This window comes from Panicum virgatum, chromosome 9K (genome assembly GCF_016808335.1).
Source record: "Panicum virgatum strain AP13 chromosome 9K, P.virgatum_v5, whole genome shotgun sequence".
NCBI classification, from domain to species: domain Eukaryota; kingdom Viridiplantae; phylum Streptophyta; class Magnoliopsida; order Poales; family Poaceae; genus Panicum; species Panicum virgatum.
Genome location: NC_053144.1, coordinates 53,033,744 through 53,090,760, shown reverse-complemented (window position 1 = coordinate 53,090,760; position 57,017 = coordinate 53,033,744). Strand labels below are relative to the sequence as shown.

The following is a 57,017-nucleotide window of genomic DNA, read 5'->3' as shown; positions in this document are numbered from 1 at the left end:
CAAGACCGCTCATTTTATTTCAGTACACACCACTTATTCTGCCAAGAAGTACGCAGAGATTTATCTCGATCAGATTGTTCGTTTACATGGCATTCCAAAGACGATTATTTCTGATCGTGGGCCTCAGTTTATAGCACGTTTCTGGGAGCAAATGCAGGAATCCCTTGGAACAAAATTGATTCGTAGTTCGGCTTATCATCCACAAACAGATGGGCAAACTGAACGAATCAATCAAATCCTTGAAGACATGTTGAGGGCATGTGTTATTCAATATGGCAAGAATTGGGTTAAGTGCTTAGCACTGGCAGAGTTTTCATACAATAACAGTTATCAATCTAGCTTGCAAATGGCCCCATTTGAAGCATTATACGGTCGAAGGTGTCGAACTCCTTTGAATTGGTCACAAGCTGGGGAACGCAAAATTTTTGGGCCAGATTTAGTTTCGGAGGCAGAGGAGCAAGTCAGAATTATCCAGGTTAATCTTAAAGCAGCTCAATCAAGACAGAAAAGTTATGCAGACAAAAGGAGAGATCCTTTACAATTCGAGGTAGGAGACTTTGTATATTTGCGAGTATCTCCTACTAAAGGTGTTCAACGCTTTGGCTTAAAAGGAAAATTAGCACCCCGATACATTGGACCATTTGAAATTATCGAAACTTGTGGACCCGTTGCCTACCGACTTCGTCTTTCATCTCAGTTGGCCGCCGTTCATGATGTCTTCCATGTCTCACAACTTCGGAAGTGCACCAGGGTACCTACTGAAATCCTTGAACCACAAGATATCGAAATTGAATCCGATCTATCTTATACGGAGTATCCAATCAAGATTCTTGACACAAAAGAAAGAAGTACTAGAAGGGAGAAAGTTAAAATGTACAAAATCCAGTGGAATCAGCATACGGTAGAAGAAGCTACTTGGGAAACTGAAAATTTTCTTCAAAGAAACTTTCCCGACTTTCTTAGAACCAATCCAGGTACCAATTCTTTGCACCCTTTTCTTCCTGTAATCTCGGGACGAGATTCCTTTTTAGGGGGGAAGGCTGTAACACCCCGGGTGTTTGCACAGTAATTAAATAAGTGTCTGCACAGTAATGGTGTAGGTTGGTTTTGCATCATGTGCTTGAAATGCGTAAAAAGGATCTTTTTGTAATTGTGAAAGGTTATATGTGTAATTATAATTTTATGCAAGGTCCTTTTTGCAGTTGTGTTGAATGGATCGTGTATTTATAGTTTTAGTGGAGGGTGTTTGTGCAAAATTTCAGTGCATTTAATGCATGGTGGTCAGTTTTGCTTAAAGGTCTACATTTGAAGTGAAATTGCTTTGAAAAAGACAAAATTCCTGGAATTCAAAAATCCTTCAACGATTTTAATTTTAACTCTTGAATCTTTGGTCAAATAAATTTTTGCACAACATAAAAGTTGTAGATCTTGAAAAGTTGAACAACTTTCATGTTGGGCACTTTTTCATTTGAGCTTTAGTTCAAAAGTTATTGCTTGTTTACAGAAAGGTCCCTGGAATTTTTGGAAATTGCAAAACTACCCTTGTCTTCCACCTCCACCCCCTGCTCTGTTTTGCGCCGCCGGCCACCGACAGCGCCGCCCGCCGACGATTTCCTGGCCTTCCCGGCCATCAATTCGCCGTGCGCTGGCGCCCACGCGTCGCGGACGAGCTCCTCCCCCGCCTGTTGCCTCGCGCTGGCGCCTCCACCCCTCGCCACGCCGCCCCGCCGCGCCCAGAACCTCCCCGCCGGCCGCCACCGCGACGCCGCCGTGGAGAGCCCAAACCCGAGGCCCAGCTCTCGATCTTTCGCGTGCCTGAGCACTACAAGAAGCCCCGCGCTCTATTCCCCTCCTCTTTTAGCCAGTCCCTAACCCCACGCCCCAGAACGCCGCCGCCGCTCACCCCGAACGCCGGCGAGCTTCACCCCGCCGCGGAGCCGCCACCCCAGACCCGCTCTACCCCTACAGCCCCCACCTTTAGCACCGCCTCGACCTCGCGCAGCTCCCAGGCCACTTCCCCTCGCCTGAACCTCACCGGAGCACCCTCGCCGTCGCTTGCCTCCGCCGCTGACCCGCCCTGCTCCGCCGAGCCGCCGATTCCGAGCCCCTCCGCGCAACCCTAGGCCACCCAGAGGTGCGCCTTGCACCCGTGAAGCTCACGCACCCCTCCCCTCTCGCCGCCGGTGAGCCCCTCGCCGGGAAACGGCCGGTCAACCGCCGCCTCCCCTCTCTGACCCGGCCCAGGGACCTCGGGTTGAAAGGAAAGAAAACCCAGGGGGTTATTTGCATAGGCCTAGACTCAGATGAATAGTGCCAGTAGGGGCTGCTTTGTAATATTTTCAGTGAACTTTGAAATTCTAGATCAATTCATAGAAAATTCGTAAAATAGCAAATCTTGATGTTTTGGAATCCTTTTGAAGAGCTCTATGCATTAGAACCATAATATGTTAGGCTTTAGTTGCAAGTTTTTGCTGTATAAATGGTTTTGTGTCACTAGATAAAGAAATACTAGATGTTTAATCTTTTTCTTATCTGGTGCTTGAAAGCTGATATTGCTATGAAATTTTGGTGGTAGTTTACTTATGTAACACTAGCTTTTCTATAAAAATTTCATGGTCAGTTCTCTTGTGTAGCTATTTATTTGTTTTAATCTTTGTTTAGTACACTTTATTTATGGTAAATAGTTTCTGTTTGTAATAAATCATGATTTTATTTTGAAATGTTCTTTTTGAGTAGTTTAGTTTGTCCAGGAAGTTTAAGCTTCAGTTCATGGCTAGATCAGTAGTTAAAATTGATTTTTGTTAAACTGATGTCTGTTTTGTTTATTTTCTCAGAATAAATTCTATGTAGATAAAATCATGAAAAATTCACAGTAGCTAGATCATCCCTGTGTAGATCTCATGTTAAATTTTGAGCTTCTGATCTTCTTTAGTTTGACCTGTGTAATTCTTGCTTGTTCTAGATGTTATCGTAGTAAATGATTTTTTTTTTGTGTTTAAATGGTTAAATGTCTTGGCATGATTTTTACAGGGTAGATTACTTTGTTCACGTTCTGTTTAGGGTAATTTTGGTAGATTTTAGTACTATTTATACTCTGATTTGTTAATTTATTTACAAACCATGACTTACTTGTATAGGAAAATCACCACCACTCATTTTGTGAAGTTAGTTAACTTCTTTTGTGCTGTTGATCATAATGCCTTGTGTAGTTAAATTTGTTATTTAACTACTCTATAAACGATTACCCATGTTTGTTTTTAATGTTGTTCTTGCATTGCATATAGACACGACTGCCTTATCGGACGGGACGTACGAGCTGATCCCGGAATCTGACGGAGGTGATCTCGAAACTCAAGTGAACACTGCGGAACTAACTGAAGCCCCGAACCAAAGTTCGGAAGAGCCTAGCGCTGAAATAGTTAGCAATTACCGAGAAGGCAAGTCCCGGACATAACCTATATTTCAAATTATTATCATTTACTGTTGTTACTTACTTGTGCATTTACAGTTCTTAGGATTTGAATTGAAAACCCTAGATGCATGATCCTAGGAACCTATGTACTGAACACTAGACCTGAGTTCGACTATTTGCTAAGCTTATAGGAACGGTAAAAGTCGAGTGATTGCCTGTCACTCGCGAGCTTTATAGGAATTGCTTGTTTACTTTCTGTTATCAATATAAGGACGACGGACGGGGTTGTGTTCGATATTATGTCCTATGTGAGACCCCGTCTGTGTTGATGAACTTGCTAAGGTCGCGGTGTGTGGTAGTGCTGGTTAAGTTTTTGAAAGTACTAGTCACATGCCGTAAATATGGTACGCGGCAAGCCTAGTAGCCGATTGGACCGGGGAGTGGATATACCTCCCACTCTCTCAGTAGGGATAGGTTTTATTTTATGTTGCGCAACACTACGACTTCTAGGGACAAGGTTCGGCCTTGGAGCCCTGTAGTCGGGGAGAGTGGCACTATCCACAAGCCGGAAAGAAAGGTTAACGGTTGTTTGGGAATGACCCGACGGTATTCCAGACGTGTGGCTAGGTTACCCTTGCAAGGTTGAATTTCGATTCAGAATCGTCCGCCTCTCACGATGAAATGAGACTGCTTGATCTCTTTGCCACACAGAGTAATAAGAGCAACAATATTCTTATTAATCTTGATGCTTGCTTAGAAGTTCCACCATGTTTGGTTAGTAGTTGCTTACATAGAATGGTTAATCAACTAGAATCTTGAAGCTAAAACTTGAAAGTAAGGACCTACTCTTTATTGCTTTTCAGCAAAGGAAAAACCAGAGCCTTACAACGCCTTGCATAGTCTAGCTAAGGTGGGCTACTTATACCCGTTGCCGGTTAAGTCTTGCTGAGTATTAGAATACTCAGCCTTGCTGTTGAAACCCTTTTTCAGGTATGAGTTTTGAGGATCAGATCGCTAGCTTGACCTATCCTTGCGCTTTGCCTCCTGGCTGGTCCGTAGAATGGGATACGTCTTCGGCCGGCAATGACTATGACGAGTGATACCATGCATGGGCTAGCCTGGTATCCTTCTTGCGACGTGTTGTAGCCGTCGTGTTTTATCTTCCGCTGTTTTAAACTCTGATTCTACACTTATGTTTTGTATAACTGTTTTACTTAAGTTGGTTTTGTAATAATGGTTTGAACTATTTTGTAATCACTACTGAACTTGCCTGTGTTGTAAAATTTGTGGTTGTAATATCTCTGGACTCGCCTTCGTGCGAGGTATGCTTGTTCGATCCGAGAATCGGTGGTTGTATCGGGACGTTACCCGACAGACCAAAAATTGTTCCGTTTGAAGTGCGTTTAAGCTAATGTTGCCTTTATGGTGATGGTTTACGCACTTGAGCCGGGATAATTTAGGCGGTTCTGCCACAGCATGTATCGAGGAATATACCGGTATCAATACTGTAAGACGAATACACACACCAGGAAGAGGTTTGTTTACCTGTGAACTGCGTCCTACTGTCAATACGTGCTTGAAGCTGTTCTGGTGAGGCAAGTGAGTAGGCATACATTGGGAAAGCAGGAGGAACAACAAGAACTTCTTCCACTTTGGTCCATTTTGTGAACACAAGCATCTGGTCATTTTCTACTGGCTTGAAGTAGATGTTGGAGGCTCTGACCCGAAAGTAGGAGAAGGTGTAGACACCTCCTTCCTTGACGCGGGTCCTGAACAATTCATCAACTGGAGGGTAGACCTGAGCATGGATGCTATTACCCTATTGGGAAAAAAATAAGAGTTCCATAAGTACTGGTTAACAACAGATAATAGGGATTGAAAGGATATATTAAGGAGCAGATTAGAGCTGCATACCTCCTCATCAATGAGAACCATGTCAGCGTGAAGGAGTTTTGTTTCGTTATTAGTGTCATAGAAGTCCCAGTACCTGGAAACGCGAATGCACACACGATCGCTGCAGTTCCCAGCCAAAAGGTTTGGAAGAAGCAGGTCTACCATCTGCAAAAGAAAAGAAAAGAGTTCGCTGTATGTGAACATAGGCAGGCAACTTGAACAGAGCATGGGAAGTAAATACAAAGGACACCATCCAATCAAGAACAGGACCTTAGCAAAATGAGGTAGGGTTCGTAACCGGAGGGTGATGAAGAAGAAAGTGGGGAAGGATATCCAGATGGTGCTAGGAGGAGAAACTTATCTCGACGACATCGAATCCCGGGAGCACGCGCCGATGGGACTGGCCATCCTCCGCAACTGCTCCGATGGGGGGCCGTCCTCGCCCGTGCGTACGAAGAATGCCGCGCGTCGCCTCTTGGGCCTGTTCCGACGGGGGGCCTGGATGGATTAGGCAGCACATGTGCACGGCCTGGTGCGCCTCGCCCCTCGCCTCCTTGCCGACGACACCTAGCGGCCGAGGACGCCCGCTGCTAGGCGGGCCCAATCGAGCGCTAGTCCACCTCCCAGTCGTATGGGGCGCGGCACAGCCGGCAGATAGCGCCGCCGCAGTTCAGGCCGCACCCCCCCTCTACGCGGCGTGCCGCCGCTGCCTCAAGTGCCCGGCCCCCTCTCCTGGCCCATCGAGCAGCAGCCTGGGGAGCCACACGGCTGGTGGAGAGGCGCCGCCATTGCTCGCCCCACCCTGCGTGATGTTCCGGCATGGGCACGTGGCCCTGGCCGCCAAAATTCGCATCGAGTGCCTCGCGACTCTGCTGACCGAGGCCGCCGCTCACGCCGCACGCCTCCTCCCCTCCCGCTCACGTCGCGCGCCTCCTCCCTTCCTCATCTGACCCGCTAACATTATGGGCCCACGGCAGGCGATGCCCCACTGGGCAGCGATGGATTGTTTCGCTGCCGGACGCATAGCGCGGGCAAAAAATCACCGCGCCGGAGGCAACTGCGCTGTGCGTGACACGCATCCCTTTTACAGCGTGGGATGCGGGGAGAAGATCAGCAGGCAGCAGGTATTAACCATTTTGACTAGAACGTTAAGCGCGCTTTGCGCGCCCTAGCATGACTACCATAAATTTTAATAATATAAATGAATTAAAGAGCATCTACTTCTTCAAAAAGTATGTAAAAAATTATATCTGGTATCCCTAATATAGTGTGCTTTGCTAAGCCTATACTTCCCTTTTCTTATTCTCAATAATCAATTTATTACAATTACTTTAAATAGCACTAGGAAAAAACTTTGATGGAGTTATGATGATGAATAGAAGCGCAGACGATCAGGTATTAATTTTACAAAATAAAGTTGCATGTTCCCAATTAACATCTACTCCCTCCGTTCTAAAATATAAGTCATTCTGACATTTTACCAGATTCATTGAATATTCTCTGAATCTAGACAAACTGTATGTCCAGATTCATTGAATATTCTATAAATCTGGACACAATAAAACACTCTCAGAATGACTTATATTTCAGAATGGAGGGAGTACACTATATTAGTGATAAGAATGTAACAAATCTTGTTCTTTTCTATTTATTGTCTTCCTTCGCTTATTTCTCTTGCTCTTGTCTTCTCTTTTCTATTTCTTTCCTTCTATGTCTATTTCCCTTCTTTTCCCCAATCCTTTGTATCTGTTTATTTATCTATTATCTCTCTTTCTTTCTTTCGTCATTATAAATCTCATGTACATAATCTTTGTTTGAGTATATAATTTATCTTTGTTATAATTTTTATCAACCTTGTTTATCTTTGTTATAATTTTTATCAACCTTGTTTGTTTCTTTTATAAGATATTAGTAGATCTATACTTACTTACCTTTTACTATGATCTAAAAAAACTTTTACTATAGTATCAAACTGTTTGATCACAATTGAGAATGAGCCATACTTATTTATATTAATTTATTTGTGTTGTGGACTCATAAGTTGGGGTGTGAAATAATTTATTTCCTTTTATGAGTTAAGATGTTCATCATATGTATATATACTTATAGAATATATTTTTTCAATGTAGATGTATTTATTCTTCACATAAATTTATTTATCTATGTGTAACTAATGTGTTTACAAATGCACAATCATCTGTTCACTTTGTACCTAAATTTTTTGGATTATTTTCTATTATTTATCATATACAATTAAATGTTTGTGATATTTAATATTTTCTTCATAATATATTATTATTTATTCGATATGTTTAATTTTTTAACAAAATATTTATTCCCAATAGCTGAAATTAATTATTTAGTGTAAAAAATGTTTTTTTCAAAATGTCATGCAAACAAAGATAACTGGGGTCTTGTTTGAAATATTTTGCCATAAGAAAAACAATGGTGCAATCCAAATTTAATTTGGATGCTTGGTTTAATAGTTATAGTTTTTTTTAATTTTGAATTTACATGCATGTGGGTCACGCCAACTAAAATTATCATCCCGCAGTACGCATGGAAACAGTTCCGCAGCTGGGCTGATGACGGCCCATCATAAAATGGAAACAGTTTCGCAGTTGGGCTGATGATTGTCCATCTAATATATCCTCTTTTTTTATGGGTATCTAATATATCCTCCAGATAATGATAGGTGGAAATGTCATCTGAAGTGATATATAACCGCACCCTGAGCCCCATCTATTGCTTTTGCCCATCGCTCTAGGTGGGGTAGTCACAGCTGAGGACCCATCAATCTGTGTGGGTGGAACTTGGGCATACGACACGGATGAATGCTGCCGTATTTTTTTCCTCTATGTCCGCTCTCGTCTGCCAAGATGAACCTGTTCCGCGCTGACTGTGTGGTCCATCCTTCCGTGTCTAGCACATTACGGTCCTGATGCCCGGAGCCTCGAAGCTTGCCTAGGCCTCTGCCTGGGGTGTCTACTCATAGCATATGCGACTACCGTCATACCATCGCATAAATCCGTCGGAGTTAAAAATATTCCAAAAATACAAATTGTTCCAGAACCAAATAAAATATTCCAAAACAGGATAAAATTTTCCCAAAATAGAAAATGTTTCAGAACAAATAAAAATATTTTTTTTAAAAATATCATCTAAACATAATCAAGTGTGGTCTAGTTTTGAAGATCTTGTCGCAAGAACCATAACGGTGTAATCGAAATTTAATTTGGATAACTGATTTGTAAATTAGAGTATTTTTAGTTTAGGATGCACGGAAATCAAAATATATGTGAACATCTACTTTTTCGCTCCACCGGTACGAGCTCAACTTGATGACGTGGCATGATGCGGGGAGCAACGGCGGGCGTGAAACGCGGAGAAGGCCGGAGGGGGCACTAGTCTTTAAGAAACCCGATTCCGTAGCTCTTGCGCCTGCTCCCTGCAGAATTCTTGTAAATTCCCATCAAATTAAGCATTCTGAAAATAATGCTTAGAGCAATTTCAGTAGAGCTGCTAAATTTGGGTAAGAAAATATCCATTTAGAAGTCCACTTCTAAATTTTACGCACTCAAATATGGGCCTCCACTCCAGCAGCCTGAGCAAATTGGACTTCTAACAGTTGACAGCCCAAACAGAGGGCCATCAAATTAGGGGTGGGGGAAAAATTTGAAAGGCCTACCAAAATGGCAACCCATTTGCTCCTCCAAATTGTTTTTTGATGTCCACGACTATATGACAGCTCATTTACTCTCTTTACTGGAGTTACTCTTATTTACTCTCTCTACTGGAGTTACTCTTATTTACTCTCTCTACTGGAGTTACTCTTACTACGATTCACTCTGTTCGGCTGGCTATGACTAGTGCTGATTTGTTGTGAAAAAAAATACTGTTGGCTAGTTGTGACTGGTGCTAATTTAATATGAGAGAAAAATATTGTTGGCTGATTGTAGCAGAACACTAGCTACGTTGATTGCGTCAAACAGCAATTAAACGAACACAAAAGACACGTAACAAGAGCTCAGCTAGGGGAAAAAAATGCTAGCTAAATATATCACAGCTGGCACGGAAACATGGATTTGTAAACTTCACACACCCAAACCAGCTGATAATTTTCAGGAACACCACCATTTCCGCCACAAAAAACAACAAAGAACTGCGGATAAACACTCGCATCCAAACCCCTGATATTCAACATTTCCGGAGAGCTCACCTGCTCCAACAACACTGCCAATCGAAAACAAAGTATTGTGCCATACTAGAGTCATAAATCACTTCAAATCTCTGCACCCAGTCAACAGGTACGTTACATTCTCAAAACACTCATCAAATGTTTTGAAATACACCATACATGTTTTTAGCACTCCCAGCGTAGGGTGACAAAAAGAATCCAGATCATATATGGTTCCATTCGGTGTGCCAGCAACTACATCGTCATGCATGTAGCACTACTCAGCCCTGATGATGCATCATCATTGGCTAACAGAAAGAGACCTCTCCCTGCGAGGAGACTTAACAGCAGGGCTGGCACTCCTTGATCTGCTGCCCACTGGTGAGCGCGACAAAGATCTCTCCCTAGGAGATGGGGACCTGTTAAGATGGTAAATGTGTCAATCAATCAATAAGATCATCAAGAACACGAAATTGACAACATAATATGAGGAGCCTTGCAACTCGTACCTTGAATGGTGCTTTCGCTTAGGTGCTGGTGAGTAGCTTCTGCTGCGGGACCGCGATCTGCCCCTTGGAGAGACAGAGTACTCAGGCGACCTTGAGCGCAACCTCCGATCATACGAACGGCCTCGGCTACTACACAGGTGGAAAAGAGTAACTTTTATAGCTTTTGCTTCCTAAAACTGTGGCATATAGATAGTGTATTCAGTTACAAAATTGATGAAAAGGGACGTAGATTACTTGACTCTTTCCCTTGCCCTCATCTCAGTAGGCTTCTTTCTGTTCTCCTCTGCAAAAACAACAGTAATTTCCCTTCCAAGAAACATATGCCCATCCATATGGTATTTTGCATCAGCAGCATCCTCAGGATCAAAGTATTGGATAAACCCAAATCCTCGAGGATCCCTGAAATATAAAACAAACATTAGTATTTTCTAAAAATGGCAACGCTCCAGAAAGCAACCAAACCAAGGAATTGTTTAACTCTTCCTTCCGACAATGTTGATACACACAAATCAATTTCAACAGTAAAGCAGGCACTATGCTGCTGACCTTGCACTCATCAGAGTTTAGAGATAGACTTCAAACTCTTCATAACTTGCATATCTCTTAAACCTCTATTTCTTCCTTTTTCTTCAATAGTACTCTTAAGACTCGCGTCTTCAAAAAAGTTACTTTCACTGTTAACCTCAGGGGGTGGCAAAGCAATTCAATGTAAAACAATGAAACATTGCATATAAACAAAAAAAAATGATAAGAACAGGTTTAATATATTAAAAACAAGTGCCATCCATCATAAGTCTGCTGTGGTGCAAATATACTTTATTTTCCTATAAACAGCCAAGGGAGAGATTCCCGAATCGTACATAGGCATCCACCAGGAGATGCACATTCATGGTAGTTGAGATAAGGTGCCTTACCCAGTGTAGTAATCCCTTGGAAGGTATATATCTTTAACACGGCCAAATTTTCCAAATGGTCTACGGAGGTCATCAGGCCTGCATTTGTAATAGACACAATGTAAAATGGGTGTACCGTGGAAGAATAAGACATTGCTGTTGGTATATAATAATGAATTGCCTCATAAACATGAAAAGGAGTCAACAACAAAAAAAAAAGACATAGAATTACGAATACAACAAGGGAGGCGACACATTTAATGAAGACAAATTGCAGAGCAAAATGCAAATGCAATCTCTCTATTGTTCAGATATAGGCTGGACAGGTTGGGAATAAAGTAGGTAGACCCATATATTACCGATTTTTTCAGCTACGTGCAATGCATTCCTTCAGACTAGTATGACAAAGACAATGATCTACATGATTTTATTAGTTGCAAAATGAACACACTACGATTTCTAAGCAGAGCTCAACAACACTTCAGTGCCACACATGCGCCAATGCCATTCTCCTTAATAAATTCTGGTTTTAGTAATAAACTAATTGTGCCATTTCATGATCAACAGTAACACCAAACAACCAGGGAAAAAAAACAGTAACACCAAACACATTGGCGCACAAAGTTATAATACAACATCAAGAACATGCTGTTGCTGTCCACGAGCAGGGGGGGTCTTACCTACAATCCCGGCGAAGATTCCTCACTAGAAGACTAGTTGGGAGGTCCCTAGCACGTCCTCCATAACGACCATGAGGGCTTGGACTTCGAGCTCTTCTCCTGTAACCTCTTGGAGGTGAGGGGCTGTAATCGTACCTTCTTCCCATGCTGATCTAACGACAACAAGAAAAAAAATGTGAGTCATTACAAGCGACAAAATAGTAACCATGGCATTTATATCAGATCTTCAAATATGGAAGTCATGCAGAAAAGAAATATGCTCAGCACCAAAGTATAAAGTTAGTAATCACTAGTGACTGTAAGTAGTTCCATCAACAGCAAATTGGACAACAGGTAAGACGAAAGAATAAATTGGATTGGGCAAGAAGCCATATTTCAGCATGCAAGGTAAGAGCCTTGATAACTGTAGGTGAACATGATGTTTGGCTACATCATTTGCGAGCGGATGACAATGCAAGGAGTCCACTCCATCCCTAGCTAGAATCTTTTGACGAAAGTCAGACAACGCACGTCCATAAGTCCATTATATGTCATCTACCATGAACACCAGGATGACAATTCATAAACACAACAAGAAAACAGCTAACAGTATTTCTGTATGGGCAATACGATTAGGTATTGTTTGGATAAACCCACTCCCTCCCCATGCATGCGGATTGGACTGCAAAGTGGACTAATTTCACATCAATCCCTCCCAATACATATGGATTCGAAGGGCATATTATGTTCCCAAACGAGGCCTCAAGCGTTTTGGTGGAAGCAGCTCACCAGACCACCCAAGAAAACATTTTTTTTCGTATCTTCTCCCATTCCTACTCAGTAATTCTACACGCGTACATCCCGTTCTTCATCCCACCCTCATCCGCACCCCCCCCCCGGGCCAAAAAAAAATCCAAAGCCCTTCCCCAAGGCTCCCAAACAACCAATCCTGCTCTAGAAATCCCAAATTCGTCAATTTTAACACTCGAATCCGTTCTCCACTTCGAAAAAGAACCGTCATCCGCTTCCAAGATGGTGACTGGAGCGCGCCCTATGGTACCTCGAAACAAAAACGACCAAATCGATGGGGGAAAAAAACGCGCGCCGAAACATTGCGCCGGATTCCAGGCACGGAAGACGACGGAGCGGGGGGCGCCGCGCTCACCTCGGCGGAGCAAACCAGACGAGGCTCCTCGCAAAAGCTAGGGTTCTATCAGAAATCCAGGCGGGGGCGTAAGCGCCTCTCGGATTGGAGCGGTACCTTTTTCTCCTAGGGCTCGAGGGGCGCGGTGGGGATCTCCAGAAGCTTCCGAGGTCCGAAGTAACGCGACCGCGAGGGGGTTTGAGACGCGGAGGCAAGGGGCGCGGGGTGGGCGAGGCGAGGCCGTGCGGGTTTTAAGGGAACGGCGTGGTCGGATTCGGGCCGGAGGTGGAGGAAGGCCGCGCTGTTGGGCTTTTGGAGGCCTTTGCTCGTTTGGGCTCCGCCTGTAGTAGTAGATCGATCATGAGGTTATGGCCCAAAAATGGATCCAGATTGAGAAATTTGATTTCTTCCTCTCGAATTTTGCCAGATCACACCGAAAGAAGTCTATTTTTGTCTGTGAAAATGTCTAACTCCATCTAAAATTTAATCTATTTGTGGACAAATATATTTTTCGTCATTTTTCTGACAATAAATTTCTTATCTTATATTCCCTACCCCAAAAAAAAGGGGATCATTGGTGCTTTTCCTCGCGAAAGAGGCGTGGTATTTCATACCCTCTTCCTCTCCTTTGATATCGTTGTCTCCCTCTTTAAGTTTGGTATCGTGGAAAAGTGTTTGCCATCCGAGCGAGAAGACAAAACTCAGAGAAGGACCCAAACCATATCGCTACACTTGTCCACAAAGCTTGGCGAAAGATAAGCCGGCAACAGGGCGCCGCAGCCTCTAGAGAATCGAAGAGAGAACGCTGCTGCCGGACACCAGGCCCGCCATTTGTCACCGGCCATGGTGGGCAAGCAGCAATCGGCGGTGCCCAAGTGTGTTTGCTTGGACACGGATGGAGTATCAGCTGGTACCAAGCACATGTGCGCGAGCATGGGAGCAGCCAAAGTTTAATTTATTTGCCTCGTCCTGATCTCGGCGGCGCAAAGCTTCCTTTGATCGCAAGCATCTATCTCGATCCCCAAAGGCTCTCCGAACATGCGTGATGCGATGCAGCGGCGACGGCCTTTCGCTGCCTTTTGGTTTGGCACGATAATGTTCTTACGTGTTCATGCGCCTGACTGCGACTTGATGGGTTCCACGTAGCAGTACTAGGAGTATCTGCTTAACATAAGAAACGGAGGCTCATCCATTATGTACGGCGTCCTTTTTTTTAAAGAAAAAAAATATGCTCAGTGTGATGCTAGCTAGATAATAGATGCGCCTTTCCGCCTCACAAACGGAGCGAGTTTATTTGAGATCTCTTGCGATATGCTGCATGTACTCGTATATATGAGTGTTTGTAGATGTGTTTAATTGTTTATGCTAAAAAAGCTCATTCTGACATTTTATATTTATCTTGCAAAAAAGATACTATTTTTCTTTAATACAATATGAGTACATACAAATATATTTTTCTAGAAAAAAAAGTCTGAATTACACTCTCGAACTACTATAGAAGTATGATTTTTAACCTTCAACTACAAAATGAAATAACGTAGTCCATCCAATTATTGAAATCGGACAAATTTAGCCCTTGGGGTGGTTTCCAAGGTGGTATTGAATTTAAAAAAAATAAAGAAATTCTAATTAGATCTAAAAAATCAAAACTAATTCGTTTTAAATCAGAAATATTACACATAACTACAAGTAATAAAATATTATGAAAATAAAAAATTGGATATAAATAATTGAAAAGTATCATGCCAATAGATAGGTTACATTTTTAGAAAACTTCAGATGCCCATTTCACATAAAATTAATTACTTATGATTTTTTTAGTTTAAAATTGAAAATTTTAATTCTCATAATAAAGTAGAAAACCACCTTTAAAATCACGTAAGGGGCCAAATTTGCATAGTTTCAACAGTTGGATGGCCTTTATTATCCGGTTTTTAGTTGAAAGTTGAAAACCAAACTTTTGTAATAGTTCGAGGATATAAACCAGATTTTTTACTATTTTCTAAGAACAAAGTACATGGATATACGGGTTAGTTTAAAGGGCAAAGCATGCTAGTCCAATTGCAAATCTACTACTTAACTTTGTCTCATTATATATGTCGGTACTCTGTAGCAGGGATATCCACTTCTATTGCAGTAAGGCAGGACTCGCGTAGTCATCCATAACTACGCCCTAAGGGACGGAGCAGCCCGGCCCCACGGGTCAGGCTCTTACCTCACCGGGCCAACGGTCCCGGACCCGCTCCCCACTCTGGGACGGGTCCGGTGATGCCACGTGTCCCTGAGTAGGGGAAGCTCCGCGCCAACAGCCGAGGGCTCGGACCCTCCATAGGGGTCCGGGACCTCCCCGCGTCCGTCCGGACCTCCCACGTGCGTAGAACCAATATAACGCCGGGGCGGGGTCCGGGGGCGCCACGTGTCCCGCAGGCGCACGCGCGGGCGCGAGTCTTCCGCTGGAAGACTCGCCCACCCACCGCATTCAATGCGGGTGGTTGAGGCGTGCTCTGCCGCCGCGGCACGCGGGGCAGCTTTTGTCAGGCCTCACTGTAGACCACATATTACCGAGGTACACAGTGCAGCCGCATGCGCCGCATCCGCACAGAGCCCGTCTGCCGCATTAAATGGATATGACGGCACGGCATCCTTTCATCATACCGCCTACGCCGCAAGCTACACGGCCCGTTTAGCCACGCAGCAGGCTACGGCAAGCTACGCCCAGGCGCTGTTTCGACAAGACAGGGCATGGCTATGCCGGACGGAAGATTCCCACGGGCAGAGCAAGGAAATCTAAGAATGAGATCTCTGTCGCCTGCAACGCCATAATGTTTGTACAATATGTTATTTTATACTACATCGTTGGGCCCACCTGTCGGGGACTCAAAGGCCACGTACGCGCCTCCCTTGAGATATAAAAGGGAGGCGCTCGCTGCACACTCGAAAAAAAAAAGACTCCTAAGGACTCTCGAGGGCCAAGGGAAGCCAGACACAACACAAGCTCAGATTCACTCCGAACAATCCCGTTCTTGCATCGAGATTGGGCTAATCCTAGCTAACCCCCGAGTACTCACCCTCTGGGTTTAGACGGGTGCACTACGCCACCCCGGCTGTGGGTTTGCACACCACGACATTTGGCGCGCCAGGTAGGGGGAGCTTTAGCTGGTCTTAGTTCATCTCTTGCTCATCTCCATGGTTCGGGTGGTTGAGCACTCCCACCACGACTACGACGTGGAGATGACGGAGGGTGTGGCGTCATCCGCGCCACACGCCTCTCGCCTTCCTGCGCCAGGGGCAACCGTACCCGTGGAGCAGCAACCGTCGGCAGCGGCGCGCGCTGCATATCGGCAAGAGTCAGGGCGCCCGTCAAGGGCCCCCTCACAAGCTGCGAGCGGCGGAGCGCTGGCGGCAGCTAGGGAGTTGCTTCGCAACCCTCCGGCTGCTGCAGCCTCGCCAGACGCCCTGAGGTAGTGGCGGGACGACGTTGACCGTCTCCTCCATCTGGCTCAGGCCTCCCCCAGTTCTGCAAGGATTGGGCAATGACCTCCGCCTGCCAATGCGGTGGTACCCTACCACCGACGCCAGGGCGGTGCGTCGGTGTCCGTGCGCTCCTCCACTGTGAGGGGTGCGCGAACAGAAGACCTGCGGGTGGAGCTCAACCGCAGGCGCGCGGGTGAGGACGCCCGCATCTCTGTGGAAAGGGCGCGAGAACGCCGCCTCAACATCGAGGGCCGCAACCTCAACGCCGACTTGGATGCAGCGGCACCCAAGCCTCCGGGAAACGCCCGGATACAGGCGGGCACCCCTGTGGCTAGGGTGGACTGCGCTGCGCCGGCGGATCACCTCCGTGCGGTGGCATGGCCGTCCAAGTTCCGCCTGCACCTGCCGGAGAAGTACGACGGTACCACTAATCCGTCGGAATTCCTGCAGGTGTACGTTACCGCCATCACAGCAGCTGGTGGCAACGACGCTGTCATGGCGAGCTACTTTCATGTAGCCTTGACTGGGCCAGCCCAGACTTGGCTCATGAACCTCACTCCTGGGACGATTCAATCCTGGGAGGAGCTCTGTGCGAGGTTCACTGCGAACTTCGCCAGTGCGTACCAGCAGCATGGTGTGGAGGCTCACCTCCACGCCGTGAGGCAGAAATCCGGAGAGACGCTCCGGGCATTCATCTCGCGCTTCACCAAGGTACGGGGTACCATTCCTCGTATCTCTGACGCATCTATCATTACTGCTTTCCGTCAGGGGGTTCGTGATTAGAAGATGCTCGAGAAACTGGCAACGCACGGGGTGGAAAGCGTTACCACGTTTTTCTCTCTGGATGACAAGTGTGCCAGGGCCGCTGAGGGCCGCGCATGGCACTTAGCCCCCCAAGACGGAGACGCCAAGGCTGGTGGCTCCGGAGCTACCGTCCAGGGCGGTGGCAAGAAAAAGAAGAACAAGAACCGGGGTCGCGGGGAGCCACAAGCCGGCGGTCCGGTCGCTGCAGCAGCGGCACCAGCTACTGCGGCAGCGGCTGGCGGCCAGAATACGCATGGCAAGCGTCCGCGCCCGCAAGGTGGCAATGGAAGTTCATGCCCAGTTCATCCCAGCGCTCGCCACAGCGCCGCTGAATGCCGCGAGATCTAGAAACTCGCGAAGCGGGTCAGTGGGCGGCGTGAGCAGGCCTCCAAGGACGACTCACCCCCTCCTCGCCAGCGGTCTGGCAAGGAGAAAGCCTCCGACGGCCTCGGGAGCTGAAGGGCGTTTACAGCCACGATAACTCCAACTCTGACATCGAGGACCGCACCACAGGTGGAGGAACACCACCATCTCCTTCGGGCCATCTGACTGCCTGGAGAACATGACCGGGGCTGGTGTACTACCTCTAGTCACCGCCCCTGTCATAGCCATCATCTGGCTCTATCACGTGCTGATTGACGGTGGGGCTGGCCTCAACGTCCTCAGCTATGCAGCGTTCAAGCAGCTGCAGATCCTGGAGTCAAAGCTGACTCCCTCTCGCCCATTCTCCGGAGTGGGCCCACATCCGGTGTTCCCTCTGGGGAGCATCACTCTGCCGGTCACGTTCGGGACCGAGGAGAACTTCCGCACAGAGAGCGTCCAGTTCGATGTTGCGGAGGTGAACCTCCCGTTCAATGCCATCATTGGCAGGCCGGCTCTCTACCGCTTCATGGCCATTGCCCATTATGGGTATTTGGTCCTGAAGATGCCTTCCCCTGCCGGTGTCCTCACCGTGCGGGGTGACCGCACCGCTGCCGTCGCTGCAGTTGAGAAGCCGCATGCTCTGGCGGCAGAGGCTGCACGTTCCGAGGAGGACCCATCCACCTCGCGAGCCAAGGTGCCTGCCAGGGCACATAAGGTTCCACCGTCCGACCCGGACAATGTTCCCGTGAAGACCGTGCAGATCGGAGCGGACTCCTCCAGGACCAGCCGCATCGCGGGAAACCTGGAGGAGAAATAGGAAGACACGCTCATCACTTTCCAACGGGCAAATGTGGACGTGTTCGCCTGGGAACCGTCACAGATGCCCGGGATCCCCAGGGAAGTGATCGAGCACCATCTGAGGATCTACCCCGACGCCACGCCGGTACGCCAGAAACCTCGGAAGCAGTCCGTGGAGCGGCAGAACTTCATCCATGAAGAAGTCCGCAAGCTGCTACACGCTGGCTTCATCGAGGAGGTCCACCACCCCGAGTGGTTGGCCAACTCGGTCATCGTCCCAAAGGCCAACGGGAAGCTTCGGATCAGATTGTGGACTCCACCTCCGGGTGTGACCTTTTGTCTTTCCTAAATGCATACTCTGGTTTCCACCAGATTCAGATGTCTAGAGAGGATAGGAAACATACTGCTTTTGTAACAGTGGATGGACTTTATTGCTATATTGTCATGCCATATGGTATGCGGAATGCCTTACCCACTTTTGTGCGAGCTATGAACAAAACTTTCTGTAATCTAATTAGAGATATAGTCGAGGTGTATGTCGATGACATTATTGTCAAGACTAAGGTAGGGTCAACACTAGTTGATGACCTGTCCCTCGTTTTCAACCGACTGTGCGACATGCGCACGAAGCTGAATCCCGAGAAGTGCGTTTTCGGCGTCTCGGCAGGGAAGCTGCTGGGTTTCCTGGTCTCACATCGAGGCATCGAGGCAAACCCAGTCGAGATCAAGGCGATCGAGGCGATGAGGCCTCCTGGCCACATCAAGGACGTCCAGAAGCTTACTGGATCTCTGGCCGCTCTTAGCTGCTTCATTTCGAGGCTGGCTGTGAGGGCCCTCCCCTTCTTCAAGCTATTGAGGAGGTCTGGTCCATTCTCTTGGACTAAAGAGGCTGAACAAGCCTTCCAGGAACTGAAGCAGCACCTCACCTCACTGTCAGTATTGGTGGCTCCAGAGCCAGGTGAGACGCTGTTTTTGTATCTTGCTGCGTCTGCAGAGGCGGTCAGCATGGTGCTGGTGGCCGAGAGGACGGAGCAAGCTCGCCAGGGGGACACCAAGGTCCCTCCGGCCAAGGATGGTGAGCCGGACCACGGACATGGGGGTCCGGCAGCCACTACTCTATCTGAAGGTCCGGACCCCGGACAAGGGGGTCCGGAGGAGCCTCGACCCAGTGGGAACCCAGAACCGTTGGGGGCCCAAGGACCTGATGTGGTGGACAAGGGCAAGCCGGACCCGGTGGCCAGGGTCCAGACCATCCAGAAGCTAGTCTACTACGTCAGCGAAGTCCTCCACGAAGCAAAGACCAGGTATCTTGAGATGCATAAGCTTATATATGCCATACTTATTGCGTCCAGGAAGCTGCGCCACTATTTTCAGGCACACAAAGTTGTTGTAGTGTCCTCTTACCCGCTGAGAGCGATCCTGCACAACTCCAACGCCACGGGCAACATCGCCAAGTGGGCAGCAGAGTTGGCTGAGTTCTAACTGGACTTCCAGCCCCGCCATGCAGTCAAAAGCCAAATCCTGGCTGATTTCATAACAGAGTGGACTCCTTCCCCAAGCAATTCTGGGGGTCCGAACATCAACGCCGGACCCCAGGAGCCGGAAGTCAGGACACCAGTCTTCACCGAGCCCCACTGGACACTCTTCTTCGACGGGTCCGTCCGCAAGCAGTGGGCTGGAGCTGGTGTGGTCCTCATCGACCCAAACAGAGATCAGCTGAAGTACATGGTGCACCTTGAGTTCAAGGCCACCACCAACATGGCAGAGTACGAAGTTTTGATCTTTGGCCTGACACAAGCCCTGTCTCTGGGGGTCCGGCAGCTCCTGGTGAAGGGAGATTCTCAGCTGATCATCAAGCAGGTCCGGGGGGATTGCAGCTGCAACAATCTCCAGCTCGCGGCATACCTCATTCACGTGAGGAAGCTCGAGAAGGACTTCGACGCCTTGGAATGGCAACATGTTCCCCGCTAATTCAACTCAGCAGCAATTGATCTCTCCGCGAGAGCATCTACCTGGGCATCCATGCCCGAGGGCGTCTTCGAAAGACGGTTGGTGAGACCTACCGCCCAGCCTGCCGAACTGGGTGAAGGGGATCAAGCTAGCACCTCGAAGCTAGCAGTCCCGGCGGCATTCCATCCGTGGTGCCCGCCTTGGGTTGTGTGCGCTGTTGAGGACCCTAGAGACCTCATAGAGCCACTCCCACCTGGTCAGGGAGGTCCCGATGCATGGATCTCCGAGATCCGGGACTACCTAAAAGACAATATCCTTCCTGATGACGATGTGTCCGCTGAGCGCATAGTACGATTGGCTAAATGCTACGCGGTGGTAGAAGGGGATCTCTACCGCCGTGGCGCCAATGGTATCCTCATGCGGTGCATTTCCCAGAAGAGGGCCGCGAGTTGCTCGCGGAGATCCATGGAGGCGAGTGTGGAAGTCATTCCTCATCTCGCACGCTTGTTGGTAAGACCTTTCGGCATGGCTTCTACTAACCGACAGCACTCCAGGATGCAGCTGAGCTGGTAAGGTCCTGCAAAGCATGCCAGTTCCATGCAAAGCAAATACACACACCGGCTCAAGCTCTGCAAACGATCCCGCCCTCATGGCCATTTGCCGTATGGGGCGTGGATATCCTGGGGCCGTCCCCCCGGGCCGTCGGCGGGTACCGGTTCCTCTACGTCGCCATTGACAAATTCACAAAATTGCCGGAGGTTACCCCCGCGGTGAACATCACCAAAAAATCAGCAGTCGCATTCCTCAAGTCCATTGTGTGCAGATTTGACGTCCCAAGCAGCATCATCGCGGATAACGGGACCCAATTCAAAAGCAGACTCTTTCAAGAGTACTGTGAGGACATCAGCATCCAGCTATGCTTTGCGTCTGTGGCACATCCCCGCAGCAATGGACAGGTCGAGAGAGCGAATGCAGATGTCCTTAGGGGACTCAAGACCCGCACCTATAACTGCTTGAAGAAGCATGGTGCAAAATGGGTTGATGAGCTCCCATGCGTACTATAGGACAACCGGTCCACACCCAGCCGAGCCACCGGGGAGACCCCATTCTTCCTGGTCTATGGGGCTGAAGCATGCCTTCCCCCAGAAATTCACCTGGGCTCACCACGGGTCCAGGCTTTTGACGAATCCATACAGGAACAACTGTGGCGTGACGATGTGGACTTCGTTGACGAACGAAGGTGGCGAGCAGCAATCCGAAATGCACGCTACAACCAGGCACTCAGGCGCTATCATCAACGGTTCGTGCACAGTAGGGAGCTCCGGGCTAGGGACCTCGTCCTAAGGCGGATCCTGAAGCGAGCAGGGCTCCACAAACTCTCCTCAAGCTGGGAGGGTCCCTTCAAGATTATAGAAGTATGCCGGCCCGGATGCGTTCGCCTTGCCACAGAAGAAGGAGTGCCGCTACCCAACCCATGGAACAATAGAGCATCCGCGTAAGTTTTACACTTAGACAGAGTAGGAAAATGAATTTTTCCTTTATAATAAGATAGAATTAGCGTGCGGTCCAGAGCGGTGGGGGTCCGTCCTCGTAAACCCGGCCTCTGGCATCCATCGCACCATTGGCTAACATTAACGCGTGGCCCAGAGCGGTAGAGGTCCGCCCTCATAAACCCGGCCTCTGGCATCCATCGCGCAAGTCATGTATATCAAGTTGCAAAGGAAAAAATTGCTCTCAGTTCTGTCTTTGTGTCAAAATTTTATTTCGCATTTCCATTCTCGAGTTTTTCGCTTTTCGCTTTCTAACCCCCGAGCTCCCCACATCCGTCGTCGCTTCTGCCGTTGCCGCCGAGGCGCCGGTCGCCTGGACCCCCGCTGACGAGCCAGCGACGGCGGAAGAGCTGCCTGGGCGAGAGGCCCTGTCAAACGAAGAGAAGAAGCCCTTCAGCAAAAAGCGAAGCACCGGGAATAAGGGGAGTGAACGGAAGAACACTTACCCCGAAGCGCCGGGCAGAGCAAGGAAATCCAGGAATGAGATCTCCGTCGCCTGCAACGCCATAATATCTGTACAATATGTTATTTTATACTACATCGTTGGGCCTACCTGTCGGGGACTCAACAGCCATGTACGTGCCTCCCTTGAGATATAAAAGGGAGGCACTCGCTGCACACTCGAAAAAAAAAGACTCCTAAGGACTCTCGAGGGCCAAGGGAAGCCAGACACAACACAAGCTCGGATTCACTCCGAACAATCCCGTTCTCAACCTCTTGAGAGCACAAGCAATACAACACACAGTGGACGTAGGGTATTACGCTCCGGCGGCCCGAACCACTCTAAACCTGCTGTGTTCATCGTGTTCTTGCACCGAGATTGGGCTAATCCTAGCTAACCCCCGATTACTCACCCTCTGGGTTTAGACGGGTGCACTACGCCACCCGGCTGTGGGTTTGCACACCACGATAATATAGATAGAGATCGCTCCCTCCTTTGAGATGTCTGTCTTGAAAACTAATGCCGGTGGTGGCTATCTGCTCTCCTTCGAGAGTTTATGCTTCTGCGCATGCCTTCGCTTAGTCTCATATGCATCGTCCGAGCTGCATCGATCGTGAGTTGGCGGATGCTTTGCTGCCCCTCCAGCTCTTCGCTGGTGGATGCTTTGCAATTAGCCGGTGACTTCCAACAGTTCCTCTACTCCCTACCCTCATATAGTTATGGTAATGAAGAAAAGGTGGGAGATCATTACTAACGGCCGACAGATTGAGTGTATCTGGGCATGTGAGACTCCCGTCAGCAATCCAAAGGCAGGACGCCAGGACCCCCGTCGCCAAACTTGAGGTTGAGGGCTTGAGGCTTATCTGTCCCCAAGGCAGATAGGAAAAAGTCGCACTGTTTCTCGCGCAACTAGGCTGCAGATGTTAGCGCGCGGAAAGCAACGCACTTGCGAGCACAAAAGCTAGCGCGCGGTGGGATTAGCATCCGCTGTTAGCGTCGCCGCGTCAGCTGATTGCGAGAAGAGCGAGCCCGGATTGGCCTTGGCCATGGTTGTGCTTTAATTTGGATCTATCGGAGCACAAAATAAAAGCAGAGCGGGAGGGCGATAACTACTGATGAGGCCGGTCGAGCGGGAAAGAAGTAAAGAAGCATGGAAAGGGAGATGGGCCGATGCGGAGCCGGATCACGTTTGGTAGGAAGAATGGGGCTGATGCCATGCGCGGATGGATCGGGTGACCAGCTCGGTTGGAACGGCCGGTGCGGTGGCCGGCCAGCCGGCCGGCGGGCTGTTCTTGGTTTGACCGCATGGGGATGATGGGAGCGCTTCTTTCTCATTCCCTGCCGGTGTACTTTCAGCTCGGAGTTGCACCAACTGCAACTATGTTGCCTAATTCGTGCCTCGAGACCACGACCGAAGCTTTCGTTGGCACTCCGTCATTCCCGGGTGGCGGCAGCTGATGCCAAATCTCGTGTCGCAATTCATCCGCCCGCCGCCGTGTCGCGGCCGTCGTCGCTGCTCTGGTCGCTACACACACCTGGCACCGCAGGCGGGACACATCGCCAGGAGAGAAAGCAAAGCCCCGATTCGTTTCTCTCGCTCGCTCTCCTAACCGCCACCCTTCGGCCGTGTGTACGCAGAGCACGGCGCAACGCGTGCGTCGCAGCCGCTAATCTTAAACTGCCGTGTCGCTCGGCGCTGCGGCGTCGCTTAGCGCACGTCATCTACCGTCCTAATCGCGCGCCCCCCCTGCTCGTGCGCGCTTGCGGTGTGCGTATAAAGCCGGCTGTCCAGCCAGCCAGCTTGGTTACGCCTCTGACCTTCCCCTCCGCTCCGCCCCCTAGACACGCGCGCACGGCCTCCTCTGCTGGTGCTGGGGCCTGGCCGCCCCGCTCGCTCGCGTCGGGGCCAACAAACACAGGGTGATAGAAGTGAAGATCGTCAGGGGCCACGCATTCCGATCGAGTCGGGACGGGAGCCTCGTTTTCGTTTCGTCAGGGAGACGCAAAGGAGATCATCAGAGCTCCATCGGATCGGAGGCCGTCGAGCACCTTCGCGTCGTTCAACTTCGATCGAGGTGCGCTCGACCGGCCACCTCTCCGGGTTCGTTTTCCTTCCTCATCGCCTCATCTCTTAGCAGGCTTCTCTTTCCTGTCTGCAATTTTTTTTTGAGTGTGGGAGAGTCCTCCCTGAACTAGCTTGCATTAAGTAAAGTTTTGCAAACGCCGCCACACGGCGGATCGATTCGCCTGTGCGAGCAGCTCGATGGCTGGTGACGGCTGCTCTGTCCATGCAATTCGCCCCCCGGCCCATACTGCTTCTTCTACGCCATGGCCCCCATCCCCATCTCGCCGCTGCCCTTCCTGGTCGATGGCCATTTCACTCTCTCCCCGCCGGGGTAGCCGCTGCAGTTAGCACCTTGCACCTCCGGTCAGGAACCAGGATATCTCCCTCCTCTGTTTTGAGTTCACTTGCAGCTTCTGCTGCCACTTGGTCGTCGTTTGTCTGCCAATACCGTGCTCGAGTCTCGTATGTGCTGCCTTTTGTTCTCGTCGTACCGACTAACTATAGCATAGATTCTAATTCAACTTCAGTTCCTGCCTTTTCCTTCTCGGTGGGCAGCATGTGAATCATTTCTGCTTTGGTTTCGTCTCCTCCGGCCACCTCCCTTTCCCCACTAGACCACAAGGTAGGTAGTCATCAGGAGCGTACACTTGAGACACCCTACTGATGACCAAAACAGAGGAAAAGTGATACGACCACTTGATCGACTGAATTCAGCTTGTTTTCTTGTAGGATGCCCTAGTTGTTTTGTTATTTTCAGTACGGTGACATGCCATTTTATTTAGTTCACTTCTCAGCTTAAGTTTTTGTTCGGCCCTGATCAAGATAATCAGTAATTGCATCCCGGGCCTTCTCTTCTCCCCTTGGTATCTGTAGCCACTTCAGGTTAGGTTGTGTTACGTTAGTTCACCAACCATCTGGATAAGCGGAGGCCACAGCCAAGCGGCGTCAGCATACTGGTTGCTCCCACAACCTGTTGACACTTGGGGTGAGGAGGTTCGTGGCCAGACGCTGACACTATAGTGGCTGGCCACCGTGTTCCAGTCCGGCTTCGCCTCTGACGCGCATCTCAATCATCTTCTCCTCCTCCTTTTCCTGTTACGTCCACTGCTCCTCTGCCTCGAAGCATCTCCGACCAACCTGGCTATGATCTTGACGTCCCAGTTTCGTTGGTAGTATACGTGTCACTAGCTGGTCTTTAACAGCACCGATTGTTTTCCCGACTATGCTGACAACCACTTTACGGAAATTTCTTAGAATTCTCCCAGAAATTACCGCATTGTTTTTTTTCTTGTCAAGCCTCTTATGTTATGATATGTGATATAGTAAAGAAAAGACAAACATGTCCTATACGGCCGGGGCGTGTGCCTTCAGATCACACACGAGGACGAGGGTCTTGTATCGCTTCCACACATCCCAAACTCGATGGAGATGCCAGGAGGGACATCTATCTATTATATTAATAAGAGAGTGTTAAAAGAAGTCACCACGTTCGCCGAGAGGGTCTAGAAATTCCCACGTAAATCTAAAAAAGAGAAGGATTTGAACCGTCAGATTTAATGAAGATCCGACGGTCTAAAGTAATTGGAAGAGTCCATACCAATTCAATTAAGATGAAACCATGTAAATTAATGTAGACATCATATTCAATTAAAAACTATTACGTGGTTGAGTCTAGAGTCCGTATTGCATTAGAATCTGACTTAGCTGCCGCATGCTTAAAATGTTCCATATTCTATAAAGTGTACGCGATTTGAACCGTCAGATTTAATGAAGATCCGACGGTCTAAAGTAATTGGAAGAGTCCATACCAATTCAATTAAGATGAAACCATGTAAATTAATGTAGACATCATATCCAATTAAAAACTATTACGTGGTTGAGTCTAGAGTCCGTATTGCATTAGAATCTGACTTAGCTGCCGCATGCTTAAAATGTTCCATATTCTATAAAGTGTACGCATGCATATATACTTGGACAGGAATCAGTCAATAAATAAAATTACAGGATTCGGACAAGAAAAATAATCCAGCCAAGTAAATAAACAGATGGCCAACTAGCAGATTCCACGTAGCAACAAAACCAACGAGACCTATGAGCTTTTTTCATGCCTTGATCTTTGCGCCAGTTGTTTTGACAAAACAACAAAAGGAAAAAGTAACGGCACCCTTCGTGCAAACACAACTTGATACAATTATGTTCATCCGCTCTCCTGCAATATGCATGTAACGCTGAATATGGACAACAACACACAATCGTTCAACTGATAATGTGAGCCTCATGTGTTCATACTGTCACTATTGATCTCGATTTCATATATGTACGTGGACTCGAGCTATAGTGAGACATTGATTTCGGTGGTGGTTAGTAAATAGCTCAACTTCGACCCAACGACCTAGAAGCTACACTTTGTGGAGAGAGAGAAAGAGAGAGAGAGAGTTGAAAAAAATATAACATACAAAAAGAAGGTGGGAGAATCTTGCTTGCACAAAGGCCAAGATGCAAGAGTGGTATATGTGTTAGGCCGTAATGGATCTAAAAAGCAAAAAGCCTAAATTGCTCCCCTGAACTATAGCTAAAGTTTGGATAACCTCCTAAACTATTGTTTGGTTCATTTTACCCCCCAAACTATGCATTTCGGTTCAAATTACCCTCTAATACAATTTATTTTTTCATTTCTCTTTGCATAGGTGGAATCTTAAGCTGAAATTTTACAAGAGTTAGTACACGTCATAACATATCTTAGAAAATACATCGTAATTTTTTATTATTTTGATAAGTTAGGATATTAATAATAAATTAATCAGTAGAGTTCAAAACTATATGAAAAATAAAGATTAAACTTTATAACAAAAATTTTTAATATCCATTATGATGTCCACTACTACTCTACAAAATTTGAAATTAAATTTCAACTTGTGTATCGAGAAACAAAAAGGACAAATTATATTATAGGATAAAATGAACTAAATTTCATAGTTTAGGGGGTAAATTGAATCAAGTTATAGTTTGGGGTTATCTAGACTTTGGCTATAATTCATGGAAGTAATTTAGACTTGTTTTCATCTAAAAATTCAACCAATACATTTTAAGGATCGGGTTAAGAGTTGAGTTGGATTGTGAGGGGGTATTAGGACCATAATTACTGTCTAAACTGAGCTATTGTATTACTGAATTATGCTTAGTAAAACAGTGCCAGTAATCGTATGCAATAGTTATTATTGAACTTTTTCAAGTAATTTTACGTGTAGTTACCCCTAAGGTGTAGAATAACATATATAGATATAGATTCAATTAAATAGAAAATTTCATGATAGAAAAGGACAAATAATCAAATCGGCACCCAGACTATAACAATAGATGTACCACAAATGATGAATTTAACCAAATAATAATATAGCATTTTTTGTCCATTCGGAATTATGGTGGGAGAAAAAAAGAATCACTCCCCAAAAAGCAAACAAAAGTGTGGTATATTATCACACTTTCATGCATCATTGCGTCTTAAATGTTTGTTTCCATGCCACCTCTCACCTCGCCAACCACCTCAGGTTAAGACATCAAATTTAAGCAGCGCTGTTGTTCGCACCATCAACATGGAGAAGCGCTTCTCTAACCGCCTACAAAGGAGAATAGCTCCAAAGCAGGTGGCCCAAAAAGCATACTTTAGATCTAAAAGCCACCACATACCATATCCATTCGATATCGGGAGTTAGAAATCAACATCAACATGGAGAAGAGCGCTTCTTTAACCGCCTACAAAGGAGAATGGCTCCAGAGTAGGTAGTCCAAAAAGAATAATACTTGAGATTAAAAAGGCCACCACGTACCACATCCATTTGATGTCGGCCGGGAGTTAGAAATCTGCGTGTTAATTAATGAGAAAAAAGATAGATCTACAATTTTTATTTATTTATTTGGTGATTTAATTGCATCAACACTAGAGAGTTATTAGTATAAACAAAAGTTTAGATTAAAAAGAAGTGAAGAAAACAATCAATTTTGTTATGTTATATAGAGTTGTTAGTAGGTTTACCTAAAGTTATTCCAAAAACAACATGACATGTGGTGTAGCCTTGAAATGAAAAAATAATAATTTAGCGTGGATTGGCTAAAATAGGGGCTCTAAAATTTATCCCTAGGTGCCCTAATGATCCAAATATGGAGTTTAGCTCTAATCCGGGCTCACGGGCTCTAACAACCAACTAAGCATTATCTGGGCAATTAGATTACCAATTGGCCCATATTTAACTCTTTTATTTGGCATCCAAATAACAGCTGAGATCCAAACACCCCCCTCCCTTAATACTTAAGTGTTAAATGAATTCAATAGACGCACCTATGGGTTTATAAATTACCACAATAATAGGTCAATATCATAAAATATCTTCATCATTGATCTTAGTGGATCCCTGTCATAACAAATCAATTTTTTATGATACAAGAGTAAACTAAAAACATCTCGATCAGGATGACACACCTATGACGAATACCTTAAGTGCGTAGTATATAAGTGCAAAGTGAATTAGTATTCGTAGAATCGTCAAGGTGCAATGAGGTGAGTTAAGGAGATCCCTTGTGTCCTAATTTCTAGAGCCAGTATAGAGAAAGACGAGTGAAGAAAATGCAAGAAGCTAAATAGAATCGGTGAATGAGCTTGCGGAAGGTAGAGAGTCTTCCTAGCTACCAGAGGGTGCACGAGGCATTGGCACATGTCAATAAAATAATTTTAGAAGTAAATGCTTTTCGTGAAGCCATAGAAACAATAAACAAAATAAAAAAGTATGAAACAACTAAAATTAAAGATCCATAATGAATCCAAGAAGACAATAGAATTAAGTGAAATTAGCATCCTAATTTTTGTACAATAGTAAAAGTAATCAAATAAGGCTGTATATCAAATACATAAAAGTAACCCCTAGAGATTTTTAAACAAGTTAAGCAAATCAATATATTTTCATATATATTTTTTGTGAGACTATTTTCATAGGTATCAGGAAGAAAAATAAGTAAACAAATGACTAAATCTAATTCATAATAACTAAATGTTTAGACAAAAAATGAAACAAAAAAATATCAAATACAATATTAAGAAAAGGGACACTTACGAGCAAAGGAGGACTGAATGAATATAACATAACCCCTGCTTTTAATGTTTTCTTCTTAATTTCATAATTTGTTCTAATTGAGGTACATGGATAATGGGATAAGGAATAATCAACCAAGAGAAGAGTTTGTAGAAGCTCCATCAAAATAAGGCATATGCATCTAAACTATGTATATACATAGATATTCCCTTTTATCATGTAAATGTTTTGCGCAATGAAATAAGATTATAAAAAGGTGATATCATAAATTGGGCTATTTTGACAAAATAATAACAATGAAAAAACAAAATAAAATTATTTAACTATATTTACTTTTAGTTAAAAGAATGCCAAATATTATCATGAAATAAGCTAGCTACCCGCGCTATTAGCGCGGGCCACCTTACTAGTTATATTATTAAAGGAGTGTTAAAAGAAGCCACCACGTTTGCCGAGAGGGTCTAGAAATTCCCACATTAATCTAAAAAAGAGAAGAATTTGCACCGTTGGATTTTATGAAGATCTAACGGTTCAAACTAACTCAAGAGTTCATATCAAATACGATTAATAAATAGCTAATTTCGGATTTAAAAAATCTAAAAAAAAGAAAAATTTGCACCGTTGGATTTTATGAAGATCTAACGGTTCAAACTAACTCAAGAGTTCATATCAAATACGATTAATAAATGGCTAATTTCGGATTTAAAAAATTAAGGAAAATTAAGACATGGCAAAGAGTCCATGCTGAATACTATTAGTAAATAGTTTAATTCGGAATTAAAAAAATAGGGAAATTAGGGCTTAATCAAAGAGTCCATGTTGAATACAATTACTAAATAGGAAAATTCTGAATTATCAAATTAAAAAAAATAGCATTACCACTAGATAAAAATTAATATTAGCTGAATAGCTAAATTTAAATTTAAAAATATAAATTCTATTATATTATTAAGGGAGTGTTAAAACAAGCCACCACGTTCGTCGAGAGGGTCTAGAAATTCCTACGTTATTCTATGACTGTCCAACTGTTGTCAGTTGACTAATTTTTTAGTATGTCATATTGTTAGTACCTGTTAAAAATTTTGCAAACGGATTATGCGTTCTGTACGATTGAAGAAGAGGGGGGCATGGGTAATACGTGAGCTTGATGGAAAAACATATGTTTTAGAATTAATCTGGACTGTTAATACCTCTTTGAAAAGAGATAATGTTGACTTGAATTCCTAGCAACTACTGGTAGCTAGCAGCATGGTGGTCGCAGGCAACAGGCTGGCAGAGGGAGCCTCCGACACGATGTGCCCCCGGTGTCGTGGCACTGCCCCGACGTGAAGGGATGTCGAAGATGGATGTACGGACGATTTCGTGATGATGATGGAGTAAAGAAACGCTATGAGATGTCAAATACGATTAATAAATAGCTAATTTTGAATTTAAAAAATTAAAAAAAAAAGACATGACAAAGAGTACATACCAAATATGATTAGTAAATATAGCTTAATTTGGAATTAAAAAAATAAGAAAATTAGGACTTAACCAAAGAGTCCATGTTGAATACAATTACTAAATAGGCAAATTCGGAATTATAAAATTAAAAAAATTAGCATTGGCACACAACAAGGTAATACGTGAGCTTGATGGAAAAACATATATTTAGAATTAATCTGGACTGTTAATACCACTTTGCAAAGAGATAATGTTGACTTGAATTCCTAGCAACTACTGGTAGCTAGCAGCACGGTGGTCGCAGGCAACAGGCTGGCAGAGGGAACCTCCGACGCGATGTGCCCCCGGTGTCGTGGCACTGCCCCGACGTGAAGGGATGTCGAAGATGGATGTACGGACGATTTCGTGATGATGATGGATTAAAGAAACGCGATGAGATGTCAAATACGATTAATAAATAGCTAATTTCAAATTTAAAAAATTAAAAAAAGGACATGACAAAGAGTACATACCAAATACGATTAGTAAATATAGCTTAATTTGGAATTAAAAAAATAATAAAATTAGGACTTAACCAAAGAGTACATGTTGAATACAATTACTAAATAGGCAAATTCGGAATTATAAAATTAAAAAAATTAGCATTGGGACACGACAAAAGAATTATTATTAGCCAAATAGCTAAATTAAAAATTAAAAGTCTAAAAAATTGGCATCAAATATGATTAATAAATAGATAAATGAAAGAACTAGAATTAAAAAATTATTGTTGATGTGTGTAGTGATTATGAATCATATTAAGAAGAAAAATAGCTAAATAAATAGTATCAAATGCAATAATAAAAATCCAAGTTTGAGTTTCATGGCAAATAAAGTTAATAAATACTCCAAATTAACGAAGATCTAAATAGTATTTGTGTATAGGTTTTACACCATTCGATTTAATGAAGATCTAACGATCTAAATTGGACAAAAGAGTCCATGTCCAATTTAATGAGATGCAATATTTTAAACTACCAAAAAGTGTATGTATCCAATTAAAGTTAAATACAGGGTCCGCATGACATAAAAACTCATGTTACCATCTATGTCTCGCATTAACCTTTCTTAAAGATGCAAAAAAATGGCAGTAGCATAAGCGTGACAACACGACCATAGTTGTATTGTATTGGTACTATTGAAAGAGATAATGGCTTTGAAAAATCTTTGGAACGCCCTGCACTACGACGCGACCATAGTCTTTGTCCGAGATTCCGAATCACAACTTTTTGAGTCTCAAGAACGTCCTCCAGTACATGCAGCTGCATGAAGCACACTGGATTCTACTCAAAATCATTGCCGAACTCAATCAATCCATTTCTTCTGGAGCAACCAAACGTCAAGATAGGGACGAAAAAATAATGATGATGCGCATAGTTTCACATATTGCAATCTATTGCAAGACCATTAACACCTTATGATTGTAAGTGTGGGCCAATGAATACGCAGACGAATTAATGTGAGAGAAATATCCGCTAAAGAACCAATGCTTTCTCCAAACAAAAATTATCATCATAAATATTGTATATTCTTGAACAACTTTAGTTATACAAACTAATCTGATGGTGGTCAACGAAGAATTATGATCAGGGTTTTTAATCCCAACCGGAAACCGGTTACCGCCGCCCTCCGGTACCGGTTTACCGGACCGGTTAGGCCGGTAACTGGTGGAAACCGGTTGAATTCAAATCCAAATTCAAATAAATTCAAATTTTCCCGTGCAACCGGTTCCGACCGGTTTACCGGCCGGTTTTACCGGTTTACCGGTCGGTTTGACCGGTTTGAAATTCAAAAGCTCCCGTGCAACCGGTTTACTGGCCGGTTTTACCGGTTTACCGGCCGGTTTGACCGGTTTACCGGCCGGTTTGACCGGTTTGATCGGTGGGCCTTCATGGGCCGGCCCATTTTTTTTCTTTTTCTTTTTTGATTTAACTTTAAATTCCCACAAACTATACTAAATGAATGAATTTTTGAGAAAATTTGACACCATTAGATTCATCACACCTTGAAGTATTTTTAGGAATTTTTTGGGAATTTTTCATTTTTTGAATTTAAATTTAAAATTTGAATTTTGGCTGGTTGGGTACCGGCCGGAACCGGAACCGGACCGGACCGGTTTGACCGGTAACCGGTCAAACCGGACCGGTTCCCACCGGTTAGGTTAACCTTGATTATGATTCTATGGGCATATAAATAGTTCCATACAAGTAATAATCACTGGGATAAAGGGTAAAGTACCGAAACCTACAAATAAATGTGACTATTATTAGCTCAATCTAAATAGATGCATGGGAAAAATCAGGGAGTTAGTCATGTGAGGAATCAAATAGCATAGATAATTATTAACATTATTATCCCCATCTAATCTTCTATAAGTACACACTAGGCATGGAACACAAATGTGATCGATATCTCTAAAGAAGTATAGAGAAAGAGAAGAGAAAAAGATAAAGAAGCACCAAGATTGAACGGGTAAGGAAAGTAGAAAAAGGAGAATAGAAAAAGAAGGCAGGAAAAATGAGAAAATGAGGGCAAAAGAATAGGACAAAAGTGAATTTATTGGTTTAGTCTATAAATAATATCATTAGAATGAGAAAAATATTAAATTATAGCCATGTCATGTTGGACATTTGACATCTTTCATATATTCATGAAAAAATAGAAGAAGCGCGAACGGTTTTCAAAACAGCTCTATATCCATAAAAAGCTGCTCCATCAAAGAAGCCACAACTGAAATTATTTTAGCCACAGATATAGGCCTGAAGCCCTGCTAATCTATCTCAAAGTTGATTGCCTACAGTACAAAATCAAATGATTCAAACAAATGTACGTTGTCGATGCTCCTCTTCGCTCAGAAAAAAAAACCCTGAGGCACAATACTAAACAGGAAACTTCTCCATTAGATGCATCGGATGCGATACACACTAATCGATTTCAAATATACCGAGGAACAAAATAGAAGACAGAGAAATCAATAAAAATTGCTAGAGAAAATGAAAAATAAAGAAAAGAGTCAGAAACAACAACAAAGATATATATGGAACTATCTATCACCGAGATGACAAAACTCTAAAGTAGACCAATATATGCAGTCATATGGGCTAAAAACAAATAAATTGTGCAGTAACCAAAGTGGGAAAAATAATAATAGGTTCGGTTAAATAAAAAATTTAAAACATATATGCATTAACATAGCACGCATATATATAAGTTTTGCATAACATTTATTTACCAAAGACAGCAGGAGGCCTCAACTTATTTTTTAACATAACTTTTTTTTGTCTAATCCATGATCATTTTTATTTCGCTCCGATGATGAGTCAGGTCTAGATATGCTAGATGCTACTTAAGTGCTCTAACAACTGTACTAGATATATTTTCGCTAAATATTAATCAAAATATTGCAAGATACAAATCGAACTCCAACATCTAAGTTACAGATTGTTGGCAAACATAACTATCAAATACATATAAATATATTTCATAATTATAAAAAATTTTATATGAATACAATTATGTACAATTTGCTCCGTATTCAAGGTGATCCAAAATTGAATTCAATCCTCAAATTTAGATTTTGCAGGTTTAAGTACTAAAATATGCAACTATAATATAGAATAAAGCAACATAAAAAGTGATGATTGATATGAACTCATGTGCATAAAAAGCTGCAAGTAGTATAATATTCAACAAGAGCAAACGAGAGGTAAATAAATTACGAAATACATCTCTTCTATCAATGTAAATATTTTTCAAGAATTAAATAAAAAACTAGCTATCCGCGCTATTAGCGCGGGCCACCTTGCTAGTTCAGAATACTGTAAAACCTGTGATGAATTGTAGCATCCTGAACTAATCAAGCTGAGAATTATTTGCTGAGGAGATTGTGACATGAACCTAAAGCATCAGTATTATTATCTCTGCATGAAATTCTGAAATCGTCACAATTTCAGTTCGACGAGGAGGCGCTACTCTAACGTGCTAGCAGAAAGTCACCACACTTGTAGGCCTTGTCGCCCGAGGATGCTGCAGAAACGATGGCAGGGATGCGTCTTCTTGCTCGCCTTCCTTCTCTGCGACGCGTCAGGTACGTGTTGCTGTCATCCCGTGCAGGTTTTGACGGCTTTTTTCGTAATTCTTGGTGGCACCGGGTTCCTTCCTCGCTTGGTCGCTTTTCTTTTTCTTTTCGTCGTCCCCTAAAAAGGGGCTTTCTTTCCTGTCGCTAAGATTCTTTACTTCACCAAAAAAAGAGAGAGGAAAAATGCATGGGCATATGTATTGCACGCTACAAATGTAGAGGATTACAAGGGCCCTTTTTTATAAGCTACTACTACTACAAAGGCTAGGATGTGCTTGTGCTTTTAGAGACCCTTTTTCATGCCTTATCTTGAGTCAAAAATAGAGTGCCCGACACGTGCCGTATCCAAGTTTATCATACTTTCTCCTCATGCTTAAGAAATTGAATGATGCACTCTCTTTTTTTTGTAAGAAAAAAACAATGATGCTGCTTGGCACATATCACCTATAACCTATTCTGAAACTCTCCAGTCTCCACTGACTCAATACTGAAACACACTCTACTCCCAACTAGTACAGTCGAGTAGTCTGTTTGGTTATATTGGAACTCAATGATGATGGATGCCAATGCTCCTTTTAGATATCCAGCTATAGCGGCGCTAAGATGTTTACCTTTTGCCGCTACAATTTCTGAGACGTCTCTTAGCTGCTCTTAGCTGGAGATAGTAGCCGCTAAACAGGCCTTCATTTAGCTGCCGCTAAAAGCTTTGGCCGGCCCAAATCGAACTGGAGCCATATCTCAGCAATATTTAGTGTCCTACTGTCCTGTAGGCTGTAGGTTGTACTCCTGTGATGAACTGTGGTGATGGTTTGATGGATCTGTTATCTGTTATTAAGTAATGGTGTTGTGATGTACATCATGTACTCCTATGATGATGGTAAATGTCATGTACAATACTCCTTTGATGATATGTTGTGATCCATGTTATTTCTGAATTGGTGATGAGTCAGTGAAGAGGTTATGCCAAGCTTCTGAATTTTTTTTTCCAATTTTTGCAAACCGCTAAATGGCTTCGCTGTAGCTATAGCTGCTCTTATTAGCAGTTGCAGAGCCAGTATTTTAAACATTGTTGACACGTGCAACCAGTAATCTGTTCTTAAACTCTCAACTGAAATACTGAACTCTGTTTTTCCCCCAAAAAAGAAGAAATACTGAACACTTTGAAGGCTAAATTATAGTTTGCTCGGCTCTCCTCTATTGTGCATACTATATGAAGTTCATGTGCCCTTTTTTTTATGCATCCACTCAAATCTTTATTGTCTGCTACTGTAAATATTCGTCACAATAATTCTTACCCACATGATTATGTAGGAACCAACACTAAAGCCAGATTGACTATAAACTTTTCTCATTTTCTTTCACAATCTACAGGCATAATGACCCCCTCAGAAAATTCTCCGTCAGAGTTCGCCAAGATCCTTCAGTCTAAGCAGACCAAGCATGCTCGCGTGTGCAGAGCGGACCCCGAGCTCCTGCGATCCCTAGCCGGCAGTGATGCAGAGCTCATGCTCGCCATCCCCAACGAGCAGCTGGAGCACATCGCCGAGTTCCAGGAGGAAGCCGACCTCTGGGTCATCGCCTACGTGGCGCGCTTCCTCCCGGCAGCCAGGATCACGCACGTCCTGGCGGGCGACGACGTGCTGACCACCTCCCCCGGGAGCGCATACTTCCTCGTCCCGGCGATGCTCAACCTCCGCTCGGCCCTCGCCGCCGCGGGGCTCGACGGCCGGGTCAAGGTGTCGACCGCGGTGTCCGCGGAGGCGCTGGCCGCCCCGGCGTGGTCGGGCGTCGCGGGCCACGTCCTGCGGTTCCTGAGCTCCGCCGGCTCGCCGCTGTTCCTCAAGTCCCGCCCGTCGGAGGCCAGCGACGCCGAGGCCGACGCCGCGTACGGCGCGATGCGCGCGCTGGGCGTCCCGGCCGTTCCTGTGGTCGCGGCGGACCTCGGTGCCGCCGCCGGCGGCGAAGCGGCGGCGTACTACTACTACGGCTACCCGGGCGGCCAGCCGGGTGAACGGGGCACGCGGCGGTCGCTGGCGACGGGGACGTTCTGCGTGGCGCTGCAGAACGCGGACCCGGCGGCGCTGCAGGCCGGGCTCAACTGGGCGTGCGGGCCGGGCCACGCCGACTGCTCCGCCATCCAGCCCGGCGGGCCCTGCTACCAGCAGAACAACCTGCCGGCGCTCGCCTCCTACGCCTACAACGACTACTACCAGAAGATGTCCAGCACCGGCGCCACCTGCTCGTTCAACGGCACCGCCACCACCACCACCAACGATCCCAGTAATCTAGCAACTCATCATGAGCAATTTTTTTTTATACGGATAGGGATCGAGCATCGTTCATCATGAGCACGATTAATGAATGATTTCTTGTGACGGTTCATTTCAGGCTCAGGATCTTGCGTTTTCGCGGGAAGGTGAGGCCGAGCACTCTTTGAATCTCCGATCCTCTGCAATCCTGTTCTGCCAACGTGCGCTTGGAACACGATCTGACATGGCTTTGTTTTCTTGGCACGCGCTGCAGCTCCACGGCGGGAGGCTCCAACTCGAGCACGCCGACGCCGGTGGGCGCGAGCCCGCCGCCCAGCCTCTCCCCTCCGGCGGGCTTCACGCCCCCGGTCGGCTCGAGCCCCCCGTCGTCCGACCTCAGCCCACCGGCGGTCGGCACGACCCCTCCCTCCGGCTTCGCCCCACCTGCTGGCGGCGGCTTCGAGCCCCCGGCGGGCGGTTTCGGCACCCCGCCGTCGGGGTTCGGCCCGCCGGGATCCTTCAACGGCAGCGGGTCGTTCGGACCGAGCGGCACGCTCAACCCTTACGGCGGTTGCCGTGGCGCCATGTCCGGCGGCGCCGGCTTGACCGCTCTGCTCGCCGTCGCCGTCGCGGGTCTTCTCGTGTCCATGGACGCGATGTGAATTATCGATGCAGATATATCTGGATTAGCTCTAGACACTACAGAGGTCGTATCGCCGGTAGTGATTATGCAGGGATTTAATCGCGTCATACGTTCTTCATCGTTGAGGTGTTAGTGGTCGTGTCGATGTCAGTGTCAACTGTCAGGTCAGGCCGGACCTGTGTACTTAGGCGTCGTGTATATGTCGGTATGCGATGAGAGTTGTGACAGTCATGATGTTCGAGTCATTGGCACAGTAATTTCGTTTTCTACGACACATTAATACAGTGATTTTTTACATGTTCTGGCTTTTTTCCGCTTTATTCTGCGCGTGGCAGCTCAAAAATTTCAAACCCTGTGTCCAGCAGCATGATTTCCATGGTGATCTTCCTCGGCGGCGGTGTTGAACCTGAGCCACATCTTGGACCTGGACAGCCTCATGGCGCCGTGCAAGCCGGCGCCGAGCGCCGTGAGGGCGCCGGCGAGCGCGAGCACCCTTCGCCCGGCCACGCGCACACGTAGACCAGGAACACGGACGGCACGGCGCACATGGCCACCAGCACGGGGAGCGGGAGCGGCACGCGGTAGGGCCGCTTGATCTCGGGCCGGCGCGCGCGGAGCCAGAGGAAGGCGGCGAACTCGAGCAGCGTGCCCAGGCCGTAGAGGAAGTGGGCGGTGGCCACGACGTCGTCGAACGCCAGGAAGGAGACGCCGAGGGTGACGGCGGAGGCGGCGGCGATGGCCACCCACGGGGTGCGGAATCTGGTCGCGCGGCGGGCGAAGGCGGGTGGGAGGAGGCCCAGGTCCGCCATGCCCAGCAGCTGGTACGCGGCGCTGCTCAGCTGGGCCTCGAACATGCCGATCGACGACAGCACCGCGCCGGCCTCGATCCAGTACTTGAGCCATGACCCCCCGATCATGCCTGAAACAACACAGACATCAGCCAGTTTTCCTCGTGTGGTACTACACTTCTCTGCTTTAGCAGGGCAAATTTACATCATCGTTAATTCTGGTTGTATGGTCGACAGGTCGAGGTGCTGTGTTAAAGAAGCTTTTCTTACTATTTTAGTTTGGCTGATGGAGCTGTTTGCAGAGAGGTGTCAATCAAACAATTTGGCCGGCCCATTCGCAAGATCGCTACAAGGCGACTACTGTTGAAGTTGAAGGTAAGCCCAATCAATAATCACTCTGTTCGGCTTGCTGGTGCTGATTTGCTTTAAGAGAAAAGCACTGCTGGCTGGTGGTTGGTGGCCGATGTTGATTTGATGTGAGAGAAAAATACTGTTGCTGGTTGCCAGCCGAACAAAGTGAATGCTATCCTTATCTGTTCGTTGCTTTATTCCGTACCGCAGCCGCGCGCCGCGCAGTATACTAAGTACGCACGTACCTGCAGCATCGGCCAGGTAGCCGTTCGCCCAGGCCTCCGGCGGCGCGTCCGTGGCGCCGGTCGCCGCCATGAGCGGCAGCAGGTAGCTGGCGGCGATCAGGACCACCGCCACGGCGAGCGCCCGCGGGAACGTCCGCTCCGGCCGCTCCACCTCCCCAGCCATCGTGCTCGCGCTGTCCCAGTAGTTGAGGTTCCAGAACAGCGTGTTCAGGAAGAGCCTCCAGTCCTTGCTCCCCTTCACCTGCACCGCCGTCCACCGCCGCGGCCGCACCATTGGCGCCGCCAACCCCACCATGAGCACGAACGGCGCCAGGGACACGAGCCCCAGCGCCACGGCGCCCCACCCGACAATGCTGAGCCCCGCGCAGTTCACCAGGGACAGCAGCGCCGTCATGCCGACCACCGTGCCCGTGCGCGCCCTGCTGCCGGGGACGACCTGGCCGAGGTAGTCGGCGACGAGCGCCGGGTACGCGGCGATGTTGACGACGCAGCTGAAGTACTTCCAGGTCCCGAGCAGTGAGCCGGCCAGCGGGCCGAAGGCGCGGTCGGCCCACAGGACGAAGCCGCCGTTGCCCGGGAGCGCGGCGGCGAGCTCGGCGGTGACGAGCGACTCCGGGACGCCCCACGCGAAGGGGAAGACGAGGAAGCCCAGGAGCGCGAAGAGCGGGCCCGACGCCTTGACCGCGCGCTCGGCCCCGTACGGCCCGCCGGCGACCTCGAAGTAGATGAGGAAGACGAGCGGGAGGAGCGTGAGCTTGCTCCCGCGGTGGTGACCGGCCGCCGCGCCGCCGCCGCCTTGCGTGGCCGTCGTCGTCGTGCCATCTTCTTCTTGCTGCTGATGTTGCAGTAGCGGCTCGATTGTTTGGTTCTCTTGGTTCATCGTGGTGAGATTTATGCAAGCTACGGTCTAGAGAGTGGAGACCATTGAGTGGGCGCTGCATCATGAGTATATAGCTATAGAAAAATAAAATAAAAGCGGAATAGTAACCAACATACGTCGACGGCTTTAACAATTCCGTGTACTACACTCAGTCTTTGATCAGCCACTTGGTTTCCTTTTCCTAGCAGTTTCTATCAACCCATCCATAATTATTCTGTTCGCTGTGCTATGACTGGTTGCTGGTGCTGATTTTCTGTGAGAGATTGCTGATTGCAGCAAACAGAGTGAATATTATTTGCTCTTTTTTAATCTGTTGTTTCAGTAATAACCTTAACCTTGACGAAAAATACAAGACGTGCTATAGATAGCGAGACAGCAATAACTACTGTCGCGTCATAGTATTGTTTGTTGGCATGACTGGTTTGTGGTTTTCAACATGAGCCTTGTTTAGTTGTGGGTGTAAAATTTTCAACCTTACCATTTGTGGTTTTCAGACAAGAAGGAATGAGCCTGAGATGGACCTGACTGCAGGCATGTAAGGTCCTGTTTGTTTAACGGTTGGTGGCTTCAATCGGTTGGCGGCTCCAATTGGTTGGCGGCTCCAATTGAGACAAAAGACTCTTGCACTCTTCGTGTGTCCGGCTAGCTGTTTGACCCGGGACAAAAGTCTCCATCGGTCCCGGATCTAACGGCGGCCGGGACAAATGTGGGAATCAAAGTCCTGTTCTATAGTAGTGATCTTTGCTTCGGCAATGTGACCTTTAATTAACGCTGTAAAACTCTTTGATCACCCTGGCTGGTGCGGCCCGATGAATGCAAATGTCAGGTGGGAGGATTCTCTCCGGCTCCGTTGAACCGTAGAGAAGTAAACGTGACAGACTTGTCACTCCAATTCGTGTGGCGTACCATAGTATTCTGTTATGCCACGAGAGTGGTCACACGGTTATAAAGACTCGCTACACGGAGTCTTCTTACACTAGTGCTGTGTGATGTCTGTCTAGCATGCTCCTCGGATTATATACTGAAAATAAAGAAACACGGTACTCTCCCTGTCTGGCTAGATCCTACCTCCAACTCGCGAGGTCACGATCGGCGGAGTGCGTCCATTTCTCTCTCCACCTCACCATGGAATCATACTATTATTAGGTACCGTCTGCATCTATCTGTCACGATCTTCCTCTCAAATCAATAGTGCACAAATTAAATTAATTATGTGCCAATATATATCAGACACACTAATTAAATTAATCATACACCTTCTAATTTTGTCACAAAAAGGTATTTTGTCGAGTTTGCAGTTAGCTGTTCCTCTACTACTACTATACTGTACTAAGCTATACCTCCGGTCAGTTTTATTGCATGCATGCAAGCTATAGTTGCTCTCTGAAACGTTACTTGAATATGACTACTGGAGAGTATTTTTTTATTCTGCCACAAGACATATCGCACATATCGTTTTTTATCATAAAGAGAAGAAAGAGCTAGCCAAGGCGACAGACAAGACGACCCAAGATTGTACCACTCGGCTGATGAATTAATAAATGAACACAGCAAAGAGAAATCCATAAGAAAGACACCAACGAATTGAACTTTAGCAACTTGCCAACTTTATTAGACAGCTACAACCTAGCAACCGTAGAGAGCGACGAGGCGATAAGGATCAATCGCATCATCTTTATATCATAATATTCCTGATATACTCGCTAGTAAGGGGGCATTGTTCTTGCATTCTTTGCAGATATCAGGTTTGGTCTCGGCTGGAGATTTTTTTTTTTGTTTGTTTGTTTAGCCTTCACGTAGGCCACACACACATGAGTTGATATTCTTAATTTTTGGGTAAGTTTTTTTGTGACGGTTTGTAAACCTTTACTGGACGAAGTGAAGTCCCCCAATTATATATCCCCCCCCCCCCCCAATTATCTTCCAAAATTCACCCGTTCGTGTTCTTTAATCGGTACTAATTAAATAACGAAGTAATTCTGTCGATTTTAACAAAAAATCAACTGAAAACCAAACCTGAAACGGGTGTTCATCTGATCACCTCCGGCACTGCAACCACAAGCAAGTACTAGCTACACCATTGTCGTAACTTCCATTGGTGCAGCCTGCACCAAACTGTGTTCCCAAGCTAGCTTGAGCGGGCCCGGGCCGTGTGCTCGCGAGACAGGAGTCAGGATCCCAGGCGTCATCCAACCACAATCCTCCGGCAGCGCTGCGCCACCACGCTGCCGGAGAGCGGAGATGCTTGTTCCTACGGAAGAGCGGCCACAATCGCCTCGCCTGTCGCCTCGTGAGAGGTCGACATGGATCTAACGGCTGCGTGCACTGTGGCTCAGGCGCTCAGCTGATGTAGGGACGTCACAACTTAACACATGGCGAGGTTGACGATGCAGCAACTAGAGTCGCCGACTGTGGCGGTCGCGGCGGTTCACACGATAGCAAGCCCGGCCACTCCGCAAACACCCGAGCAGTCCACCATAATTGCTTGGGTACAGACACAGATGATGGGCCAAGCAACCAACCTTCTGATGAGAAGGCCGCCTACAAACCAAAACAAATAAAACCCACGAACATATGTGGAAGAAGAGAAAACGGACCAAGCACTTACTTGCCGAAAAACTTGTTTATCTTCCAGAAGAAAAAAAATATTAGACACCTTCCAATTGTTGAGATGGGTGCAACGGCTAAGATTTTGCGGGCGGATAGGTTCGCGGACGTGCAGGCTGCCAGGCTAGCAGCCGTGATGATGAATCTGCGGGTGACCGTAAACTCAGCAACTCACGGTCGACGACCGACCCACGTGATGGACCCCACTCGCTCTCTCTCCGCTGAGCTCTCTCTCCTCCCCCGGCTCTCTTCTCTCTCTTCCTTTTTCTCCTGGATCTCGGCTCCGGCCGTGGGAGCTCCGCTCCCCATGGCGACCGCGCCTCTCCCATCCCCTTCCCCCTTCCCCTTCCTTCCCGTCTCCGCGCGCGCGCACCCACAACCCTGCTCTGCTTTCATTCCAATCCTCCCGCACCACCTACTCTCGCCTAGCTCCCATCCACATGCTCAAGCAAGCGATCTAGGCCGCCGCCACTTTGGGTCCCGGAGCCGCCCGAGATGTACCATGCGATGCGGCTGCGCTGCCTCCTCATGCACCCGCCGCTGTGGAGCAGTTCTAGCTCTCTCGGCATCTCCGCCAGCGGCATCAGCGGGGGTTGCTTCGTGAGGAGGTTCAGCGCGGTCGGGGCGCCGCGGCCGCACGGCCCGTCCCGGCGGCTGTGCAGGTTCTATAGCTCCAAGGGCGGCGTCGGCAGCGCGGAGGCGCATGGGGCCTCCGCGGCCTCGTCGGCGGCGGGGAGCAGCGGCAGGTGCATCGAGCAGTAGCACGCGCGGCTCGGGGAGGGACCAGCAGGAGTGGCCGAGCGGCGAGAGGTTCCTCACCGACTGCAAGCGGCGGGAGTCGCCGTTCCTCACCAGGCGGGAGCGCGGATCCGCGGCGGAGCGGCGCCCCCGAGCAGATCCGCGGCGCTGGTGGCGGGGAGGAGGCGCCGCCGCCGCCGCCGTCGGGTTGTTTTTTTTTTCTTTTTATTTTTATTTTTTATAATCTGAATAAAAAAATTTCTACCTCATTTTTTTTTGATGTAATTTTTTTCAATTGATTTTTGCACAATTTTTTTCTCGTTAATTTTTTCCTATCTCTTCAGAATTTTTTCCAGCTCTCTCAATTTTTTTTCTTGAAATTTTTTTATCTATCTAAAATTTTTCTTGAAATTTTTTTCTCTCTCTGAAATTCCCCTTGAAATTTTTTCTATCTCTCCGAAAATATTTTCTGAATTTTTTTCTAAACTTTTTTTTATCACAAAACGACAAAAACTTACTAAAAAAGAAAAAAAAACGGTCAGGAGATCAACCGTAGGAGCCCCTCCCTACGGTCAACCGTAAATTAGCGAGACCCGCTAGCAGCTTGGTAAATGGATGACAGGTGTTAGTTGCTCATTGGGTTAGGTCGATCGGAATCTAGTTTGAGTTCCAAATATAATTTTCTCTCATTCCATTAATCCTTTTTGAATTATGTTTTTTATAATAAGATCCAATATGGATATATTTTAAATTTTTTATTTGTTTAAAAAAATGGACATTTACAATGTACTATTTCAACATTTTAAAATACTACATTCTGGATATTTTGTTTCAACAATTTTTATATGTAATGTTGAATAAATTAATATGACATGTTGAACTAGTTTTAAATAAATATCAAATTCATTATTTTAAGATGTCGAATATACTAATGCAACATTGGTTACAGTTTCCTTTGAAAAAAAAGAGAAAGGCATGTTGCTGTGGGCTGCGTGCTACTGCTTTTACAGCTGGTGTGCTTTTAGATTTTAGTGGGCTCAAACCGATCTACCGTTGTGCTACAAATATGGCCGCCTGCTACTATCAATGGGCCGTGTGATTCCACCTGTTCCTATCACACGGAAGGTAGATAGGAGGGCCCCCTTGCTCGTTCTTAGCTGCCCACAGGAAACTGGGTTCCGAGCCGAGCCTCCGAGTCTAAAGAGGACATGGAGCCCAAATCACCCCTAATGGCTAAAACTGGGCCCAAACCGAAAGTCTGACTGGTTTCAGACTGGGTCAATCCGGTGTCACGCCTGAGCTTTTTGAGTGGCCCAGGAAGCTAAGGTTGTTGAGCACTGTTCTCGCCCCATTGTTTGTTCAGTTGTTCTGGACTTAGAATTCCATTTCCATGCGACCATGTCGATGTCTTGCATAAAAGTAAAATGCACATCGAAACCTTAAACTTTGACCACTCGGGGTGTCATCAAACTTTCAAAATATACATTCAAGTCCATCAACTTACTAATTGTATCATGCGAGGTTCAAATTATAGTTGTTTAAGGTAAACCAAAAGTTGTATATTTTTTTCAAATATTAAATTATATATAAACATATAAAAAAATCATAAGAAATTTACTTGTACAAATATATTCAAATACAAAAGATCCGTATACAAAATTGTATGAAAAATAAAACTCATATGACAAATTTGTAAAAATCAGAACATAAAAAGTATAAATTTTGGAGGAAACATCGGCAAAAAATTTAGGGCATAAAGTTTTGAAATAAAATTTTGGAGAAAATTCTAAAAATATAAGAGTCTAGTGCAATAAAATTAAAAAAATAAAATTTGGGTCCACATGTAAAAATACTTATGCTTAACAATCTAAAAATGGTGATTACAACTTTGCGCGATCCAATTAGCAAGTTTGATGATTTCAATATGTATTTTAAAAGTGTGGGGATCTAGACGATACTACAAGTCAAGTTTGATAAATGACCGTGCATTTCACTCCTTACATAATTTGGAGAATATACAGGCTTGGATCGATGGGAACCCAGGTTTCAGCCTTGCACGGAAACAGGGGCTGAACTATAGTACAACATGCTGCGCAATGCATGTGGTTGCGAGTTGCGACACATTTTTTATCGTACAACTTACAACAAATCTACAGCAGAACAACTCGCAACACACCATGAGAGAAGAACTGCTGGATCTGAACCCATGAACGCCGGGGGAGTGACAGTTTATTCACACCCGGTCTCCGGCAGGCGCGTCCCCTCGGCGATCTTTCTCGGCGGCAACGGCAACCATGGCGGTGTTGAACCTGAGCCACTCCCTGGACCTGCACAGCTTCATCGCGCCGTGCAGGCAGACGCCCAGCGCCGTGAGCGCGCCGGCAAGCGCGAGCACCCTCCACCCGGCCACCGCGCACACGTACGCCAGGAACGCCGACGGCACGGCGCACATGGCCGCCAGCGCGGGAAGCGGGAGCGGCACGCGGTAGGGCCGCTTCAGCTCGGGCCGCCTGGCGCGGAGCCACAGGAAGGCGGCGAACTCGAGCAGCGTGCCCAGGCCGTAGAGGAAGTTGGCGGTGGCCACGACGTCGTCGAACGCCAGGAAGGAGACGCCGAGGGTGACGGCGGAGGAGGCGGCGACGGCGACCCACGGGGTGCGGAAGCGGGTGGCGCGGCGGGCGAAGGCGGCCGGGAGGAGGCCCAGGTCCGCCATGCCCAGCAGCTGGTACGCGCCGCTGCTCAGCTGGGCCTCGAACATGCCGATCGACGACAACACCGCGCCGGCCTCGATCCAGTACTTGAGCCATGACCCACCGATGATGCCTGAAACAACACAGACATCAGGCAGTTTTCCTCGTGTACTACACTTCTCTACTTTACCAGGACAAAATTACATCATGGCTGAAACAACAAAACTAGTTTTTTAACGTGAAAACTCCTCAAATCAGGGGCAAATCCTTGAATAATCCTAGTTTGGCAAAATTTAATCCATTATATGTATGTTTGTGCGATTATATAACACAGATACACCAAGATTCCATCAAGGTATAATGGATGGCCGAAAAGCAAATTAAAGGCAGTAAGGTTGCGGGCCTGAAATATTTACAACCTTAAGAACGGAACCCTCTTACTCCTTTGCAAGATTTCCTCTCTCATAACCTTCTTCTCTCTTGGAGGTATGACCTATATTCGTGGTCTGGTTGAACTGCAGCACTTCTTGGCTATGAAGATCTGCTCCCAAGGTAAAGCCCAAATCATGGGACACCTCTATTGCATGTGGGTCCGCTTTTTTCAAGTTGAATATTCTCCAAACCGTCCACGTCTTGAGGATGATTTCACAACACAGGTCAGTCACTCGAAATGTACTATTTCAGTACCACCTCTGACGCAATATAAAGCAAACATGACCTTCCAGCTAGATTATGCTATTGTGTCTGAGTTTGTCGACCCAGGGACCCATTTTCCTTGCTTTGTCCTTGTCCTTATTATGTATTTGTCATTATGCTTTTGTGACCCAACAAGAGAGTACACACTAAGGATCTATTTGGAGGAGCTAAAATTGAGTGCTAAACTTTATTATATATTAGCACTCACATATGCTAAAATTTTTAAATCTTAATTAAAGTTTAACCCGTTCCATTAGCACTCCTGTTTGATGAGCTAGTGCTAAAGTTTAGCACCTAGATCCAAACGGGTCCTAAATTTGCCTATAGTTTGCTCATGAAGTGATTACTAGGATTGTCTTTAACCTTGCATTTGCATTGTTTGAACCGTCACTTTTTATCGGAAGAAGATGGAGATCGCTAGAACCAAGGAACTGTGTCGGTCCATAATCATAAGACCATCAGCAACAACATACTGATAGACACAAGGATTAGGTTTTTGTCTCTAACGACCATATACAAGGCAGTTTGGAGATTCTTGATTGCACGTAAAGGCAATTTGTACGTACCGGCAGCATCGGCTAGGTAGCCGTTCTCCCACGTCTCCGGCGGCGCGTCCGTGGCGCCGGTCGCCGCCATGAGCGGCAGCAGGTAGCTGGCGGCGATCAGCACCACGGCCAGCGCCAGCGCCAGCGGGAACGTCCGCTCCGGCCGCTCCATCTCGCCGGCCATCGTGCTGGCGCTGTCCCAGTAGTTGAGGTTCCAGAACAGCGTGTTGAAGAAGAGCCGCCAGTCCTTCCTCCTCCCCGTCACCTGCACCGCCCACCGCCGCGGCCGCATCTTGGGCACCGCGATCCCCGTCATGAGCACGAACGGCGCCAGGGACACGAACCCGAGCGCCACCGCGCCCCACCCGACGATGCTCAGGCCGGTGTAGTTCACGAACGACAGGAGCACCGTCATGCCGACCACCGTGCCCGTGCGCGCCCTGCCCGGACCGGCCACGGCGGGGATGACCTGGCCGAGGTAGTCGGCGACGAGCGCCGGGTAGGCGGCGATGTTGATGACGCAGCTGAGGTACTTCCACGTGCCGAGCAGCGAGCCGGCCAGCGGGCCGAAGGCGCGGTCGGCCCACCGGACGAAGCCGCCGTCCCCCGGGAGCGCGGCGGAGAGCTCGGCGGTGACGAGCGACTCCGGGACGCCCCACAAGAAGGGGAAGACGAGGAAGCCGAGGAGCGTGAAGAGTGGCCCCGCCGCGCGGACCGCACGCTCGGAGCCGTACGGACCGCCGGCCACCTCGAAGTAGATGAGGAAGACGAGCGGGAGGACGGTGAGCTTGCTCCGGTGGTGGCGGCCGGCATCACCACCGGCTTGCTCCCGTTGCTGCTGCTGCTGCTGTTCTTGTTGCTGTTGGCGCTGCGATGGCTGCTTCGTTAGTTGGATCTCTTGGTTCATGGTGAGAGCCTAGACTCTTGAGAGCGTGGAGCAAGAATGCGGTCCGTTCAGTGGCCATACGCCCTTACTGCTACTGCATATATAACTCAACGTAAAACTGTGCTGATGCTTCTCCTTCTTCTTCTTAAATGATTTGGCAGCGCTCTTGCCGACTTGTTAAAAAAAAAAAGTCAAGGTAAAGTCCTGAAGGTGTTACCGATTACCTTTGAATATTACTGTACATCTGTCGCAGATAATAACAAGAACTACGTCTCTGTTAACTTTTGATGAATATATAAGATGTGAGCTAGTGACTGTGAGTGTTGTGTTTTTCTCTACCATACAACTGCGAAGAGGCACAAAAATATATACCACGGCTGAAAGTTACTGGACCACAGTTTTTTCAAAATAGTATTTTTAAATAAAAACTCCAACGCACTGCACACACAGAGAGACCGAGAGAGGCGTCCATTAACCTTGTCTAAAGAACGAACCTTTTACTGTACTCACACTGTCAAACCCGCAAGCATTTAAAATAAGCACTATATATACCTATTCAAAGCGGTATATTCAACTATATACAGATATATATACACTACTAAAACTAATTTTTTAGGGACAGTTGAAAACAAATTTACAGGGACGGGTGCGATACCCGCTCCTGCTTTCCACAGCTACAAATAGTTATTTGTAGCTATTTGCAAGAACAGAGAACGAGGTGTCACACCCTAAAATTTTTGGATTTCAGGATGTGAATATAAGAAAAACTAAATAAACAATTTTCTCGTAATTCTAAAATTTTCCCAACATTTATTCTCTTTACAAGAAATTTAGTATCAAAAAATAATAATTAGTTCTCTTCTAAAATTAAATAGGGTTGTTCTTTTTGCCTTGCATTCATACTGCATTGCATTGTTCATTTGTTTGAGTTTCAATTTGAATTTGAATTTTTTTGAATTTAAATTTGAATTGAATTTGCTTGATCTTTATTTTCAAAACCTAATTCTTTTTTTTCCTCTCTCCCCTTTCTCTCTTAAGCCCAGCCCAAATCTCTCACCCTCTCCTTTTTTTTTCTCCCTGCACGGCCCAACCCACGCGGCCTGCTCTCCTTCTCCCGGCCCAGTTCGCACCCCACTCCTCTCTGCCACCGATAGGTGGGCCCCACCTGTCGGGCTCTCCCCCTTCCTCGTGCCAGGCTCAGACTCGAGCCCGAGTTCAGCCGTGACACGCCTCCCCCCGCGCCCGACCCGCATGCCAAGGCCGCCCCCTCGCCCCTATATAACGCGCTGCCCTATCCCCAAACCCTACCTAAGCTGCAGCTGTTGGAAATATGCCCTAAAGGCAATCATATTTCCTTGTATTCATGGTTAATAAAGTGTTCCTTGAATATTCATGGATAACAACTGGCATTGATTAATGCTTATGTGAAGTATTTGTGAAACTCTTTACTTGTATGAATATTCTATAGTGTTCCTAGTCGGAGTTCATGTGAGGACACACATGAATATTAAACTAGCACATGTATTAGTTGATTGACTACGTTTCACAAGTCATGGACATGGTGATGTCAAACTAATAATGTGGGCTCATGTGAGACATGAGATTGAACTGACCCAACATGAGATGATGATTTCTCATGACACAATATGTACGCTGTGTCCTAAGACCTGAGATCGTCGTATGCACTCAAGATGTGAACCGACTTACTTAGGAGCCATCAAACACTGCACCGTAACAGGGTAGTTATAAAGGTGGATTTCGGGTCTGTCAAGAAGCATGCTATGAGACATAGTCGGTCAAGATGAGATTTGCCCCTCTCTACAAGAGAGAGATATCTCTGGGCCCCTTGAGTGATTTGGATCAGGAAATGCATGGCCATGCTGGGGTTAAGAGTTAACCAAGGATTCCGAATCACAGGATCGAGAAAGAGTGGTCGGCTTTAAGCTAGACCAAATATCGTGAGCCAAAGGGAAAAACATGTATATGATATTGTGGCGGCTCATCTGATATGATCTTTGTGTGCGTATAGGAGTTGACATGTCTTGCTAGATGCCACTGTCTACTATTGGGCCGAGTAAGAGTACTCGGGCCATGTCTATTCGCATGTGAGCCCATAGGGTCACACACTTAAGGGAAAAAAGCCTGATAAGAATGAGATTCGAATTAGACTGAGCTTAAGTGCACTAATGAGCCTTTTAGGCCCAAAAGAGGGCGCCCAAGGTGGGGCCCAAGGCAGCCCACCTAAGGGGCTATATAAACAGAAGAGGACGCCTAAAAACCCTAACCCTAGCTACTGTTAATGGGAGGTGCTGCGCTTGCTGCACAAGGACGAGCCGTTCGTGAGGTGGTTTACGCAACTGCGCTGCCGGCTTCCATCTGCACTACACCAACGCGCTACAGAAGTTCCGCATCCGCGCGTCTAGTGGTAATCCCGTGATCTATAACTACAGTAATCCTGGTTTATGCGGTAGAAAATTTTTGTTTTTGCTACCCCATATTCCTACAGCAGCCGCCGCCTCACAAACCCTAGCTCGCGCTGCCATTGGAGCTCCGCTCAAGCTCGGGCTCGCTGTGAACCAGCCGCTCCGCCGCTCCTTCGCCTCCACAAGCCGCCGCCGGAGTTCCAGGTCAGGGTGAGGAACCCCGCCGACCACTTTCCCCTCTCCCTCTCGCTCCCACGCATGCCCGATTGCTCGCCATCGCCGCCGTGTTGCGCCTTGCCGATGTCTGCCGCCCTCCGGTCCTCGGCGCACCGTCCAGAGCCCCTAGATGCGTTTCCCGTCGCCCCCTCATTCTCCTCGGCTTTTCCCCGTGTGAAACCACCCCCGGATGGCCGATTTCGGCCAAGTCCGGCGAGTTCGCCACCGCTAGCCGCCGCGAAGCCTCGCCGCTGGCCGACCCAGCGCCGCCGCTCCGCCCCGATCCACCCTGAGCCGCCCGATCGAGATCCAACGGCCTGGATAGGATCTGACCGGAGTCAACTAAACCCATACCGATCAACCCTAGCATGTTTTTGCTAAAGAGCGCCTAGGTTTTCTAGAAATCAACGCGCAGTCCACCGTAGTTCAAAAGTATTTACAAAACAATCCTTAATCTTTTGTTTTAGCCCATGTTCTTTTGTAAAATAGAATCCACCGTCCCTATGCAATCACACCTCGGAAGTGTGGTATTGTGCTTGGCTCGCACAACATGGTTGGGTTCAAAGTTGTTCGGAACTTTTACACGAATTGTGGTGAAAGTGTACAACCTCTGCAGAGTGTAAAACTGATATATCAGCCGTGCTCACGGTCATGAGCGGCTGGGACCCTCACATGATTAATAAACTTAAAGATGGACTTAAATCATATTATGGTTATTTCTTGTGGCCTTGCTGAGTACCAACCATAAGTGTACTCACCCTTGCTTACTGCTGCTCAGAAGGAGAAGGTAATGAAGTTTTTTGAGGATGATGTTGAGTTCTTGGCGTACGCAACCCCCGGTCGATTGCTTGTGAAGTTTGCAGCCTTCATTTCTAGGATAAGCTATATAACTTTGATAGTCTTTTAATTATTGTAATTCTCTTTTTCATGATACTGTTACTGATTATTTACTTATAATGTCTCTCTATATATGTAATTTGATCCTGACATACATATAGTTATGCATTTGGTTTTGTCTTTAAAACCGGGTGTGACACGGGGCCACCCTGTAAAGGCATTTCTCGGGACGGATCATGACACCACCCGCCCCTGGAAGTACATTTTCGGAAATACCATTTTCAGCGGCGGGTTAGGGCATATTTCCAAAAAATAAAAAAATAGAAAAATAAAAACAACAAAATAAAAAATATCCTAGCCAACCAGCCACAAGCCCTCCACTATAGAGGTACAATATTTTTTTGACGAAATATGCATACTTGCGTTAACCGGAGTTCAAACTGCTTACTCCAAGTCTCGCGCGTACCCTTCTCTCTACTGCACTACACAGTCACTTGTGACTGTATGAGGTATGCTATTTTTCTTATGCTTTTTTGAGTAAAACACATTGTCAATCCCTAAACTTGTTAGGGTGTGTCACCTATGTCCATCAATTCCGAAAGGCATTTCTAGGTCTCTAAACTTTTTAAGTTGTTCACCGTAGGTCGATATGTATCCATGTATGCACCTATCGTTGACATGACACACTGATTGTACATTCTTGAGGCTGCCAACATGGATTATGATGCGAATTTATGATTTTGCCCTTGGCTTTCTTCTCCACCATGCTATCTCCGTCCTTGGCTTTCCTCCTCTTAGCTAGCGGGTCGCTTGTCAGTCCCGCCACTTGTTAGGGCCACCCGACGGTCCGAGATGGGGTTGGATTGGAGGGATTGAGAAGAGAGGGAGATAAATAAAATGAAAGACGTACAACTTAACAAGTTTGTAGACCTAGAAATGCACTTTCGAGTTGATGGACCTAAGTGGCACACACTTACAGGTTTAGGGAGTGTCAATACTTTTTACTCTTTTCTTATTAACTCTAAAATCAATTTTCACTTTTTTAAGGACGGGTCACACCTCTAACCGCCCCTATAAATACCTGTTCAGGGACAGGTTACAGTACACATTGTTTGCAATCGTATTCTGTCTCTTCTCTTGTAATCAACGACGGGAGTAATAAAAAAGACATTGTAATTCGCATGGCACAATCGAAGAAAGTGATTGTTGGGAAGAATATAAGCATCTCCAAGAGTTTCTAATATTTTCCCCCCCAAAATTTGTTGTTTGGCAACTTCCCAAATAGGTATGGGGAGGCAAAAAAGAGTTCATCTCCAATAGTTCCCTATTTTTACTCTCAAAAAATAAGAAGTTGTGGTCCCACAAGGATAATTCCACGGGAATCTGCAATGGCTGGCGGATATGGCTGGCGGACAGAAGCTTCTTGCAAGTCAGATTACCGGTGATTTATAGCACGAGAGGGCTTGGAATTTGGGGGAAAAGAAAGAGGACGATGAGGGGGTTCCGTTTTACCTCTTACTTGTGCCGGTGATGCACCGTGGTGGCCGGAATCGGTGCGGGAAGAAGTGGTGGCGGGCGCAGGCCATACGCAGTTCATAGTGGACGCCAACAGCGGCGGCGGCGGGCATAGAAAATAAACTCTAAATCCTAGAATGCGGGAAAAAACCAAAAGAATGGATTGGATCCATGGTGCGAAGGACGGCGGCGTGGGGAAGAAGACGGCGTGAAAAAAAAGTCACGGGGGAGGGGTGATCGGGTGCGACGGAGGCGTGCGTATTTTTACACACAAGGAAATCCAATTTGCCAATTATTAGGAGATAGGGAATTATGATAGGAAACTATTGGAGAGTTGTTATTTTGTTTTTTTAAATAAGGATGTGGAAGAGAAATAGGGTACTTTTGGAGTCTTGGAGATGCTCTAGGTGAGGGCACGTCAGTTTTGCAAATTGTACTTGGGACTGGGAGTGAGCTGCATTGTACATACACACGAGCCACGAAACAGTCAAAACTGAAAGCTTACATAAAAAAATAAAGGTGCGGGACGACGTATATGTGAGATCACTCCATGTTGTCGCCGCTGTTTCGTGATTTTGATAGTTTTTATCAGTAGTTTATTTTACCTTGTTGTTTCTCTTCCTCTCTATTTTTTTTTGAATGCATTGTGATGAAGCTGGTTGCGCGCGCGCGCACACACATTCTCCACTGGTGTACGTTATCGATGGAGTGCCCAGGTATGTGTAGTACGAGATCATGCATGAGAGATCGATCGCCGGACACGCCATGCATTACCATTGCTATAGGGAGCTGGACGCCTGGACCCTCCGTTATCATAGGAAGGCGCAGCCGTTCCGCTTGGGTGGGCGCTAGCAGCTGTACGTACGTAATTGGGTCGGTCGACGAGGGCGCTAGTAGCGGCTAGCTAGACCCAAGTAGAGCTGGGCTACGGCACGATTTTTTAGCACGACTCGAAGCAGCCACGGCACGAAATAATTTGAGTCGTGCTGTGGCTAGAATCTCGGCATGATAATCTATATGGTACGGCTCGTATTTTGAATCGTGCTTGGGCCGGCACGACATGAAAATAGTCCGTTGACTTACACTAGCCGCTATTCTACAGCTATCATGGAGGGAAATATTCATTAAAAAATTACATAATTTTCCTACCATACATAGTTTATGTGCTTTCTAATTACAATAATAACGTTTCTCCATCGATGCATATGAAATCCGACTGCAAGTATCTGAAGAATCGTGCTTGAACCGGACGATACAAAAATATGTCGGCATGCCGTGGCCCGTAATTGAACTTGGTAAAAGACTGAACGTGCCTAGAAGTCTAGACCCGATACGGCACGAGGCACGAGAGGCCTGGGCTGGCCTGACCCCGCCCAAGTCCCCGCTCTAAACCCAAGCATGCATGTGTGAGTGAGTGAGCCCTGCTAGCTGCGCGATCTGAACATCATCCGGTGACCGAGGCACGTCCTGCTTGCCATTCCATTCCTCATCAGCTCGATCAGCGGCGTGAGGCGAACGATGAGACCCCTCGCTAGCTACTATAGCTAATCTAGCTGCAGGTGACGCGAGCGTGGCCTAGCTCCATGGTCGGTGTTGGTTTATGCATGCAGTGCCGGGGTCGCATGCGTCAGCGGCACCGAGCCGAGCGATGCTACCCGTGATCTGAGCAGGCCAACTGCAACCCTGTCGTGTACCCGCGCATCGCCGAGCGGGCCGCCGGGCCCGCCGCCCGCCCGCTGTCGTCGCCAAGCGAGTGGCACGCGCTGCTGGTCGACTGTGACGACTCCGATCCGATCCCCTACCAGCAGCCTATTAGCAGCAGCGCGATCGATGACCTGGCACGGACAGGGACAGAGAGTGTACGGTACCACTGCAGCAGCAAGGACGACGCCATTACCGTAGCAGATCGAGGGACGACGCTAGCGGAGGGGAGAGCATGCAGCGCAATTATTTACTTGTGACCAAACATATAGTATGTGTTACTGTTAAGGAGTGAGACGAGAATGGGGTAAAATGCATTTGAGGTCTTTAAACTAGTGAGGGTGTGTCAGGTACTAGGTTCATAAATTCTGCAGATTGAGTCCCCTAATAATCTATTTAAGTATGTCACTAGAAATCCAAAATGCCTCTGACCAGCGTTGACCGCCTACGTGGACAGCCACGTCCGGTCCTAAGTGGTGTTGGCAGGTCATCAACATCGGGTCGATGTATAGATGGCCAAATGGGCGGCCCGATACGGGCCTGTTGAAGCACGACCCATTTAGGCACGATTAAGGTCACAGGCCATGCCGTGCCCGCCATGGACCGAGCTGCCGGCCCAAGCACGACACGAAGGTGCCTTGAGCGTGTCGTGCCGGCATGTTTGGCCCGACAACCCGGTCGTGCCATGGCCCATCTGTCGGCGGCTACCGTCCGCGCCTTGCCGCTGTCCTCCGCCTGCCCGGTCTCCGCCTCACCGACGTCTTCCTCCTGCTCGGGCTCCGCCTCGTCACCGCCCTCAGCCTCCACCTGCCGCCGTCGCACTAGTGCCGTGCCACTGGCGCTGTTGGGGGTGGGGACTGGGGAGGGCCGGAGAGGGAGGGCGTGGTGGCGGCTACGCCAAGAAGGATGAGGGGGAGGGGAAGGGAAAAGATTGAGAGATATTAGGGTTTAGATGGATTTATATATAACTGTTGTTTATTGGGCCATGTAACAGCGGGCCTCCAGGGATGTGGGCCGGCGGGTCGCTCATCAGGCTGATTGGGTCGGTATTATTGGGCCGTACCTAGACGCGTCCATAGGGCCGAGGATACGGCCGAGGCACGGCCCGCCTATACTGGACCGTGCTTGGGCCGGCCGAACAGTGTCGGGCCTCGTGCCCCCATGGGCCTCCGGCCTTTTGGCCATCTATAGGTCGATGTACTTCACCGTGAGCAGTTCCCCGGCGTGCTCCTCCGCCCACGACGCCCGCAGCTCGGCCTTCAGCCACGCGCCCACGTCCAATAACGCCAGGTTGTCGTACTCGTCGCGCCGCTGCTCACCGCCGGTGGGCCGGGGATGAGGTGCTGCCCGGTGCCCTCGACGACGACGACCACGGCGTGGCCGTTCCGCTTGAGGCGGCGGTACAGGAACTCGAATCGAACAGCCCGCCGGGGCCTCGGAGGTAGAAGAAGTCCTCGGGGATGAGGCAGCAATTGACGTCGCGGCTGCTGAGCGTGGCGTGCAGCGCGATGGCGCGCTGCGCCTCCTCAACGGCCGTGTGGAACCCGAAGGAGGGGTCGATGATGCCCAAGAACGTTGTCCACCGTCTTGGGATCAGGTTCTATTTATACTATCAATCAATTAATGGATTACATCGCTACACAAGGATCTGTGATCCAATTCAACAGGAACGTGCCTGCATGTTATTAGCTAACAGAACGCAAGACATGGTCGAGGTGGGCGGAGGAGCACGCCGGGCCGCCGGGGAGCTGCTCACGGTGAAGTACCTAGAGGTGCATGGTTGTACAGATGTACACCTAATAATTTCGGGAAGAAAAAATTAGCTACGATGCACATACATATAGGTATACTAGTAAGTGGGTCAGATTGCATATATTTGTGACCAAATAAGATAAATAGCTTCTCTGGACTTGATGAGGCCCTCGGCTGGCCTGCTGTACTAGCCCAGTTATTAGGAAGGAATGGCATGGCAGCACATCGAGCCTCCGAGTAAGCACTCGTATAGAAACGCCCGTTCGCTCTGATTTCTCCTCTCTTCGACTCATGCGCCTAGCGCCGCCTTCGGCCGCCATCGCCTATGGTTTGACTAGCCATCGGACGCTAGTGCATGGAGGAGGGCACGCAGAGAAGCTAGGAGGCTGCGTTGGCTCTCCGCAACAGCGACAGCCATAGCCACGGTGGGTGCGGAAATGCTAGAAGCGAATCAGTCAATGCCATCACTAGCCATTGT

At 47.3% G+C, this 57,017-nt stretch overlaps 3 protein-coding genes and 1 pseudogene across 8 annotated transcripts; 1 reads left to right on the top strand and 3 right to left on the bottom strand.

Moving 5' to 3' along the window:
- Window positions 1-9,474: 9,474 nt before the first annotated feature.
- LOC120652228 (serine/arginine-rich SC35-like splicing factor SCL33) lies at window positions 9,475-12,954 on the bottom strand. 5 transcript variants are annotated; one of them, XM_039929992.1, is made up of 6 exons: window positions 12,805-12,954; window positions 11,565-11,716; window positions 10,906-10,983; window positions 10,226-10,390; window positions 9,992-10,120; window positions 9,475-9,901 (listed from the first exon to the last, which is right to left on the bottom strand). In XM_039929992.1, the coding sequence occupies exons 2-6, from the start codon at window positions 11,708-11,710 to the stop codon at window positions 9,784-9,786; spliced, it is 636 nt and encodes a 211-aa protein (XP_039785926.1). In that variant the 5' UTR covers window positions 11,711-11,716; window positions 12,805-12,954; the 3' UTR covers window positions 9,475-9,783. The 5 variants fall into 5 exon arrangements, with proteins under 5 accessions (XP_039785926.1, XP_039785930.1, XP_039785928.1 ...); XM_039929996.1 differs by having other exon boundaries at window positions 9,992-10,117; XM_039929994.1 differs by having other exon boundaries at window positions 11,565-11,711; window positions 12,805-12,942.
- A 10,913-nt stretch (window positions 12,955-23,867) lies between these two features.
- On the top strand, window positions 23,868-37,966 carry LOC120652227 (glucan endo-1,3-beta-glucosidase 1-like). Of its 2 annotated transcripts, none has more exons than XM_039929991.1 (5): window positions 23,868-24,143; window positions 34,653-34,786; window positions 36,149-37,057; window positions 37,166-37,193; window positions 37,301-37,966. In XM_039929991.1, the coding sequence occupies exons 2-5, from the start codon at window positions 34,723-34,725 to the stop codon at window positions 37,686-37,688; spliced, it is 1,389 nt and encodes a 462-aa protein (XP_039785925.1). In that variant the 5' UTR covers window positions 23,868-24,143; window positions 34,653-34,722; the 3' UTR covers window positions 37,689-37,966. The 2 variants fall into 2 exon arrangements, with proteins under 2 accessions (XP_039785925.1, XP_039785924.1); XM_039929990.1 differs by having other exon boundaries at window positions 23,868-24,169.
- Window positions 37,904-40,012, bottom strand: LOC120652226 (annotated as a pseudogene).
- Window positions 40,013-45,233: 5,221 nt separating this feature from the next.
- Window positions 45,234-48,358, bottom strand: LOC120652225 (probable polyamine transporter At3g13620). Its single transcript, XM_039929989.1, has 2 exons — window positions 47,231-48,358; window positions 45,234-46,101 (listed from the first exon to the last, which is right to left on the bottom strand). Exons 1-2 carry the CDS (start codon window positions 48,114-48,116, stop codon window positions 45,512-45,514), a joined length of 1,476 nt encoding a protein of 491 aa, XP_039785923.1. The 5' UTR covers window positions 48,117-48,358; the 3' UTR covers window positions 45,234-45,511.
- Between the last annotated feature and the right edge of the window lie 8,659 nt (window positions 48,359-57,017).

Bases quoted from the DNA above. Each gene is read 5' to 3' on its own strand.
- LOC120652228 (XM_039929992.1), bottom strand. From the start codon at position 11,710: ATGGGAAGAAGGTACGATTACAGCCCCTCACCTCCAAGAGGTTACAGG. The intron at 10,391-10,905 runs GTAAGGCACCTT...TTTATATTTCAG, and splicing joins CCAAGGGATTACTACACTGG to GGATCCTCGAGGATTTGGGT. The intron at 10,121-10,225 runs GTAATCTACGTC...CCACCTGTGTAG, and splicing joins AGGGCAAGGGAAAGAGTCAA to TAGCCGAGGCCGTTCGTATG.
- LOC120652227 (XM_039929991.1), top strand. From the start codon at position 34,723: ATGCTGCAGAAACGATGGCAGGGATGCGTCTTCTTGCTCGCCTTCCTT. The intron at 34,787-36,148 runs GTACGTGTTGCT...CACAATCTACAG, and splicing joins CCTTCTCTGCGACGCGTCAG to GCATAATGACCCCCTCAGAA. The intron at 37,194-37,300 runs GTGAGGCCGAGC...CACGCGCTGCAG, and splicing joins TCTTGCGTTTTCGCGGGAAG to CTCCACGGCGGGAGGCTCCA.
- LOC120652225 (XM_039929989.1), bottom strand. From the start codon at position 48,116: ATGAACCAAGAGATCCAACTAACGAAGCAGCCATCGCAGCGCCAACAG. The intron at 46,102-47,230 runs GTACGTACAAAT...GTGTTGTTTCAG, and splicing joins CTACCTAGCCGATGCTGCCG to GCATCATCGGTGGGTCATGG.